At 50.8% G+C, this 71,018-nt stretch overlaps 2 protein-coding genes across 6 annotated transcripts in view; both read left to right on the forward strand.

Moving 5' to 3' along the window:
* Positions 1-4,237: 4,237 nt before the first annotated feature.
* On the forward strand, positions 4,238-28,721 carry rce1a (Ras converting CAAX endopeptidase 1a). Of its 3 annotated transcripts, none has more exons than XM_038787370.1 (8): positions 4,239-4,400; positions 8,228-8,330; positions 12,596-12,679; positions 14,239-14,317; positions 18,034-18,201; positions 22,692-22,763; positions 24,432-24,494; positions 26,910-28,721. In XM_038787370.1, exons 1-8 carry the CDS (start codon positions 4,270-4,272, stop codon positions 27,137-27,139), a joined length of 930 nt encoding a protein of 309 aa, XP_038643298.1. In that variant the 5' UTR covers positions 4,239-4,269; the 3' UTR covers positions 27,140-28,721. The 3 variants fall into 3 exon arrangements, with proteins under 3 accessions (XP_038643299.1, XP_038643298.1, XP_038643300.1); XM_038787372.1 differs by having other exon boundaries at positions 12,600-12,679; XM_038787371.1 differs by lacking the exon at positions 18,034-18,201 and having other exon boundaries at positions 4,238-4,400.
* An 11,523-nt stretch (positions 28,722-40,244) lies between these two features.
* Positions 40,245-71,018, forward strand: part of si:ch73-40a2.1 (tyrosine-protein kinase receptor UFO) — a 48,981-nt gene continuing 18,207 nt past the window's right edge. The window contains exons 1-6 of one of the 3 annotated variants that reach the window (XM_038787546.1): positions 40,245-40,647; positions 43,173-43,225; positions 50,564-51,221; positions 64,177-64,395; positions 67,097-67,259; positions 70,278-70,357. In XM_038787546.1, the coding sequence (XP_038643474.1) occupies positions 40,554-40,647; positions 43,173-43,225; positions 50,564-51,221; positions 64,177-64,395; positions 67,097-67,259; positions 70,278-70,357 (1,267 nt within the window). In that variant the 5' untranslated portion in view covers positions 40,245-40,553. The remainder of the gene's footprint in view (positions 40,648-43,172; positions 43,226-50,563; positions 51,222-64,176; positions 64,396-67,096; positions 67,260-70,277; positions 70,358-71,018) is intronic. The other 2 variants (XM_038787547.1, XM_038787549.1) reach the window with 2 other exon arrangements.

Below are 71,018 nucleotides of genomic sequence, written 5' to 3' on the forward strand. Positions count from 1 at the left end.
TCGCCATCAGACGGACGACCTTAGCTGTTCTCCTGTTACACCTTCGCACCCAACAGCCTCAGATCCGAACAACGGCCATTGTTCTGACTGAGTGGGCGCCCGAAGTTAAGTATAGGCGTTAGCGTGAGAGATAGTTTAGTTTGTGGTATTTGTGCATGAGTAGAGATTACTGTGTGTGTAAATAAATAGTATTGACTGTGAACTAACTAACTGGTGCATTGGTTCTTTGATCAGTATTCGGGTTTGAACCTTGTGGCGGTATCGAAAGCGACTCCAGAGCGAACATAATTAGGATTAAGGAAGGCGACCATATTGACTGCTATATTTACAACCAGATAAATATAGCAACACTTTGGAGAGGGTGCAAAGGAGATTTACCAGGATGCTGCCTGGACTGGAGGGCATGTCTTATGAAGAAAGGTTGAGGGAGCTGGGGCTTTTCTCACTGGAGCGAAGAAGGAAGAGAGGTGACTTGATAGAGGTGTACAAGGTGATGAGAGGCATGGATAGAGTGGATAGCCAGAGACTTTTCCCCAGGGTGGAAATGGCTGTCAAGAGGGGACATAATTTTAAGGTGATTGGAGGAAGGTATAGGGGTGATGTCAGAAGTAGGGGGCGGAATTTTCCGCTCCTGCGCGGCATCGGGAAGGCCGTCGTGAACTCGGCCAAGTTTCACGACGGCCTCGGAGGCCGCTCCTCGCACCCTATTCACCCCCCTCCCCCCCCCCCCCCCCCCCCAGGTGGCTAGGAGTGACGTTCCGTAAATCTCGGCCGCCGGTCCTTGACACTTGCGCGCCGAGAATGACGCGACGGCGGCGCCTAAGTGACGTCAGCCGTGCATGCGCAGGATTGCTGGCTCCAACCCGCGCATGCACGGTTGCCGTCTTCCCCTCTGCTGCCCCGCAAGACGTGGCGGCTTGATCTTGCGGGGCGGCGGAGGGGAATGAGTGCGTCTCTTAGAGACACTGGCCCGACAATCGGCGGGCACCGATCGCGGGCCAGTCCCCTCCCGAGCACGGCCGTTGTGCTCACTCCCCTCTCCGCCCCCCACAAGCCACAAACGAACCTTTGGTGGCATGTTCACAACGGCAGCGACCAGGTGTGGTTGCCGCCGGCGTGAACAGGTTGGAAACGTCAGGCCGCCCGCGCGGCCCATCCGGGCCGGAGAATCGCCGGTCGCCGTGAAAAACGGCGAGCGGCGATTCTCCGAGCGGGGGGGTGAGAGAATCGCGGGGGGTGCCAGGGCGGCGTGTCGTGAGTCGTCCGGCCCTCCCGCGATTCTCCCACCCGGCGTGGGGAGTGGAGAATCGTGCCTAGGATCTTTACACAGAGAGTGATGGGTGTGTGGAATGCACTGCCAGCAGAGGTGGTGGAGTCAGAGTCATTAGGGACATTTAAGCGACTCTTAGACACATGGACAGCAGTAAATCGAAGGGGTGTAGGTTAGGTTGATCTTAGGTTAGGATATTGTGGGCTGAAGGGCCTGTACTGTGCTATACTGTTCTATGTTCTGTCTTCCCACACACCGATTGCTCGCAACGACCACAAGAGTCCAGGATAGATCTTTCGCATCATGTTCAGGCGCACACCAGCATCCATTTCCCTCAACTCCAGCAGGAACCGGGGCATCAACTACACACCGGCATGTCCTCTCGTCGGATTACAGGGGAGGCCTGTACCCCTTTTAGGAATCCATCTCGGATTCTTTATACCCACCATAACAAAAAAGGACAAACGCAAAGAAAAGCCACAAGGACCCAGCTCTAAAAGGAGGTTATAGAATTTACAGTACAGAAGGAGGCCATTCGGCCCACTGAGTCTGCACCGGCCCTTAGAAAGAACACCCCACTTAAGCCGACACCTTTACCGTATTCCTGTAACCCAACCCAACTTTTTGATTTGATTTGATTTATTATTGTCACATGTCTACAGTGAAAAGTATTGTTTCTTGCAATACAATGTGTTTTTTGGACAGTAAGGGGCACTTTATCTGGCCAATCCACCTAACCTGCACATCTTTAGACTGGGAGGAAACCGGAGCGCCCGGAGGAAACCCACACAAACACGGGGAGAGAACGTTCAGACTCCGCATAGACAGTGACCCAAGCCGGGAATCGAACCTGGGAGCCTGGAGCTGTGAAACAACTGTGCTGACCTCTGTGCTACCCTGCTGCCCACTTATACATCCACCACACCGCGCAACATAAGCCCCACCTCAGGAAGAGAACCGAAAGATCATCATTTCACATACAAGAACCAACAGCTATAGATTCAGTGCCGTCATCGCCTCCTAATAACCTAATCGAAACAGGGTCAAATAAAAGTGGGAGAACTGCCAGAAGCAGAAGGTCACAGGATAAGAGAGGGCCAGGACTGTGGTGATTATGCATCACTGTAGATACACAAGGGGTTAATGTAAGTACATGTAGACTAGCTAGACACTGGAGGGAGCACCAGAGACATGACACACAGACATTCAACCAATAGGTCAGTTAGATAGGACACGACCAATGGACATTCACGATACACACAGCGGTGACACTACCACAGGGGGGCATTACACCAACCCATATATAAAGGACACAGCACACATGGGGCGCGATTCTCCCAGAGGGGGAGAAATCGTAAGGCTGGCGTCAAATCCGGGCGGGTTTGACGCCAGCCCCCCCCTCCCCGACCGGGAACCGATTCTGGTCCCCGGTCGGGGCTAGCATGCCGCCGCCGTAAACTCCGGCATCGCGGGCTTAATGAATTTCGTTAAGCCTGCTTGCCAGAGTTTGCGCCGGCTGACGCGTCATATGACGTCAGCCGTGCATGCGCGGATTGGAAGACTCAAACCCGCGCATGCGCGGATGACGTCATCGCGCATTTGCGCGAAACCCGCGCATGCGCGGGCCGGGATGCCCCTCAGTCGCCCCGCGAAGTGATACAGCGGGGCGGCGGAGGGACAAAGAGTGTCCGCTGCCCGCGATCGGTGCCCACTGATCGCGGGCCCATGGCACCCTGGCACGGCCGTGGTACTGCCGTGCCAATCGGTGCCATGGTTTTAAAAATCGGGACTTTACGGCGTTTTTACGAACGGCCAGACCAGGTGTGTTTGCCGTTCGTAAAAACAGCCGTAAAGGGCTGGGAACTCGGCCCATCGGACAGCTGAGAATCGCTGATGGCCGTAAAAAAACGGCGGCAGCGATTCGTATCGGGAGTCGGGCGTGGGGGGGGGGGGGGGAGAATAGCGGGAGGGCGTCGGACTAGCGTGGCCGGAAAATTTTACGAGCCACGCTATTCTCCGCACCGTCGTGAGTGCGGAGAATTGCGCCCATGATCTTCCTCTTTCCAGTGGAGACACTCAGTGAGTACAGACACAGGGTTGATTCAACATCACACCCACCACGTGGATTATAGCAGACTGGTTCATCAGCCTGAGTAGGAGAATTGTTAATAGTTTAATAAACGTGTTGAAGTTATCTCCATGTCTGAACCTTCCTTTGTCAGAGTGAACATCAAGAAAGCAGCTTATGCTACACCAAGAGCATAACAAGACAAGGACCCAGACAAGGATCCCTATTTCTCCGGCGCATGCCCAACGCCGATTAACAAAGGAAAGAAAATACTATCTTGTTCAGACAAGAGAATGTCCCGAACATAAGGGGGCAAAAGGCCATAATAATGGACTCGAAACGTTAACCCTGGGACTTTCCGCTCCCGCCGGTTATTCGGCAGCAGAGGGTAGCCCACAGTTGGCCCCCAGCGGGATCCCACGACCGTGGCTAGGTCGAGGGTGCTTTGTGCGTAACTCGTCACTGCCCAGGCAGGGGGTGGCCAGTGGTGGGGCTGGAAGATCCCACCGCCGGGAAGGGCTGGAAAGACCCACCCCTTCTGCCTTCCTCTCCTCAGATGCTGCCAGACCGGCTGAGATTTTCCAGAACTTCCTGCTTTTATTCCATGTTGAGTTTGTGTGTGTTTATTTGGACCTCTGCAGCCCCCCCCCCCCCCCCCGGAATAAAAGATGGGGGGGGGGGCATTTGTCTATTATTGCTTTAATTTCGGGTATTAGTTTGGGTGTGGGGTACCCAGCAGCCCCCCACTGATTCCATTGACCTGTATCTGCTGCTGTTGCCTTTCCCGCGCTCTGAGGGGTTGTGAATTTATGAATGGAGCGGCGTGATGACGTCTCCGGGATGAGTGCAGCTCCGATGACGCGACTCGGATGACGCACTAACCCCGCGCCGCGGCTGCCCGGCGCTCCCCGCCTGCGCCGGAAGTGTCGGTATGTCGACGATGGCGGATCACGGCGGCGGTGCCGGGGGCCCTGAGCTGTGCTCCGTCTCGGTCGTCTCCTGCCTGCTGCTGGCCTGCGGCTACGTGGGCAGCCTGTACGTGTGGAGGAGCCAGTTGCCCAGGTAACGCCGCCGCTGCCGCAGCGCTGAGGGCGAGCGAGTTGCCAGGGGCAACGCTGTTGCCCCGGGAGGGGGTCCCCTAATTGTCAATAGAGGGGTCCCCCCAATTGTCAATGGAGGGGGTCCCTCCAATTGTCAATGGAGGGGGTCCCTCCAATTGTCAATAGAGGGATCCCCCCAATTGTCAGTAGAGGGGTCCCCCAATTGTCAATAGAGGGGTCCCCCAATTGTCAATAGAGGGGTCCCTTCAATTGTCAATAGAGGGGGTCCCCCAATTGTCAATAGAGGGGGTCCCCCAATTGTCAATAGAGGGGTCCCCCAATTGTCAATAGAGGGGGTCCCCCAATTGTCAATAGAGGGGGTCCCCCAATTGTCAATAGAGGGGGTCCCCCAATTGTCAATAGAGGGGGTCCCCCAATTGTCAATAGAGGGGGTCCCCCAATTGTCAATAGAGGGGGTCCCCCAATTGTCAATAGAGGGGGTCCCTTCAATTGTCAATGGAGGGGGTCCCCCAATTGTCAATAGAGGGGGTCCCCCCAATTGTCAATAGAGGGGGTCCCTTCAATTGTCAATGGAGGGTTCCCCCAATTGTCAATGGAGGGGGTCCCCCAATTGTCAATGGAGGGGTTCCCCCAATTGTCAATGGAGGGGTTCCCCCAAGTGTCAATGGAGGGGGTTCCCCAAGTGTCAATAGAGGGGGTCCCCAATTGTCAATAGAGGGGGTCCCCCAATTGTCAATAGAGGGGGTCCCCAAATTGTCAATGGATGGGGTCCCCCCAATTGTCAATAGAGGGGGTCCCCCAATTGTCAATGGAGGGGGTCCCCCCAATTGTCAATGGAGGGGGTCCCCCAATTGTCAATGGAGGGGGTCCCCAAATTGTCAATGGAGGGGGTCCCCAAATTGTCAATGGAGGGGTCCCCCCAATTGTCAATGGAGGGGGTCCCCCAATTGTCAATGGAGGGGGTCCCCCTATTGCCAATGGAGTGGGGGGGGGGGGGTTTGACTACTCCGTTGCCAATGAGGGGGTCACTCCACCAATTGCAATGCTGCTGAGCAAGCAGCATCTGTGCCACCACTAATGCCTACGAATCAATCAGATTGTTAACAATGACCAGTGCGCAAATTGCCAACTTCTCTCCTGACTTACAATTTATCTTTGCCAAAAGTGAAGGGTTGGAAAGTTGGAGCAACACCTCAAAAAATTATCCTTCGAATCCCTACAGTGCAGAAGGAGGCCATTCGGCCCATCGGTGCATCACTGATACACGAAAGAGACCTCGGCCCACGCCCCTATCCCCATCTCCATAAACTTGCGCATTGATCATGGCCAATCCACCTAACCACATCTTTGGGCTGTGGGAGGAAACAGGAGCACCCGGAGGAAACTCACACAGACACGGGGATAAGACACAGACACAGACTCTGCACAGACAGTGACCCTGCGGGGAGTCGAACCTGGGATCCTGGTGCTGTGAAGCCACAGTGCTAACCACTGTGCTTCCATGCTGCCCAAATGCTGGACTGGCAGCATCTGAAGTGACAAAGTTCCTGATAAATTGTCTCAAACCTCAATGGTTCATTTCAGCTCCAAAGTAGAGTCTTGTTAGATTTTGAGTTGCTGATCCTCGGGAGCCTCCAGGGAATAAAAGATGGGTTAGAACATAGAACAGTACAGCACAGAACAGGCCCTTCGGCCCTCGATGTTGTGCCGAGCAATGATCACCCTACTCAAACCCACGTATCCACCCTATACCTGTAACCCAACAACCCCCCCCCCCCCCCCTTACTTTTTAGGACACTATGGGCAATTTAGCATGGCCAATCCACCTAACCCGCACATCTTTGGACTATGGGAGGAAACCGGAGCACCCGGAGGAAACCCACGCACACACGGGGAGGACGTGCAGACTCCGCACAGACAGTGACCCAGCCGGGAATCAAACCTGGGACCCTGGAGCTGTGAAGCATTTATGCTAACCACCATGCTACCGTGCTGCCCTCACTGGGTTGCCAGGTCCAGGAATAAACCTCGAGCTGCAGTGGGTGTCCAGTTTCTCATTGTACGGTCTTTTTTTTTAGCTTCTCTCATTGTAGTTAACAAAAATGCTTGTTTCGATAAAGGTGTAGATTTCGCAGTGAGGTTCAGGTGCTTGCTGCATGTAATTCCCCGATGCTGTGTGTGTCTAGGGCTGTTTAGCACAGGGCTAAATTGCTGGCTTTAAAAGCAGACCAAGGCAAGCCAGCAGCACGGTTCGATTCCTGTACCAGCCTCCCCGAACAGGCGCCGGAATGTGGCGACTAGGGGTTTTTCACAGTAACTTCATTTGAAGCCTACTCGTGACAATAAGCGATTTTCATTTTTTTCACTCCCAACCTTTTCAGCTGGGGCACGTTGCCAGAATTAGGACACTGATTTTCTCTCCTTATATTTCCACCAGTGACCAATACGGACATCGTTCCCTCTCTGAGATTTGGCATTGTTATCATTCTGTTTGGTTGAGCACGAGACCCACAGCTTATCTTTTTTCAGCAATGGACAAATATGAATTGGGGAGGGCAAGGCTATCCCATTGCCCCTCAAGCAGCCGGAAGTGCTACGTAAGGACTGTAGGGTCTGGTGAATATCAATGGTGCGTTATGTGTACTTTCAAATTCTTCCCCTGGGGATGGTGAGGCGATAAAGCGACTGTAGTGTGGGTGTGGGAATGGAGGTGAAATGAAAGTTGCCACAGTCCGCAAACACTGCTCTCCCCTTTTGAGAGAGAGCTCATTGGTGGGCAGCATGGTAGCACAAATGGATAGCACTGTGGCTCCACAGCGCCAGGGTCCCAGGTTCGATTCCCCGCTGGGTCACTGTCTGTGCGGAGTCTGCACGTTCTCCCCCCGTGTCTGCGTGGGTTTCCTCCGGGTGCTCCAGTTTCCTCCCACAGTCCAAAGACGTGCAGGTTAGGTGGATTGGCCGTGCTAAATTGTCCTTCGTGTCCAAAAAGGTTAGGAGAGGTTATTGGGTTACGGGGATAGGGGGGAAGTGAGGGCTTAAGTGGGTCAGTGCCGACTCGATGGGCCGAATGGCCGCCTCCTGCACTGTATGTTCCATGTTCTAAACTGAGGGTCACCACATCTCGGGCGTGGGGCAAGGTGGAGAAGGCGGAGCCTTGATGAATAACCTGAGCCGGTACGGGGATTGAACCCGCGCTGTTGACGTAGCTCTGCTTCACAAACCAGCCGTTCAGCCAACTGACCCCCCCACTGGGAGACGAGAGCGGTTGACCAGCAGGTTTGGAATCCATTTCAAATCCGTATTCCAGTCAAACGAAGTTGGGAAGGGCAACCTGAAGACATGGGTTGAATTTTCCATCTGTGCGCCCACCGCCCTCAACTCGCAGTTCTCCTCCACCTCTTGTCGACCCTTCAACTGTCTCTTGTGTTGTCGGCCTGCTTGTCTGACCCACTGTCCTGGAAAGGTCATCATTTTCTTCAGTTAATTCTGATGACGCAACCGCCTCCTTCCTCCAATTGGGCAGAGAATGGTGGTCATCAGTCCCCAGAGGCTCGGAGAGAGAGAGAGACAGAGACACTGCCTGATTGTAGGTTTGCAGGTACCAACTATAGCGCACTACTGAGGGACTGCGGCACTGTTGGAGACCCCGTCTTCAGATAAGATGTTGTGCTACTTCCCTGCCTCCCCACCCCACCTTTGAGATGGGACTTGAGAGATCATGTCTTTGACTAATTACAACGTGTCTCCAATGTCAAGTGCTCCACACAAATCTTGTCTGTCTGAAAGAATTGCTCTTTTTCTTTTGTTTTGTGTGTGTGTGTATAACAGGGATCATCCCACTGTGATTAAACGGCGGTTCACCAGTGTCCTGATCGTCTCGATGCTATCCCCATTGTGGCTCTGGACATGGCGACAATACACGGGTTTCAAGGTACGTCAGTACGTTCGTCAACCAACTGCGGCACCAGGTTGCTGTGATGGGGGGTGAATTTTGCCTGGTGGAGCAGATTCCTATTAAGACGCCTCCAATTCTGGCCTCTTGACCGTACATGATTTGCGTCCCTGCGTTATTGGCAGCCATGGTAGCACAAGCGGGTAGCACTGTTGCTTCACAGCGCCAGGGTCCCAGGTTCGATTCCCGGCTTGGGTCACTGTCTGTGCGGAGTCTGCACGGTCTCCCCATGTCTGCGTGGGTTTCCTCCGGGTGCTCCGGTTTCCTCCCACAGTCCAAGCACGTCCAGGTTAGGTGGATTGGCCGTGATAAATTGCCCTTAGTGGCCAAAAAGGTTAGGAGGGGTTATTGGGTTATGGGGATAGGGTGGAAGTGAGGGCTTAAGTGGGTCTGTGCAGACTCGATGTGATGGGCCGAATGGCCTCCTTCTGCACTGCATGTTCTATGTTCATGCCTTCAGCATCCAGGGCCTTAAACTCTGACAAAGAGTCATCCAGACTCAAAGAACAAAGAAAAGTACAGCACAGGAACTGGCCCTTCGGCCCTCCAAGCCTGCTGACCATGCTGCCCGTCTAAACATAAATCTTCTGCACTTTCGGGGTCCGTATCCCTCTATTCCCATCCTATTCATGTATTTGTCAAGATGCCCCTTAAACTTCACTATCGCCCCTGCTTCCACCACCTCCTCCTCCGGCAGCGAGTTCCAGACACCCACTACCCTCTGTGTAAAAAACTTGCCTCGTACATCTCCTCTAAACCTTGCCCCTCGCACCTTAAACCTGTGCCCCTTAGTAATTGACCCCTCTACCCTGGGGAAAAAGTCTCTGACTATCCACTCTGTCTATGCCCCTCATAATTTTGTAGACCTCTATCAGGTCGCCCCTCAACCTCCGTCGTTCCAGTGAGAACAAACCAAGTTTATTCAACCTCTCCTCATAGCTAATGCCCTCCATACCAGGCAACATCCTGGTAAATCTCTTCTGCACCCTCTCTAAAACCTCCACATCCTTCTGGTAGTGTGGCGACCAGAATTGAACACTATACTCCAAGTTTGGCTACAGCTGCAACATGGCTTGCCAATTCTTATACTCAATGCCCCGTCCAACGAAGGCAAGCATGCCCTCTGCCTTCTTGATTACCTTCTCCACCTGTGTTGCCCCTTTCAGTGACCTGTGGACCTGTACACCTAGATCTTCTGACTTTCAATACTCTTGAGAGTTCTACCATTCACTGTATATTCCCTACCTGCATTAGACCTTCCAAAATGCATTACCTTCCTCGAAACATTAGCTCCGTTCTCTGTCCACAGAGGCTGCCAGACCTGCTGAGGTTTGTCCAGTATTTTCTGTTTTGTTTCAGATTTCAGCATCCACAGTAATTTGCTTTTCCCTTAAGCTCTGGAATCCCTTCATTCAAACTGTCTGCCTCGCTCCCCTCCATTAAGGTTCTGCCTAAAACTCTCTCTGACCAAACTTTCGATTATTTCTAAAGTCTCAAACGGTAAACCCTGTTTGATGAGACGCCCGGGAACCAGCTGGAAATTTAACGCCATCGCACGCAGTAAGAAGACGATTTAACTTCAGCTTTAGTTGTACCTCCCTCCAGTCACTCGCTGGCAGCGGCAAATTGAAAGTGACCAATTTGAGCAAGTCATATGACCTCGGAAGATAAGAGATCATGGAATTTTCAGAGCAGAAGGAGGCCATTTGGCCCATCTGGTCTGCACCGGCCCTGGGAAAGAGCATTCTTACTTAACCCCTATCCCCGTGACCCCATCTAACTTTTTGGACATTAAGGCGTCAATCCATCTGACCCTGCACATCTTTGGACTTGTGGGAGGAAACCGGGGCACCCGGAGGAAACCCACGCGGACACGGGGGGAGAAAGTGCAGACTCCGCACAGACAGTGACCCAAGAGCGAGAATCGAACCGGGGACCCTGGAGCTGTGAGGCAGCGGCGCTAATGGCTGTGATGGGGAAACACACTTTTGAAATAGGCAGGTGTTTTCCCTGACGAGGTAAACTCACAGAAGCCGGTTGATCAGGGAGGTACAGGTCACGGTGATAGGTGTGAAAAGGGGCACCGGTCAGTGAGTGATAGAGGGGTGTTGGAGGCCATTTTATAACTGAGGTCACGCTGAGAGGCACTATACAAATGCGCATCCTGTAGAATTATCCATTTGAGTCGAGCGCCTGAAGAGACCTGCCCCGACGGCCCTGGAATTGACATTTGAGCTGTTGAATTTGAATCGCTGATTTTCAATGAGCAGTTTTGCGGGTCCTCTGCACCGACGTTGGACCGTTTCCGTTCTCCCACTCTGGCGAGCTACACGTTCCCACTGCGGACACTGCTTCTTCCCATTGGGAGCGTCAGTGTGACAGGTTAACCTCCAGTACCCCAGTTCGCTGTTGAGACCATAATCCGTTGGAGCAGAGGTCGGCCATTCGGCCCATCGAGTCAGCTCCGCCATTCATTGGGGTCACGACTGATCATTACGATAATCCTCACCTCCGCCATCCAGCCTTTCGTCCCCCCATAAACCTCGATTCCCTTACTGATTAAATCCAAATTATTATCGAGGTGTGTCAGCCAGCAATCCAGATTTTAGCAATCCAATATTTGGATTCCAAGGTGACCAAGCTAACAGGGTATTAATGTAGCTGTCATAAACAGATAACCTCCATTTGTGCTATTCCAGTAACTTTATCCTGCCTGTGTTGGAATCAATTCTGTGACTTGGCACCAGTAATGGTCCAGGGGAAAACCTACTTGAATTAATCCCCTTCTTTTTTTTCTAAACGTTGTGCTTTTTATCTCAGAATTGTACTTTACCCAGTTCCCAGTCCTGTCTTACAGTTCTATAGTGCAGAAGGAGGCCATTCAGCCCATTGAGTCTGTACCGACCCTCCGAAAGAGCCCCCTACTTCGGCCCAGGCCTCCGCCCGTAACCCAGTAACCCCACCTAACCTTTTGGACACCAAGGGGCAATATAGCACGGCCAATCCGCCCTAACCTACACATCTTTGGACTGTGGGAGGAAACCGGAGCACCCGGAGGAAACCCACACACACACGGGGAGGACGTGCAAACGACGATCACCCGAGGTCAGAATTGAACCCAGGCTCCTGGCACTGTGAGGCAGGCGCTGTGTACCTCTCCAGCCATGCTTGCCAGTTTAATGGACGGTTAGGTTTCACTGATCAAATGTGCTTGCCCAGCTGCTTTGTTGCAATGCTAATGTCGGCACTGTGGCATTAGCACTGGCGTGCAGAGCTGAGGGATCCGGCTTGAGATCTGTGTTTCGGCACGGCCCTGAGCTGGACAAGGCGAGGCTGGTATTGGACACTGGGTTAGAGTTTAATTTGCATAAATGTGAGGTGATGCATTTTGGTAGATCAAATCCGGGCAGGACCGACTCAGTTAATGGTAGGGAGTTGGGGAGAGTTACAGAACAAAGAGACCTAGGGGTACAGGATCATCGCTCCGTGAAGGTGGAGTCGCAGGTGGACAGGGTGGTGAAGAAGGCATTCAGCATGCTGGGTTTTATTGGGCAGAATATTGAATACAGGGGTGGGGACGTCTTGTTGAAGTTGTACAAGACATTGGTCAGACCACACATGGAATACCGTGTTCAGTTCTGGTCACCCTATTATAGGAAGGAGATTGTTAAACTAGAAAGAGCGCAGAAGAGATTTACGAGGATGCTACCAGGATTTGATGGTCTGAGTTATAAGGAGAGGCCAGATAGACTGGGACTTTTTTCCCTGGAGCGTAGGAGGCTTAGGGGTGATCTTATAGAGGTCGATAAAATAATGAGGGGCAGGGATAAGGTAGATAGTCAACATCTTTTTCCAAAGGTAGAGGAGTCTAGAACTGGAGGGCATAGGTTAAAGGTGAGAGGGGAGAGATACAAAAGAGACCAGAGGGGAAATTTCTTCACACAGAGGGTGGTGAGGGTCAGGGACGGGCTGCCAGAGGCAGTGGTAGAGGCGGCTACGATTTTGTCTTTTAAAAAGCAGTTACATGGGCAGGGCGGGTATAGAGGGATATGGGCCAAATGCGGGCAAGTGGAACTAGCTTAGTGATAGCAACTGGGCGGCACGGACCAGCTGGGCCGAAGGGCCTGTTTCCGTGCTGTGAACCGCTATGACTCTCGGGAATGACGTGGCATCAGTTGGAGTCACGGTGCTTTGTGTACACCGGACAAGACCAGTGGGCCTGACTGCTTGCATGTTTTGATTAGACAGGTCCATCGCTGCTGATGCTAATGGGCGTTCACTTGGATGGGATCATTGCCGCAGCCTGCCTTCCGCTCCTGCTGACCATGGTGAGTGCACAGGAGGAGGAAGTAACTTTCAGAATGGCGCTCTGGGGCTGCAGGTTGGCAGGCTCTTCTGCAAAGCCAGGAGCTAAAACAGTTCCACGCACTTGTGTAGCAAATGTTAAACTTGTGTAGAACGTTTGTCAGGATAATGTGTACATTTCTAATCTCCATATTAAAGCAAGGACATGGAGGAACTGAAAGGTGCAATAACGAATTGACAAGAACAATAACCACAAAATGGGAGGTGTTATGGGCCAGGGCTGAGAAACTCCAAAGTGTATTATGAAGTTCACCTGACCTTTAAAACATAGAACATACAGTGCAGAAGGAGGCCATTCGGCCCATCGAGTCTGCACCAACCCACTTAAGCCCTCACTTCCACCCTAACCCAGTAACCCCTCCTAACCTTTTTGGTCACTAAGGGGTAATTAATCACGGCCAGTCCACCCTAACCTGCACGTCTTTGGACTGTGGGAGGAAACCGGAGCACCTGGAGGAAAACCCACGCAGCAGACATGGGGAGGATGTGCAGACGCCGCACAGACAGTGACCCAAGCCGGAATCTAACCTGGGACCCTGGAGCTGAGAAGCAATTATGCTATCCACTGTGCTACCGTGCTGCCCTACAACCTTTATGTTGAATTTGGGTTGAGCACAAAAGCCTTCGCTGCAAGTGTGATTCATCAGACTTCCTAGACAATTTAATCAAAACAAAGTTTATTCTAAGAATGTAGTTAACATATATATATAAAATATATATATAAACATAGCAAGAATTTTTTTATCAATAACCAACATAAAGACACCACACAGGTACAGTAATCTATGTATAACACTTAATGAATTCCCCCTTAACTGTTCCAATTCAGTAACAAAATGCAATTAAACCAAAACCCCTTTTCAAGGGCGTGGCCCAGCACACTGTCATCGCGCTTGAATGGGACTTGTCCTTTCCCTGAGATTCTGATCCAGTTCCAAACAGCACATTCAAAACTCCTTCCGGAAAACAACTCTTATCTTTAAAGTTACCAAGGTAGTTAGCCACAACCAATGTGCTGTTTACTAGAACAGCTGTGAAAATGAAAACGAGAGAAAAACACTTCTTTCTCCTTCTACAGACCAAAGCAGTCAAACTGAAACCAAAATCTTTTTTTTTAAAAACCCTCTCACCTGACAGCCACAGCCCAATGTGCTACACGTCGTATGATAAGAGACTAAACGTTTCTTAAAGGGCCACTCACATGACAGAGGTTCTACCTATCGAGGGAGACTGAATATCCTTTCTCAAGAAAAGAGAAGGCTTGAGGGGTGACCTTGAAGGAATCTTTTGAGATGTACAACGTAAATGTTTGTGAGTGGGTTGACGCAGAGAAGATGTTTCCACTTGTGGGGGTGTCCAAAATGAGGAGCCACCCAGATCGGAGATTCGCTCATCGATCCGAGAAGGATTTCGGGAGGGAGAGGGTGGTGAGTAGTGCTGAGATTGTGGGACGTGTTGAGGGAGTGGCCGAGGTGCGTGTGGAATTTGTGTCGAATTAAAAGCGTTTCTCTCTGCCCCGCAGGTGCTGTTTTTCGGGCCGCTGATTCAGCTGGTCATGGACTATCCGTGGGATTTGTTCGAAGGGATGAAGACGTTTCTAGGTGAGCCCGGGCCTTCGAGTGGCTGGCTGAGAAGGGATTGTAGGAGCTTGCGCCACTGTAAGGACAGCGGATCTGGTTTGAAGCACAGTTAGCCAGCATTCTGCGGTTGCTGAGCTTTGAGTGGTGGCTTGGGGCTGCTGAGTGCCTGCCTGAACCGCAGGTAAAAGCAGATATGGGGGTATCTGGGGAGTATGTATATAACCTCGTCCAAATGCCGTATATCTGACAGTGCAGCTTTGTTGCACCTTTCCCCTCCTAACGTACCAGGACCTGTGGTGTGGCTAAAACCTATACCACTGACGACTCAAAGATGCCTTAACAGAAACCCAAGACATTGCATCCCTTTGTTGAGGGCTAGTGGGTCGGACATAGAAGAGGCCGTAAGAGAAATGGAATGGCTACAGCGCAGAAGGAGGCCCTTCAGCCCCTTTGCTTCCATGCTGGCCCTCTGGAAGAGCAACTCACTTGAGTGCCATTACCTCCCCTGTAGCTCTGTAAATTTTAATTTGCAACTTTAGTCGTTCTTTTCCAATCCCCGGTGTCCAAAGTAGGTGTCAAGATGTCTTTTTTTTCAAATCATCCTGTGCAACCAACCCTGGCAAAATCAAAACCCAAGTGCTCGTTTGATGTCTTGAGGAATCTTGCAAAATGGCTGGCTCTTTTTTTTGCGCGCCGCATACAACTGTCTGCCCATCTTCCGTGGCTGCCTTCACGGCCGGGTGTTTCCTGGAAAGGGGAGCACGCGGTGTCTGCCGGCACGATTGAGATCACCCGTGCCCTGTGGGAACCGCAGGGACTGGGGGTGTTTTGTCGCCACCTTGACTCGCATCTTGTTTCGATGTTTGAAGTTTCCTTTGGGATGCTTGTTAACTTTGATGCCATGTCCCTTTTAAAGGGCGGCCTTTTAATTCATCCCTCAATTTGTTGATGCAGTTAATTTGGTTTCCCGGAAAGAAGCGCTCGCATGCACGCAGGACAAGTAGACTTGGGTCGCCAGCTCTGGTGATGTTCCTGGAAATTTCATCACGTCGTACCACCTCCAAACACTCTGCCCCATGCACCCCTATCACCCCCCCCCCCCACTAACAAACCTGGCCATCCCACCTTCCCAAGGCCAATGGCAAGATAATCAGACACTCCGGATGATTCTTGACTGACAGCATTCATCCTCTTGTATCAAATATTTTTATTACCGATAGACTGAAGCATTCTAAGAAGTTTTTTTTTGTTGAAAAATGCTACTTTTCTTTTTAATGCCCTCGCGGGTTTCTCCCGCGTTTTGCTTGCGGCAGCATCCCGGAGGTGAATCTTTCAACTCCAGCGAAGAGGGTTGGTCACCTTAAGTGGGCTGCATGTCGAAGCACTTCGCACGGTAGCGCAGCGGTTAGCACTGTTGCTTAACACCGCCAGGTTCGATTCCCGGCTTGCGTCACTGTCTGTGCGGAGTCTGCACGTCCTCCCCTGTGTCTGAGTGGGTTTCCTCCGGGTGCTCCGGTTTCCTCCCACAAGTCCCCGAAAGACGTGCTTGTTAGGTAAATCGGACATTCTGAATTCTCCCTCTGTGACCCGAACAGGAGCCGGAATGTGGCGACGAGGGGCTTTTCACAGTAACTTCATTGCAGTGTTAATGTAAGCCGACTTGTGACACTAATAAAGATTATTATAGTGAATGAAGCTCTTTAAACACTCACGATAAGGTACTATGTAAATGATTCACCAACCTGGCTGCTCCAGGTTTACCTTACCCCAGCCTCGAAGCTTATCGACCTTAATGATGCCCTGGGCTGTGGGCCTCAACTCATTACTGGCAGGGGAGGAGTGTTAAATCTGCGTCCCCTTTCACCCCACAGCGCACAGGTGTAGGGGGGGGGGGGCTTGCAGGATTCGAGCATCCCCTAAATTAGAGCACGCACCGAGCAAAGGTCCGGGGAGCGGCAGGTGGTCTCCTGTGCCTTCCGGCTTTGGAGATTCCTGGGATTTCCCCTCCGCTACAGGGACACCAATCCCCATCCACGTTGCTAATCGCTCAGTGAGCGAAGAACGTCTCTCCCCCAGTCCCAGATTTGCCTTCGGTGAGTCACATCCTGTATCTGCTTTTGCCGTTAAAAGTGCAATCTTCCGGGCAGCACGGTGGCGCAGTGGGTTAGCACTGCTGCCTCACGGCGCCGAGGTCCCAGGTTCGATCCCGGCTCTTGGGTCACTGTCCGTGTGGAGTTTGCACATTCTCCCCCGTGTCTGCGTGGGTTTCGTCCCCACAACCCAAAGATGTGCAGGGTAGGTGGATTGGCCACGTTAAATTGCCCCTTAATTGGAAAAAATGAATTGGGTACTCTAAATTTATTTTTTAAAAGTGCAATGTTCCACAAAAGGCCTAAAATCTCCACCAACACCTAGTCACATTGCTGTTTACGTGTTCTCGCTCTGTGTAAGTTAGCGGCTGCGTTTCCCACAAGACAGCAGTGACCACACTTCAGAAGTGCCTCATTGACTGTTAAAGCGCTTTGGGACATGCTGAGGGTGTGGTACAAATGTAAGTTGATTTTTTTTGGGGTGGTGTCCTCTCTCTGCTGCCTTCATTCGAGGGTGGACAGTCGACTTTCCTTCATTCTTTGCCCTGAGCCAGCTGTCTTCTAGAGCCAGTGCTCTGCTCTGCAACTTCCTCCGTAGTACAGATATCTCCCTGTGTCTCAGTAGCCAGGATATGTAACCGTACACTTTACAGCAGGTCATCCATCCGTCCAGGTCCAGGTCTGTTTAGGCACCCCATTCACTTAAACCCTCACTCCCTTCCATCCCGGCAGGTTCGGTGTGGCTACGAGGATAGGGTGGGAGAAGAGTCGCCTTAGGTACGGTGCTCTTTCAGAGGGTTGGTGCAGACTCGATGGGCCGAATACCCTCCTGCACTGTAGGGATTCTGTGGCAGCAGTGTGCACCATTTGCAGGATGCGCTAGGGCAGCTCGCCAAGGCTCCCTCCCAGTCCTCAACCCACATCTCCATACCACCTTGAAGGACATGGTTAAAGTCCAGCCGGTTTGTTCCAAATCACTAGCCTACGGAGTGCAGCTCCTTCATCACCTGATTCAAAACGAACCGGTTGGACTTTAACCTGGTGTTGTCAGACTTCTTACTGCGCTCACCCCAGTCCAACGCCGGCATCTCCACATCTTGAAGGGCAAGGGCAGGAGATGGCACCAGCTCCAACCCCACTCTCGAGTTCACCTCGCAAATGACACCATCTCGATTCGGAAATGTTATCAGACTCTCCCGCATCGTCGCTGGGTCAAAATATGAGGGCCCCCGGCCTAAGAGCACTGGGGATGTCTTCACCACTCGATCTGCACCTGTTCAAGAAGGGAGCTCATCACCACCCGAGGAAGGAGCAGTGCTCCGAAAGCTAGTATTTGAAACAAACCGGTTGGACCTGGTGTTGTCAGACTTCTTACTGCGCTCACCCCAGTCCAACGCCGGCATCTCCATATCCCACCTTCTGGAGGGCCACTGGGTATGGGCGATAAATGTCACCTTTTCTCAGCGCTGCCCACATCCCGGGAATGAAAATTTTAGGGAAAGCTCCCGCCCATTGCTTCTAGGATCGTCACCCGCTCGGGGAACAGTAATGTGGAAGATTCCGATTAGGGATACTGGTTCGCCCGGCTCCCGTCTTGGCTGCCGTCTGAGAGATCGAGCGTCGGTAATGCTGTTGTCTCTTTCCCAGCCCCACAGTTCTGGGTGCAGTGTCTGGCGGACATGCGGTGGATGAGGAATCAGGTGGTGGCTCCCCTGACTGAAGAGCTGGTGTTCCGGGCGTGTATGCTGCCAATGCTGGTGCCTTGCACTGGCCTCGGCCGTGCCATTGTCACCTGCCCGCTTTTCTTTGGAGTCGGTGAGTGGGTTTGACTGGGTGAGTGCGACGTTAACGTCTGGGGTTGGGGAGCTGTCGGGCGCACACGTGCGCGCTCGAGGGGCCGTGTTCTTGGCTGGCTGGCTGGCCAGTTCTAAAGGTGGTAACGTTTGCTCACGGCCCCAGTCTGCTGCTGTGTGTGTGGCTGGAGGGAACAGAACATTGATACTGTTTTGGATTTGGATTTGCTTATTGTCACGTGTACCGAGGTACAGTGAAAAGTATTTTTCTGCGAGCAGCTCAAACAGATCATTTAGTACATGAAAAGGAAAGAAAATACATAATAGGGCAACACAAGGTACACAATGTAACTACATAAGCACCGCCATTGGGTGAAGCATACAGGGGTGTAGTGTTAATCAGGTCAGTCCATAATAGGGCCGTTTAGGAGTCTGGTGACAGTGGGGAAGAAGCTGTTTTTGAGTCTGTTCGTGCGTGTTCTCAGACTTCTGTATCTCCTGCCCGATGGAAGAAGTTGGAAGAGTGAGTAAGCCGGGTGGGAAGGGGTCTTTGATTATGCTGCCCGCTTTCCCCAGGCAGCGGGAGGTGTAGACAGAGTCAATGGATGGGAGGCAGGTTCGTGTGATGGACTGGGCTGTGTTCACGACTCTCTGAAGTTTCTTGCGGTCAGTTGCCATACCAGGCTGTGATGCAGCCCGATAGGATGCTTCCTGTGGTGCATCTGTAAAAGTTGGTAAGAGTCAATGTGGACATGCCGAATTTCCTTAGTTTCCCGAGGAGGTATAGGCGTTGTTGTGCTTTCTTGGCGGTAGCTCCGACATGGGTGGACTAGGACAGATTGTTGGTGATGTGCACGTCTAGGAATGTGAAGCTCTTGGAGCAACCCTTGGTCACTTGCTTCAGGTTGGAATCTCTCAGCCGGTTAAAACAAATGATTAGATTATTGTCATGTGAGATTACCTTTAAGAAATGGGGGTTTATAAAATAGCTGTAGTGGATGTACCTTTAAGAAATGAGAGCTGGGCTGTCTGTCTGCTTTTACTTTCGCTTTAGGCTGTCTGCTACAGGGTGTGTTTAGTTTTGTTTTAGATTTGGAGAAGCTGCAGTCACAGCACAATGTGTATGAATCTCTGCTAGCTGAAGAATGTCCATTTGGTGATTTCAAAGTGGGAACTGCTCTCAGTAGTGAAGTTAAACCTGATGTCTTTCTGAAAAAAGGGTTCTTTTTGTCTTGTGGATGTTGCAAGGAAAGATTAAGAGTTATTTACAGAGTACTGTATTCTTTGGGGGATTTATTGGTGTTGATAGTTGTTAAGATGTTTACTGTGGGTTTATAACTGGTTTCATAAATGAACATTTTAATTTAAAAGGACTACATCTCTGTTACATCACACCTAGAAAATAGGCCCGTGTGCTCCCCATAACCACAATCTATTCAAAGTTGTGGGTCAGGTGAACTCCATGATACACTTTGGGGTTCTCTGGACCCTGGCCCAGAACATTATACCGAGCAATGTTGATACAGAGGAAGTAGTTGAGATAGAGACCTGGGCCATCCTTGAAGGAGAAAACTGAACAAATGATGTGAAAGAGGAAGTGGGATCTGAATTAACGTGCCAGAGTGAAGACCCACACGTGTGTGTTGTAAAGTTTGAATACAGACGAGAGTTCCGAATCCGATTGGGGTTCTGATTGTGAAGAAATGATAAACTACTGGTTCCTGTCACTTAGACCTGCCACTTGCTGATCTTGAACCGATTGGAAGTAATCCTTCCAGAGCTGGGGAGGAAGGCAGCAGATCAGGAGAAGAAAGTGAATTTGACTTTTCTGAAAGTAATTTGTTACAGCCTCCAGCATTGCTGTTCACTTCAGGTGCAAATATTTCCCAGAGCATGCCTGTTTTGAAGGAAAAAAGTTTAAAAACAGGCACCGGGATGGCAGTGGGAAGAGTTGGGGGGCAGGAAAGCTGGTGTGTGTAAGGATGTTTTGATTGTTTGCCGTTGCCGCGCTTGTTTTTTTTGTGGTTTTTCCTCTTTGTCATGTATATATTTGAAAATGCCTCAAAGAAAATGTTTTCCCCCATCCCAACAAATGGTCACGGCCACCAGTGACCGGGGTAGGGGCAGTGCTTCTAGCCCTTCAGCACTTTGAACTACATATGCGACATGACAATAAACCAAAGCTCAGTTGATCCGGACCATAATCCTCTTGGGATTATACCAAAGCTTAAAACCAGGAACGCAAGATTATTGTGTTGGAATCATTGCAATGTCCACGGGAAGGGTAATATGATTGCGGATACTTTGTCACGGGTTTAGGGACTGACTATACCAAGGTAGAGATTGGGAAGGGAGCTGGTCTAATAGGGATGGATGGAGAGCTTATTGTGATTTAGGTCTTGCATAATGAAACGTTATACCCTGGCGAATCATTCCTTTTAGGGAGGAAGGTATGTACGGCTCCTTCCTCCTGATTCCCTTATTCACCCTTCCGTTATTTTTCTGCCATCATCATTTTGATCCATGGATACTTAATGGACATTTGCCTTTAAGTTGAGCAGAACTCGGACATTGTGGTACCCGAGAGATGGGGGTGGGACTCGCTTCAATTGGCTGGCTGGGGGCCAATAAATTGGCCAATGGGCCAAATTCTGCCTGGTAACAGATGGTGATTGGTTCCTGCCTGAGTGGGATGATTTCCAAAGACTGAAGGGAAGCAGAGTTGGAGACCTGGACACTGAGAGACAAGGACTCTCCTTTTCTCTCTCTCTGTCTCTTCTCTCTCTCGCTGTCTCTCTCTCTCTTTCTCTCCCCCTCTTTTCTCTCTCTCTTCTCTCTGCGTTTCTTTCTTTCTCTCTTTTCTCTCTCTCCCTCACTCCCTCTCCCTCATTCCCCCTTCTTCCCCTTTCCCCTCTCCCCTCTCCATCCCCTCTCTCTCTCTCCCCCTCCCCCCTCTCTCCCCCTCACTCTCTCCCCCCTCTCTCTTACCCTCCCTCTCTCCCCCTCTCTCTCCGCCCCTCCTCTCCCCCCATCTCTCTGCTCCTCTCTCTCTGCCCCACTCTCTCTGTCCCCTCTCTGCCCCCTCTGTCCCCCCTCTCTGCCCCCTCTCTCTTCCCCCCCTCTCTCCCCCCTCTCTCTGCCCCCTCCTCTCTGCCCCCTCCTCTCCCCCTCTCTCCCCCTCTCTCTCTGCTCCTCTCTCTCTGCCCCCCTCTCTCTGCCCCCCCTCTCTGCCCCCTCTGTCCCCCCTCTCTGCCCCCTCTGTCCCCCCTCTCTGCCCCCTCTGTCCCCCTCTCTGCCCCCTCTGTCCCCTCTCTCCCCCCCCTCTCTCTTACCCTCCCTCTCTCCCCCTCTCTCTCCGCCCCCCTCCTCTCCACCCCCCTCCTCTCCCCCCATCTCTCTGCTCCTCTCTCTCTGCCCCACTCTCTCTGTCCCCTCTCTGCCCCCTCTGTCCCCCCTCTCTGCCCCCTCTCTCTTCCCCCCCTCTCTCCCCCCTCTCTCTGCCCCCCTCCTCTCCGCCCCTCCTCTCCCCCCCTCCTCTCCCCCCTCTCCCCCTCTCTCTCTGCTTCTCTCTCTCTGCCCCCCTCTCTCTGTCCCCCCCTCTGTCCCCCCTCTCTGCCCCCTCTGTCCCCTCTCTCTTCTCCCCCCCCCCCTCCCCCCTCTCTCTCTGCCCTCGTGTATTTCTGAGACCTGGATGAATCTCCCATGAAAACCGTAACATGCTGGAAATCAGAAACCTAGTCCTGAAAGAACGGTTGGCAGGAACGTGTGCTTAAAGACGGCCATCCGAAACAGCGACTATTCATCCTTTTACTTATTATTATAGAAAAAAAAAATTTAGAGTATGTGTTTCATTTTTTTTCCAATTAAGGGCAATTTAGCGTTGGCCAATCCACCTACCCTGCACATCTTTTGGGTTGTGGGGGGGCGAAACCCACGCAAACACGGGGAGAATGTGCAAACTCTGCACTGTAAATAGTATGAAACCATTGGGGAAGGGGTTGACCAAAATGTGGATGAGAATTTTAAAGTTGAACCAGGCCAGCAAGCAGAGGGGTGGCGCAGGCTAACAAAATGGGAAAACCACACTACTCCCAGATCCCTCGCCACCACCACACAGCAGCGCAGCAGGTTAAGGCCGTCAGTGGCTATGAAAACCTGAGGTTTAACCAGCAGTCGGAGTTTCCCCGATCTCAGTCAGAGGAGCTGCCAGGGCCTCAAGGCCGTTAAATCAGCGGGGGAGTAAATTAATCCTCCTCCAGGTGCCCTGCCGCTGATTCCAAGCTTGGAATTCTGCTGGAAGGGCCATTAGTGTGAACATTGCCATGTGGTGCCCTTTCTCGACCATCCGCCTGTCAAACACTCGCTGGACTGGCACCTAAAGACCAGCCACTTGGGCGAAGGTCTTGAATGGAACTGTAGCCCAGACCGATTCACTGTTCTCAAGCTACCAAGATTCATTTTGAATGTTTGACATTTCTTTTTCTTTCTCCCCCCCCACCTCCTCCCCTCAAGCTCATTTCCACCACGTGATCGAGCTCCTGAAGTTCAGACAAGGCACGGTCGTGGGGATCTTCCTCTCCGCAGGTACGACGCACGTGGGAGGGTGGAGGATTTGGGTCGAAAGTTGGATTGCGGGGGGGGAAGGTAGAGGCGCATTGTGTTGCTGTACACCGTGTGTCAATGTCTCATCAGTTACGTTGTCACGGTTAAGAGAAACGGGGGACGGGTATTTAATTGTCTTTGAGCACGTGTTAACCGCTCGATAAAGAAAGGTTTTGTGTCTTGGTTTTGGCTTTACTGACTTTCTTGGATTGGGGGTGGGTATGAAGTGGGGTCAATCTTGATTATTGAATGCTAATTTTTTTTTTCTAAATTTAGAGTACCCAATTAATTTTTTTCAGTTAAGGGGCAATTTAGCGTGTTCAATCCACCTACCCTGCACATCGTTAGGTTGTGGGGGCGAAACCCACGCAAACACGGGGACAATGTGCAAACTCCACACGGACAGTGACCCAGAGCCAGGATCGAACCTGGGATCTCGCCACCGTGAGCCGCAGGGCTGACCCACTGTGCCACCGTGCTGCCCTATTGAAGGCTGGTTCAATAGCATGTAAAATGCACGCTATTGAATTAGCCGGCTGTTAACAATAATCATTATTGTCACAAGCAGGCTTGCGTTAACACTGCAATGAAGTGACTGTCAAAAGCCCCTAGTCGCCACATTCCGGCGCCTGTTTGGGTACACAGAGGGAGAATTCAGAATGTCCAATTCACCCAACAAACACGTCTTTGGGGACCTGTGGAAAGAAACCGGAGCGCCCGGAGGAAACCCGCGCAGACACGGGGGGGAGAACGTGCAGACTCCGCACAGACAGTGACCCAAGTCGGTAATCGAACCTGGGACCCTGCCGCTGTTAAGCAACAGTGCTAACCACTGTGCTGCCGTGCAACCCTTGTGAAGGTGTCCCGATGAGGATTTCTTGTGATGACGAATTCGCTGTGCGTGAAATTCTGTTGGGTTGTTGTTTAACATGTGCCAGCCCGTCGCCTTCAATAGATTTAACGGACTGAGTAAATGCTACACAGCAATGAGAATCCCCCCCCCCCCCCCCCACTCCCCCCGTCACCACATCCTTGTGATCCAAAGCTGATGACGCAAAGATGGGCAGGAAAGTAAGTTTTAATGAGGGCCTATCGGGGGTCATCAAAGGTTAAATGAATGGGCAGAAGGTTAATCGGTGGAGTGTAAGGTGGGAAAGTTGTTCCCACTTTGGCAGGAGGATTAAAAAAGCAGCATATCATTTAACTGGAGAGAGAGAGAGAGTGCCGAACTCCAAGGTACAGAGGGATCTGGGTGTTCTAGTGCATGATTTGCAAAACATTACTCTGTGGGTGCAGTGAGCGATTAGGAAGGCAAATGGAACGTTGCAATTTCTTAAAAGGGGAATGGAATATAAAAGTCGGGATGTTTTGCTGCAGTTGTGCAGGACATTGGGGAACCATGTAGAATCCTAGAATCTCTGCTCCGACCCTCTGAAAGAGGCAGGATCATTGAATATTTTTATGGAGCGGAGCAGACACAAGGGTTAAATGGCCTTCTCCTGTTCCTAATTCATGTGATCCTATCCCTTCATGACAGCTTTGATCCTGATAGCTTTGCAACATGGACCATGCGGTAACAATAAAACTGGGCCGTTAATATTTGTTCTGCTTGGGTTAATAACCAGTGCGCTTGTTTCTTTTTATCCCCAGTTTTCCAGTTTTCGTACACTGCAGTGTTCGGGGTGTACACGGCCTTTATTTTCATCAGGACAGGTCAGTGTGCGTTTACCGTTCACACCTTCACACGTCCGCTGTCCCCTCTTCCTTCCTCCTCACTCGCGATTTAACCAAACTCACGGCACCATCTCGGACTGCCGCTCGTTCCTCCCCGGCCTCTCCGAACACCTCGCCTCCCTCAGTTTCCTCTCCCTCCTGTCATCTTCAGGCTCGATGTCTCCTTGGCGTACACTCCACCCGCATCTTATCCCTCCCTGGTATTTAATCTGTGCGGTTCAAAGAAAGTTTGGATTTAATAGCAGGATTCAGTGCGAGCGGCTTCTCACGGAATCTGAGCTTGTTGAGAAATATAATCCGAATCGCTGCTTAATTTCATTTGGTCTTTTGCCCCATCCTGTGCCTCGATGAAAGGAGAGATTTTGCATTTCCACGCCGCCTTTCGTGACACTCGAGCATCCCGGAGAAATTTGCTGCCAATCGATTACTTATCAAGTCTGAAAGAAGTCTTGTAACACCAGGTTAAAGTCCAACAGGTTTGTTTCGAATCACTAGCTTTCGGAGTGCAGCTCCTTCCTCAGGTGAATGAAGAGGTGGGTTCCACAACCACATATATAGACAAAGTCAATGCTGCAAGATGATACCTTGAATGGATTCTGAAACGTATAGCCAAGTTCCGCCGCATGAATACGGCCTCAACCGGGACCTTGGATTCATGTCTCATTACATTCTCCCCCCCCCCCCCCCCCCCCCCCCCCCCCCAACCCCCACCATCTGGTCTGGGCTTGCAAAATCCTGGTTTAGCACGGTGCGCTAGATAGCTGGTTTCTGATGCAGAACGAGGCCAGCGGCGAAGCTTCAATTCCGTACCAGCTTACCCAAACAGGCGCCGGAATGTGGCGACTAGGGGCTTCTCACAGCAACTTCACACTTGTGACAAAGAAGGTTATTATTAAATCCTCCCATTTATTGCTTTCTGCAGATGAACTCGTCGATTGTGTTAAAGGAAACACCGCTAACAAGATATGTTAATTTCTTAAAATTAATAAAGCAACATTCAGAATGACAGTTTTCTCAAGTTGACAGTTTTTGGCAACTTTTTTAGCTATATGTGACTTGTCCCGTATCCCTGTAATCAGAAGGCTGGCCTTGGCAGCCGTTCTGTTCTGAGTAAGTTCCCTTTTGCCTTTGGAAATTTTCTGTCCCAAGTAAACAACTTTTTCCTGGGTAATTTGTGCTTTGGCAAAGCTAGATTTGTGACCATTTGTACTGAGGTGGTTCAACACCATCCGTAAGTCTTTGTCATGATCATCTTTATTGATGGAGGTTATCAGAACATCATCTTCATACTGAATAATGGTGGAAGGCAGAACAGGCAGTTGCCTGAGATGGTTCTGTAGAGCCATGTGGTAAACAGTTGGGCTATTGTGATACTGTTGTTGATTAATTGTAAAAGCAAATCATGGTTGAACTTGCTTAGCCACTGGTACTGACCAGAAGCCGTACTGGGTGTGTCTTGTTGGAACGTAACCCTAGGTGCATCTTGTTTGTGCGCATTACGTGGTTGACCACGAGGTGGAAATGTATTGTAGTGAACATTGTCTACTTCATTATCATCTCTCGAAGACTTAATTACCTGCAAAGACTCCCATTCAAGGTACAATCTTGCATCATTGGCTTAGTCTATATATGTGTTTGTGGAACCCACCTCTTCACTCACCTGAGGAAGGAGCTGCGCTCCGAAAGCTAGTGATTCCAAACAAACATGTTGGGCTTTAACCTGGTGTTGTAAGACTTTGTACTGTGCCCACCCCAGTCCAACGTCAGCATCTCCACATCATTTCCAAGTCTGGTCATTGTTATGCAGCCACCCCAGACAGCAAAGACATTGCCTATTTTAAGCCCGTTGACAGGAACATAGAAAGTAGGAACAGGTGGAGGCCATTTGGCCCTTCTGGCCTGCTCCGCCATTCAGTATGATCATGGCTGACCCTCCCCCCCCCCCTCAACGGCAAACTCCCGCTCTCTCACCCGTACCCCCTCGACACCTATAGTGTCTAGAAACCTATCCATTTCTTTCTTGGAAACGTTCAGCGACTTGGACTCCACCGTTTTTCTGTGTTAGAGAATTCCACAGCATCGCCACCCTCTGAATGTTGGCCCAGTGCACCGGGAGAACCCCAGCTGTTCGACCTCCCGGGAGTAGGGAGGGGTAGTCGGGGCCTGGGTTTGATGTTTTATCCAATAGACGCCGATGTTTTCGAGGGGTACCCGGAAGCAACGGTATTTCCGGGGGGATACACTAGGAACGCCGGTGGTTTCGGGGAGTCCCTGGGGAGTGGTTAACAGTTCTAAGGATGGATGGATAGGTTGAGAGTTACTGCCACCAGGGAATGCCTGACGTTTTGAGGTTCTCCGGTGAAACGGTGTTGTGACAGCCTCTCTGTTTTCCAGGTCACGTGATCGGTCCGGTGCTGTGCCACTCTTTCTGCAACTACATGGGATTCCCGGCCATCGGAGCTGCCCTGGATCACCCCCGGAAGGTCACCATTTTCTTCTTCTACCTGCTGGGAGTCATCCTCTTCTTCCTGCTGCTCTTTCCCATGACGGATCCCACGTTCTACGGCAGCCTTGCCATTTGCCACTTGACCAAGCCGGACACCAGCACGTCAGTCTGCACCTGACACCCCCTTCCCCCCCCCCAACGGTGGGAACCTGGCCAGTTATATATATCTCCCCCCCCCCCCCCCCCCCCCCCCCACTTCTCTCTCTCTAACATTCAGGGAACATTCCATCTGGGAGCCGGCGTGTGGATTGGGAAAACGTCTCAGGAATTTGGGAGCCTTGTTTGAAAATCACGGAAGAAAAAAGTCCCAATCAGGATTGGCACTTGAAAACCTGCGGATACTTTAGGAATTTTCCTCCTTTTCATTTTGGCGACTGGAAGGCCGAAAGAACAGACAAGGTCTGCACTTGAAAGACTTGGCCCTCACTCACCAGCGCCCCGGTTGGGGGGGGGGTGTGAGGGGAACAAAGCGGATGTGTCGGGGTGTTCAATTTCACCAACCCGGGCCGCATCATGTTTAAGCGGTCCGCCAACTCTTGTCGCTAAATCATGTTCTGTTTTCCATCCGCCTCTCATTGATGACAGCCCCAGTGTGATGCTGAACGTGCCCTTCACCTAACCCCATCCCTGTACCTCCACGCAGCCAAATCACTGTGTCAAGATTGGTCCTAGTTCCCCCATCCCCCACCCCCTCTCCTCCCCACCCAATTTATATATAGTGGGAAATGACAGTATTCCACTACGTCTTTCTACCTGCAATACAAATCCTGGGCCTTTGACTAATTGTTCGCCACGTGCATTGCCAGCTTGTTTTTGGGCACCGCGTACACTTATTTATTTATTTTTTGCGGTGTCGATTGTACCGGGGGGTCTTTGCCCAGCTGGCCGCCTTTTTAAGGCCGAGAGATCTGTCCACATTGGCAGGGCAATGCCTCCCTCCCCGGCCCTTGGAGCCGGAGGAGGTGGGGGGGGACACCTTTCCCTGGCGATATTAGAAAATGATGTGGAGATGCCAGCGTTGGACTGGGGGTGAGTACAGTTAGAAGTCTGACAACACCAGGTTAAAGTCCCAACAGGGTTGTTTCAAACACGAGCTTTCGGAGCACTGCTCCTTCCTCAGGTGAATGGAGAGGTAGGTTCCAGAAACACCCGAGGGAGGAGCAGTGTACCCCGTAGTGATGTGGAACCGGCCCTCCTCGGAAACCATCATCCCCCCTCACAGCCGGGGCTGATTTTCTTCCCAGGGAAAGGCTGTGCGGCCGACTAATCTGGTCTCTGGAGCCGCCTCCCTCACCCCAGCTGTCACGTCCCAAGGTGCAGTGACTGGGACGGTGCTCAATGCGTCACCAGCGAGTTAACATTTCGGAATCCAGCGACGGCAACCTCTCTCTGACCTCACTACTGAAACAGAAATCAGTCAAGTTCACTTTTGCCGAGGCATTCGGCCCTCTCAGCTATCCAAAAGTCAATATTTTTTTCTAACACGAGAACTGCGTTTGTAAATCGAGCGATTATATATTTTCTAAAAGTAACTATTTTCCTGACGAGAGATTGTATTACAAGAAACCGGGAGAGGTTTTGAGGAGTTTTACTTGAAATGCGAAACGGAGCTGACAATCTTGTACTGTATTATGTAGGATATAAATTTCTGATTTTAAAAGAAAAAAAAAAGTAAAATAAAATATAGAGACTGTATGATTCCTCTCAGTTTACTGCCCTCTTCTTCAAGTCACCTTTGCTGCCATGGACTACCTACAGTGTCTTTTTTTCATTCACGGGTCGGTGGCTCGGTTTGAGGCACCACATTTGTTGCCCCCATCCCTAATTGTCCCTTGAGAAGGTGGTGAGTTGGACGCCATCTTGAACCCGCCTCAGTCCAGTGTGGTGTAAGTACATCCACAGTGCTGTTAGGGAGGGTTTTGACCCCGGCCACAGTGAAGGAACGGCCGATATATTTCCGAGTCGGGATGGCGAGCGGCTCGGAGTGTGGGGGGTGGGGACTTGCAGGCGGTGGTGTTCCCCCGTGCGTCTGCTGCTGCCCTCGTCCTTCTGGACGGTAGAGGTGGCGGGTTTGGGAGGTGCTGTCGAAGGAGCCTCGGCGAGTGGCTGCGGTGCGTCTTGTTGTCGACGGTGCACAGGGCTGCCGCTGTGCGTTGCTGGTGGAGGGAGTGAATGTTTGTGGATGGGGTGTCGATCAAGCGGGGCTGCTTAGTGAAATGAAAATGGCTTATTGCCACAAGTAGGCTTCAAATGAAGTGGCTGTGAAAAGCCCCTAGTCGCCACATTCCGGCGCCTGTTCGGGGAGGCTGGTGCGGGAATTGAACTGTGCTGCTGGCCTGCCTTGGTCTGCTTTCAAAGCCAGCTCTTTAGCCCTGTGCTAAACAGCCCCTGGATGGTGTTGAGCTTCTTGAGTTGTTGGGAGCTGCACTTATCCAGGCGAGTGGAGAGTATTCCCTCACACTCCTGACTTGTGCCTCGTAGACGGTGGACCAGGGTTTGAGGAGTCAGGAGGTGAGTTACTTACAATGTGCGCTGCAGTAGCACACCAGGGCTTCCTCGACAGAATCTTGCAAACGGGTGACCGCCTCCCGAGAAGGGTCCTTTGTGGTCAAACCACCAACCCTCCGTTATCCTGCAGTCTCCAGCGTGGCAGATGCCAGCCTTCAGCCAACCTGATTGGCTCCACGTGATATCAGGAGAAGGCTGAAGGCAATTGGATGCTGCAAAGCCTATGGGGCCCTGTCAACATCCAGTCAGTCATGTTGACGACTTGCTCTCGGGAACGAGGCGTGCCCCTGGCCAAGCTCTTCCAGTACAGAAATAACACTGGCATCTACCCAACAGTGTGGAAAATTGACCAGGCTTCCCCTGTCCACTAAAAGCTGCACAAATCCTCTCAAAACAATTAGCAAAATAAAATGATGGAATGTGCCGACCGTGATATCAATCGGCATTTCACAGAATCAAAGCAGAGTTCCAGCACAGAAGGAGTCCATTCGGCCTGTAATGTCAGTGCTAGTCCTCTCAAGGGGGTGTCATTGTCGATCGTTGTAACAACCGATCTGCTTCACTGATGTCCCTTACGAAAGGAAGTCTACCGTCCTTACCTGGTCTGGCCTACTTGTGACTTCAGATCCATAAGACATAGGAGCAGAATTTGGCCCATCGAGTCTGCTCCGCCATTCAATTATGGCTGATATGGTTCTCATCCCCATTCTCCTGCCTTCTCCCCACAGCCCCTGATCCCCATATTAATCAAGAAACTATCTATATCTCTGCTTAAAGATTTGGCCTCCACAGCCTTCTGCGGCAAAGAGTTCCACAGATTCACCACCCTCTGGCTGAAGAAATTCCTCCTCATCTCTGTTTTAAAGGATCGTCCCTTTAGTCTGAGATGGTGTCCTCTGCTTCCAGTTTTTCCTACAAGTGGAAACATCCTCTCCACGTCCACTCTATCCAGGCCTCGCAGTATCCTGTAAGTTTCAATAAGACCCGACCCCCCCCCCCCCCATCCTTCTAAACTCCAACGAGTACGGACCCAGAGTCCTCAACCGTTCCTCATACGACAAGCTCTTCATTCCAGGGATCATTCTTGTGAACCTCGTCTGGACCCTTTCAAAGGCCCCAGCACATCCTTCCTTAGATACGGGGCCCAAAACTGCTCACAGAATACTCCAAATGGGGTCTGACCACCTTTTTAAAAAAAAATCAAATGTTTTAATTCTCCTTTTTCACATTTTCTCCCAAATTTATACCCAACAATAATCAGTAGCAATTGTAATTTCAATGCCCATATCAATAACAACGATCCCCTCTTCCCACCAAACCCCCAAACATTAGCCCGCATGTTAACATAAACATAAAATGGAATCAGGAATCACCCATAGTCACCATTAACACATACAATCCTTTCTCCCCCCCCCCCAACCCTCCCAGCCCCCAACCTCCTTAATGAATGTTCGATGTGATCCAATTCTGGAAAATGCATAATGAATAACGTCCATGAGTTGCAGAACCCCTCCATCCTTCCCCTCAGTTCAAATTTGACCTTTTCAAGCGTCACGAATTCCAGCAGGTCCCCGTCCCCCACACGCCGGGGAATATTGGGGGTTGGCAACAAATGTCCTTTTATATAGAAGGGGGCCATTCAATCCATCAAGCCTGTGCTAGCTGTTTGATGGAGCTATCCAATTGATTGCATTCCCCTGTCCTCTCCTAAGCGGGTATTTACCTTTCCGTGTTTATCCAATTTCCTCTTTCGAAAGTGACTATTGAATCTGCTTCCTTCGGGGAAGTGCATTCCGGATCTGATCAACCTCCGTAAACGCATATTTCTTCAGATCGCCGCGTGGACTGGCGGCTGTACGAGAAGAGGGCTCGTTATCGCCACCGCAAAGGAAAGCTACGGTTGGGCCGTAAATATATTGACCTTAGGGCAGCACGGTGGCCTAGTGGTTAGCACAACCGCCTCACGGCGCTGAGGTCCCAGGTTCGATCCCGGCTCTGGGTCACTGTCCGTGTGGAGTTTGCACATTCTCCCCGTGTCTGCGTGGGTTTCTCCCCCACAACCCAAAAATGTGCAGAGTAGGTGGATTGGACACGCTAAATTGCCCCTTAATTGGAAAAAATAATTGGGTAATCTAAATTAAAAAAAAATATATATATTGACCTTGTGACTTCCGCGTCTCAAGATCGAGTGGAAGAAAGATCAATGGGTGTGCAATCTCGAAACTGCTGACAAGGTGCAGAGTGCTCAGCAGAAAACAAATGTTTGTTCCGGGAGAGTGGAGATTTGGGATTTGCGCTGTTGACACAACTCTGTTGCATCGGACCAGCACAGTCCGTTCCTGAGAACTTGCAAAGTGGTTTCGAACAATTAACAAATTTGAAAAATAAGCCACCATGAGTAACAGAGCAAAGTGTCCATTCAATAGTAAGAAAAGGAGAACGAATGATCTGATAATAGGAATTGTAGGAAGAGCTTAACGTTAGGAGTAGACAAATTTGCTTCTTGGGGGTGGGTTTGTGGAATTGAAGGAGCTGGGAGCGAAGTATGGGCTGGAGAAGGGGGAAATATTTAGATACTTGCAGGTTTGTGACTTTGCCCGAAAGGAGATACAGAGCTTCCCAGTAGAGCTGGCTTCCACATTGCTGGAGGAGGTGCTGACGACAGGGGGGCTGGAGAAGGGGGTAGTACCGGCGGTTTACGGGGCTGTTTTGGATGAGGTGAAGGCGCCGCTGGAAGGGATCAAGGCAAAGTGGGAGGACGAGTTGGGAGACGGTATGGAGGAGGGGTTCTGGTGTGAGGTGATCCGGAGGGTGAACGCCTCCACCTCGTGTGCGAGGTTGGGGCTGATACAGCTGAAGGTGGTGTATAGAGCGCACCTTACAAGGGAGAGGATGAGCTGGCTCTTTGAGGGGGTAGAAGGGGGGGCCTGCAAACCATTTTCATATATCTTGTCCTGTCCAAAGCTGGAGGATTACTGGAAGGAGGTTTTGAGGGTAATCTCTAAAGTGGCGCACGTGAACCTGGACCCGGGCCCTCGGGAGGCCATATTCGGGGTGTCGGACCAGCCGGGGTTGGAAACGGGCGCAGATGTTGTAGCCTTCGCCTCGTTGATCGCCCGAAGGCGGATCCTGTTAGGGTGGAGATCAACCTCTCCACCCTGTGCCCTGGCGTGGCGGGCGGGCGGGGGGGGGACCTGCTGGGATTCTTGACGCTTGAGAAGGTCAAATTTGAACTGAGGGGAAGGATGGAGGGGTTCTACAATTCCTGGGCGTTATTCATTATGCACTTTCGAGAATTGGATCACATCGAACATTAGGTGGGTGGGAGGGTGAGGGGGGGGGGGGGGGGGGGGAGAGGGACTGTATGTGTTAATGGCGACTATGGGTGGCACGGCTTCAGGGTAGCGCTCACATCTGTAAATCCAGAGGAGTCCCCGTCCGAAATTAGAGACTTCACCACAAAATGCGGGGGCAATACTGAGGTAATGCTGCAAAGCCAGAGGATGGTGTCTTTGGGGCGACATGTTAATCTGAGGCTCCATCAGCTCTCTGAGGTGGGTATAAAAGATCCTGCCGTACTGTTTTTGAAGATGCTCGTTTCCCCGTGTCTTGGGACATCCTGAAGCTGTTAAAGGCGCCTTAGCGCTGTAGGAATCCGAGTCTTTTTCTCCGTGTGGCGGGAGGGGGTGGCACAGTGGTATTGGCCACTGGACTAGTAAACCAGGGATCTGGGCTCCCAGCTTCAAATCCTGCCACTGCAGATGGCAAAATTTGAATTCACAGTCTGGATCACTGACGTCCTTTAGGGAAGGAAATCTGCCGGCCTTACCCGGTCTGGCCTTCGTGTGACTCCAGACCCCACAGCAAGGTGGTCGACTCTTATCTGCCCCCCTCAAGAGAATTGGGGATGGGCAATAAATGTGGGACCAGCCTGCGATGCCCACGGGCAAATAATCGTGGGAACCTGTCCCATGCGAAGGACGACTGGAAACGCTCACAGGAAGAGGGGGGCGAGTGCAATAGCGAAGTGAAAGGATTGAGTCACCCCCCCCCCCCTCCTTTGGCTCAACGAGTGGAAAACGGAAACCACATGCAGCTGGACCCGAGATTGCAGCAACGTCCTTCCTCATTCCTGGAGCAGGTGAGAGATCAGCATTGCGTCGTTTTCAGCTCCCCGACCCCTTCTCCTCGTCCTCTGCGCCTGTCGAAAGATAGGCCTCAGCACTTTCTGCTTTTCAGAAGTGACTCAAAGGGCTGAAGCCATCTCTCACTTTTGTTCCTGTTTCACTCGTCCGAGACATGGCAGTCAGCAGAATTGTGTCCCAATAACGAACATCAGACCATGAGTCGTGGGCCATTCGGCCCACCGAGTCTGCTCCGCCGTTCAATAAGGTCATCGTTGATGTGATAATCCTCAATTCCACTTTCCCGCCATATCCCCATAACCCTTGAATCGCTCACTGATTCTTCTAAACTCCAGTGAGTACAGGCCCTATGGTAGGAAGAATAAAGAAGCGGAGTATTATTCAAATGGAGAGAATCTGCAGAAAGCTGCAGCACAGAGGGACCTGCGGGTCCTCGTGCCTAAATCACAAAAAGCCAGCCCACAAGTTCAGCAGATAATTGGAAAGGAAATGGAATGTTGGTCTTTATTTCAAAGGGAATGGAGTATAATGATAGGGATGCCCGGCTACAATTATACAAGGCACTAGTTAGACCTGAATACTGTGAACAGTATCTGAGGAAAGGGCAACGCGGTAGCACAAGTGGATAGCACTGTGGCTTCACAGCTCCAGGATCCCAGGTTCGATTCCCCGCTGGGTCACTGTCTAGGCGGAGTCTGAACGTTCTCCTAACCCCCCATGTCTGCGTGGGTTTCCTCCGGGTGCTCTGGTTTCCTCCCACAGTCCAAAGATGTGCAGGTTAGGTGGATTGGCCAGGCTAAATTGCCCTTAGTGACCAAAAAGGTTAGGAGGGGTTATTGAGTTACGGGGGTAGGGTGGAAGTGAGAGCTTAAGTGGGTCGGTGCAGACTCAATGGGCCGAATGGCCTCCTGCACTCTTATGTTCTATGTTCAACCTACATAACCTCTTATAATCCCTCCATACCCGGGAATCACCCAGTGAACCTTCTCTGTACTGCCTCCAAAGCCAGTATGTCTTTCATAGAATCATAGAATTTACAGTGCAGAAGGGGACCATTCAGCCCATCGAGCCTACACCGGCCCTTGGAAAGAGCACCCTCCACTCTATCCCCATCACCCAGTAACCCCACCTAACCTTTTTGGACACTAAGGGGCAATTTGACGCGGCCAATCCACGTCTTTCGGGACTTGTGGGAGGAACAGGACTTTCGGGACAGGGTGGGGGGGGGGGGGGGGGGGGGGGGAAATGTGTAGACTCTGCACAGACAGTGACCCAAGCTGGGAATCGAACCTGGGACCCTGGAGCTGTGAAGCAACTGTGCTAACCACTGTGCTACCCTGCCGCCCTTTCCTCAGATACGGTTCACCTGTTCCAGGTCTAACTAGTGCCTTGTATAATTGTACCATAGTGCAGAACTTCACATTCTCCGACATTATATTCCAGCAGCCAGGATTTTGCCCACACACTTGCCCCACTTAATCCCTCTGTAGATTTTTTGTATCACCCCCACCACTTGCCTTCCCAACCTATTTTTAAAGAAAATAAATTGAGAGTCCCCAACTTTTTTCCCCCTAATTAAGGGACAGATTAGCGTGGCCAATCCTACCTACCCTGCACATCTTTGGGTTGTGTGGAAGGGGGGGGGGGGGGGGGGGTGCGAGACCCACGCAGATGCGGGGAGAATGTGCAAACTCCACACGGAGAGCGTTCATAAAGGTAGGTTTAGTGTCGGCAAGGAAGAGAAAGATCATTATCACGTTGCTGTTTGCTGCTTCCAACGATGGAGCCACGGAAATGGGCGGACGCTCAAGAGACCAGAATCGGACGAGCTGCTTGTCCGCCACGACCGAAGTACAAGAAATATTGTGGAATGAGTTTAATTCTCGATAACTACTTAGAGTCGGAAGGTTTATCATATTAAATGACAGGAAATCCGCTCTTTCGCGGAATCAGATAATACTTCACAGGAAAGTATTTAAAAACACTGTGTTTCTTATTTGGAAATAAGCTATGCACTGGATTAAGTCCCAAGACAGTTGCTGAATGCTCTATCACACAACGCACAAAGGCTAGCCGGTTAAGGGGTCTGAACTATACACGAGCCACGGTTCCATCTCCACTCTGTGCTGCCTCAGCAGATCACAGCGTTCATAGAGACAAGACGGCACAGAAGGAAGGGCGTCTGTCCTCTCAATTTCATGCGAAAGATCCTGAAACACTATTTCAAATAGGAGAGGCTGGAAATTCTCCCCAGTGACCAGCACTCGACACATTCCAGGTCTGAGTGGCTCATCTTGCGAAGAAACGGTTGAACGGGTTGGGTCCACACCCGTAGAATCCCTACAGCAGTGCAGAAGGAGGCCATTCAGCCCATCGAGTCTGCACCGACCCTCCAAAGGTGCGCCCTACCCAGGCCCACTCCCCCTGCCCTGTCCCCATAACCCTGCGCATTGATCCATGGCCAATCTCCCTAACCTGCAGATCTTTGGAAGAATGGGAGGTGACCTTACAATCATAGAATCCCTACAGCGCAGAAGGAGGCCATTCGGCCCATCGAGTCTGCACCGGCCCTCTGAAAGACCACCCTGCCTCGGCTGTTATAACCTGCCCAGATTCTATTGGCTGGGGACAATTGGTTACCCCATGTGCCTTGGGGAATATCAGCTCCCCTAATGAGGGGGTGGGGAAATTGTTAGCGGTGCAGCTGTAGAGCCCACCAGTGTGGTGTCGGCTGGAGAGAGTGAGCTACTTGTACTGTGCACACATGTGCTGGATTCTTCGTGGGCCTCACAAAATCGGCCCACTCCCCTGCCCTGTCCCCGTAACCCAATCTACACCCTGCACATTTTTGGACACTAAGGGGCAATTTTATCATGGCCAATCCACCTAACCTTCACATCTTGGGACTGTAGGAGGAAATCACAGCACCTGGAGGAAACCCACGCAGACACGGGGGGAGAACGTGCAAACTCCACACAGAAACATATTATTGAAACGTAAGATCTGTCATGATATACACCAGTAGATCATGGTGCAGACACACACACTGATGGACATACACTAGGACCAATCAACATGCACAAACACCGCAGCCAATCACCAGTTAGAACACACTCACTATAAAGACAGAGGGCATCACTTTTCCCGCTCATTCTGGATGCAGCCTTTCAGAAGCACAAGAGCTCATAAATTACAGTACAGATTCACCACGTGCTGAGTGATTCAACTGGTTCAGACAGGCACAGGTCTCTAGTTAATCTAGCCTCGTGTAAACCCACAGTAAGTGTATGTTCAACAGTTTTTAGTTTAATAAAATAATTTGGTATGTGTTTCACGGATCCAGAGCACCCAACACATCAAGATCCTGAGGGAACTTGATAGGGTAGATACCAAGAGGGTGTTTCCACTTGTGGGAGAAACTAAAACAGGGACACAACTGAAGAATAATATGAAGGCAAAGATTTTTTTTAAATTCAGAGTCCCCAATTATTTTTTTTTCCAATTAAGGGGCAATTTAGCGTGGCCAATCCACCTAACCCTGCACATCTTTGGGTTGTGGGGGCGAAACCCACGCAGACACGGGGGAGAATGTGCAAACGCCACACGGACAGTGACCCAGAGCCGGGATTCGAACCCGGGCCCTCAGCGCCGCAGTCCCAGTGCTAACCACTGTGCCGCATGCTTCATCCAGACAAAGATGGGGCTGGTTTAGCACAGGGCCAAATCGCTGGCTTTGACAGCAGACCAAGGCAGGCCAGCAGTACGGTTCAATTCCCGTGCCAGCCTCCCCGAACAGGCGCCGGAATGTGGCGACTCGGGGCTTTTCACAGTCACTTCATTTGAAGCCTACTCGTGACAATAAGCCATTTTCATTTCATGAGGAGAATTATTTTCTCTCAGAAGGCGGTTACTCTGTGGAATTGCAAAGTGCAGTTATGATTTAGCAAGGGCTAATGTGGGGCTCGGAAACAGGACCGGCCAAAGTATGATGTAAAGGGACACACAACCTGAGGCTTGAATCAGTTGCGGACTGGACAGAGACCTGTGTAGAAGCAAGCATGGATTGAGCTCACAGTGTGGGCTTTTCCCTGGATCTTTGTACTGACTGAATATACAACAGAATTTTGAGTTTATTCAAGGTAGAGTTAAGACCTATTTTAACAGACAAGGGTGTCAAAGGTTAAGAGAATACTCTTTATTGTCACAAATAGGCTCACATTAACACTGCAGTGAAATTACTGTGAAAACCCCCTCGTCGCCACATTCTGGCACCTGTTCGGGTACAGAGAGGGAGAATTCAGAATGTCCAAAGCACTTTTTTGGGACTTTTAGGAGAAAACCGGAGCACCGGGAGGAAACCAGACACGGGGGAGAACGTGCTGACTCCACGCAGACAGTGACCCAAGCCGGGAATCGAACCTGGGACCCTGGCGCTGTGAAGCAACAGTGCTAACCGCTGTGTTACCGCGCCACCCATTGGGGGGGGGGGGGGCAAACAGAAAGTTGAAGTTGTTATGGGCCAGGGTTTAGAGAACCCCAAAGTGTATCAGGGAGTTCACCTGACCCACAACTTTTACTAGATTGTGGTGTGGGGAGCACACGGCCCACTCTACAGGTGTGGTATAGCAGAAATGGAAAAAGTAATTTTTAAAGCAAAACAATGTTTATTCTATGAACTCAAGTTAACCTTTTTAAAACAAACAGTGAACATCTTAGCAACCATTAATTCAAATACAACCCCCAAAGAATACAACACTAAGTAAACCTTTAAGCTTTCCTTTTAACATCCATAAGACTTAAAACATCTTTTACCAGAAGCTCATCAGGTTAAAGTCACTACTCTTATTAGTTTCAAATCACCAGGATCGATTGACAGTCTTTAGATTACAGAGAGATTCATACCCCTTCTGGCTGTGACTGCAGCTATCCAACTCTGAAAACAAAACTAAAACACACCCTGCAGCAAACAGCCTGAAACGAAAGTAAAAAGCTGACAGACAGCCCAGCTCCACCCACTCTCTGACATCACTTCAGTAATAAACACCGATTTCTTAAAGGTGCTGTCACTACAGATATTTATATACACACCCATTTATAAACACTCATTTCTTAAAGGTACTGTCACTACAGATATTTATATACACACCCATTTATAAACACCCATTTCTTAAAGGTACACTCACATGACAGAGTTGAGACCCCACACAGACCAGCCATTATCTTATCGAATGGCTGTACAGCGTATTCCTGCTCGTAAAGCCTGTGTTCCGATTTAATCCTTCAACTAAATCGCAACACCTCCCCCAGATATATGGGCTGGATTCTCCGCGCCCTGACGCTGAAATCGCAGCCGGTGCCGGGGTGGAGAATTCATTTCCGCGCAAGGAATCGGCTCCGGCACCGGTTCCCGATTCCTGGGCCCTGTGTATCCCTTCCCTGCAGCATTCCTGGAGGCCTGCCCCGCCATTCTCCGCCCCCGACCGGCCGAATTCCCGACGGGCTCTAACGTGATCACTGCTAGCCCCCTGCAGGGCTAGGAACATGTGGCTCTTTCACACCACTTTTTCTGTCATGACAGGACCACAGTTTTTACGACGGCATGGGGACATAGTCCCAAAAACATTGCCCCTGGTCATTGTTACATTCCTGTTTCAGAGACTTCACTGAGTACAAATGTCATGAGAATATCGCTTTAAGAAATGTTTGGCTGCTCATATTACGGCAGTGATGTCAGAGTGTGGGTGGAGCTGGGCTGCCTGTCAGCTTTTTACTTTCCTTTTAGGCTGTTTGCTGCAGGGTGTGTTTTAGTTTTGTTTTCAGCGTTGGAGCTGAAGCCAGACAGAGCAGGTGTACTGCTGTTCTCTCTGCCATCAAAAGACTATCTCTTGATCATTTGGTGAATTCTGAATTATAAATGTTTTCAGTAGTGACTTTAACCTGATGTGCTTCTGTTAAAGGTTTTGTTTTTAAGTCGTATGGTTGTTAAAAGGAAAGCTTAAAGGATTGCTTAGTGTTGTATTCTTTGGGGGTTGTATTTGAATTAATGGTTGCTAAGATGTTCACTGTATGTTTTAAAAAGGTTAACTTTTGAGTTCATAGAATAAACATTGTTTTGCTTTAAAAAATACTTTTCCATTTCTGCTGTACCGCACCTGGAGAGTTGGCCGTGTGCTCCCCATACCACAATCTAGTAAAAGTTGTGGGTCAGGTGAACTCCATGATACACTTTGGGCTTCTCTAAACCCTGGCCCATTAGCCACGGCGTTTACACAAGTGTCTCCTCAGTCGGGGCTGTTTAGCACACTGGGCTAAATCGCTGGCTTTGAAAGCAGACCAAGGCAGGCCAGCAGCACGGTTCGATTCCCGTACCAGCCTCCCCCTGAACAGGCGCCAGAATGTGGCGACTAGGGGCTTTTCACAGTAACTTCATTTGAAGCCTACTTTCTTTATCTTTGTGAATGAGCCCGGAGGCACTGATTATCAGCCCAACCGTGGAAAGCATCGAGACTTAGCCTGAACACGACCCGCATGAACATACCCTTTGAAGGATCGATCGATGGGTGATTAGATTTCAAAGGAAATAAAAAAGCGACGAGATTTCACGGAAGGTCGTGTGACGACAAAACCAGAACCAGGGGCGAGAGCTCTGCTCCTGCACCAGAACGAATAGAAAGAATTCGCAGGAAATCAAAGATAAAGGAAAACCACTCTTGTAATATGTCTCTATTAGTCATTTTGGTGTTGTTGTTGGCAGCTCAGTCTCCACGCCCCCCCTGGGCACTGACTGAGAGCTGATCTCCCGGAGTAAAATTAGAATGTGATTCACTCCGGGACACGCACCCAGGTTCTGCCCGAGAACAACCTCAGATACTGTCAGCCATGGCTCTGCCGGGTCCTCTGCTTCTATGCTGCCTGGTCTGGTGGGTTTTGCGGTCTGTGAGCCCAGCCTTAGAGCAAGATCGTCCAAAGGAAGGTAAGGAGGGGATCTCGGCTGACCTCTTTCTAACTCCCCCCTCCCCCCCCCCCCCCCCCTCCGGCCATGCCTGTCGCTTGTTGTCAGACCAAAGGTGAACTTAGTAAGATTTACGTGGGTTGCAGATGTTCAAGGGCTTTGTTTGTGTCTGCGTTTAACCCCTTTGGCACTGACGACCTGCAGCGTGGAACATGTTTTTGGCTCAGGAGGTCAGGGGTTGCAGTCCCTCTCCAGGGGGTCGAGCAGAGAATCCAGGCGGATTCCCCCCCCCCCCCCCCCCCCCCCCCCCAACGCGGTGCTGCAGGACTATTGCACTGCTGAAGGCGTCACCTTTTAGCTGAAGCATTAAAACCGCAAGGCTTCGTCCGCCGTTACTTTGAAAGAGGCCTGAGGGGTTCACCCCTGTGCCCTTGCTAAAATGTATCCATAGAAACCCGACAGTGCAGAAGGAGGCCGTTCGGCCCATCGGGGCTGCACTGATCCTCTGAAAGAGCACTCTTTTTTAAAATAAACATTTTATTGAGTTATTTTTTGGCATTATAACAAGAACGCAATAAACAAGGTACCTGAAACTATTAACATCGTGCAAAAGCCGTCTCCCTCCTTACAGGTCCCACCTTTATTAACCCCCTACTCTAAGCTAAACTAACCCCCTTTTGCTGACGATTAATTTTCCATGAAGTAGTCGATGAACGGTTGCCACCCCCGGGCGAACCCTAACATTGACCCTCTCAAGGCGAACTTGATTTTCTCCAAACAGAGAAAGCTAGCCATGTCCGATAGCCAGGTCTCCGACTTCGGGGGCTTTGAGTCCCTCCAAGCTAATAGTATCCGTCTCCGGGCTACCAGGGAAGCAAAGGCCAGAACGTCTGCCTCTTTCTCCTCTTCCCACACCCCGTAAATCGCCACCTCTGGACTCAGCGCCACCCTTGTTTTTAACTCCGTGGACATGACGTCTGCAAAGCCCTGCCAGAATCCCCTAAGCTTCGGACATGCCCAGAACATGTGGACATGGTTCGCTTGTCCTCCCGTACATTTTACACACCTGTCTTCCACCCCAAAGAATCTGCTCATCCGGGCCACTGTCAGGTGGGCCCGTTGGACGACCTTAAATTGTATCAGGCTGAGCCTGGCACATGTTGCGGACGCGTTGACTCTACTCAACGTGTCCGCCCATAGACCATCCTCTATCTCTCTTCCCAGCTCCTCCTCCCACTTGTGCTTCAGCTCCTCGGTCTGCATCTCCTCTGACCCCATAAGTTCCTTGTAAATGTCAGAGATGCTCCCTTCTCCTATCCGCCCTCTGGAAACTACCCTGTCCTGAATCCCCCTTAGCGGTAGGAGCGGGAAGATTGACACCTGTTTACAAAGGAAGTCCCGCGCCTGCAGATACCTGAATTTGTTTCCCCTCGCCAACCCAAACTTCTCCTCCAGCGCCCTCATACTCGGAAAGCTCCCCTCTATAAACATGTCCCCCATCCTCTAAATCCCTGCTCTCCGCCATATCCGGAACCCCCATCCATACTTCCCGAGGCAAACCGGTGATTATTACAGATTAATTTATGCAGTCGGTCCCATTCCCGCACCACTTGAATGCCTAGGTACCTAAAGCTTCCCCCTACTAATCTAAACGGCAGCTCCCCCAATCGCCTCTCCTGTCCCCTCGCCTGGACCACAAAGATCTCCCTTTTCCCCATATTGAGCTTATACCCCGAAATCCGGCCAAATTCCCCTCGAGTCCTCATGATTTCTTCCATCCCTTTTAATGGGCCTGATACATACAGAAGCAGGTCGTCTGCATAGAGGGAGACTCTGTGCTCCACCCACAACCCCCCCCCCCCCCCCCCCCCCGCCCCCCCAACACCCCCACCAGAACCGCCAGACAACCTCCAACACCGGGGCTGGCGCACGATGCTGTTCAATCTGCAGGAAGGTAACAGTCAGCGAACGGCTAGTACCCCAGCAAAGCTCAGGACAAAAGGAGGATACGTTAGTCGATCTCAATCAACTTAATTTGTATTGTGTCAAATGATCTCTTGAGTGAGACCCAGACGTCTGTGTACAGGCACACAAACATTTGTACTTTAGAAAAGTGTCCTCAGACACTCGCACACACGGTGACACATGTAGAGAGCCAGGGGACCATTTGTGCTGGGTGATGAGACCATCAATTCACGCGACACGTGGTTAGAAGTGAACAGTGGTTTTAATCGTCTTACAACAGAGCCTGCCTGTGACAAGATGAACTCCAGATGAACTGGCAGGCAGGCTCTCAGCATCAAACTTTATACTTCCGGTTAGGGGGGGGAGCCGTGGATGGAGGCAAGGCTGGAGCCCAGTACAAACTCCCGTACACTCCCAGTGCATCACCCCTAGTGGCGGAGCAGCGCAACTGCTTGTGTGCCGAGCTCACAGAGACATAGTACAACATGTGTAATACGGTGTGAATTACTCTACTGTGATTCACCACACTGGGAAAGATGATCCGTTTGTGAGTTTCTTACGCAAACTCTTTCTTTTCGCAGTGGTCGTGTTTGACTCCTGGAGGAACAGCTGGCCGCTGAAGGTTAATGGCAAGGTAAAGCAATTAGAACTTCCCGGCTCCCATCTTTCCGTTTTACCATCCCGCGTTTCCGATCTTATTCACCATAAAAACGATTGCAACAATTTGCATTTGTATGTCACACCACATCGAGAATAAAACGTCGGTATTTAACAAGTTGGGGGGGGGTTTGGCCGGACGGGGGAGATCCAACACCAGGACAGGTACAACACGGGGGTTAGATACAGAGTAAAGCTCCCTCTACACTGTCCCCATCAATCACTCCCAGGACAGGTACAGCACGGGGTTAGACACAGAGTAAAGCTCCCTCTGCACTGTCCCCATCAAACACTCCCAGGACAGGTACAGCACGGGGTTAGATACAGAGTAAAGCTCCCTCTACACTGTCCCCATCAAACACTCCCAGGACAGGTACAGCACGGGGTTAGATACAGAGTAAAGCTCCCTCTACACTGTCCCCATCAATCACTCCCAGGACAGGTACAGCACGGGGTTAGACACAGAGTAAAGCTCCCTCTGCACTGTCCCCATCAATCACTCCCAGGACAGGTACAGCACGGGGTTAGACACAGAGTAAAGCTCCCTCTACACTGTCCCCATCAATCACTCCCAGGACAGGTACAGCACGGGGTTAGATACAGAGTAAAGCTCCCGCTACACTGTCCCCATCAAACACTCCCAGGACAGGTACAGCACGGGGTTAGATACAGAGTAAAGCTCCCTCTACACTGTCCCCATCAAACACTCCCAGGACAGGTACAGCACGGGGTTAGATACAGAGTAAAGCTCCCTCTACAGAGTAAAGCTCCCACTTTGTTTGCACTGAGTGCTGAGCTTGTGGCATTTGAGTGCTACAGTGAGAGTTTGGTGACTGAGGGAGTATAAGGGTTATTTAAAGTCTAGTATTTCTTTTATTTAGTTAATTAACTTAAAAGTTGCTGTTTGGTCTATAAGAAGGTGAATTTTGAATCAGCTTTAAACAAGGTTCTACTTGGACTTACTTGCAGCTGGAGCTTGTTAATTAGTTAATTGCATTAGGCCAGTTTTTAGAAGCTAGAGTCACAGTATAAATAGGGGCTAGATACAGTGCAGACTTTGTTTGCACTGAGTGCTGAGCTTGTGGCATTTGAGTGCTACAGTGAGAGTTTGGTGACTGAGGGAGTTAGGTGAGGAGGGAGTAAGGTACTCCTTTCATTTAATTTCCTATATTTATCAAAGAGCGTGAAGGGAACCAGGAGTTTAGAGTACAGCTGACTGGGAGCAGAGTCGGAGGGCGGAGGTCCAGTTGGTCCACAGGGCAGCTAATTCTGTAAAGTAAGAGGGGATGGAGGCTAGGGCAGTTGCATGCTCCTCCTGTAGGATGTGGGTGGTGAGGGATACCACTGGTGTCCCCGCTGACTATACCTGCGGGAAGTGCACCCAACTCCAGCTCCTCAGAGACCGTGTTAAGGTACTGGAGCTGGAGCTGGATGAACTTCGGATCATCCGGGAGGCAGAGGGGGTCATAGAGAAGAGTTACAGGGAGGTAGCCACACCAAAGGTACTGGACAAGAGTAGCTGGGTTACAGTCAGGGGAAAGAAAACTAACAGGCAGACAGTGCAGGGATCCCTCGTGGCCATTCCCCTTCAAAACAAGTATACCGTTTTGGATGCTGTTGGGGGGGATGACCTACCGGGGGAAGGCCCCAGCGGCCAGGTCTCTGGCACTGAGTCTGGCTCTGGGGCTCAGACGGGAAGGGGGGAGCATAGAAAAGCAATAGTAATAGGAGATTCAATGGTTAGGGGAATAGATAGGAGATTCTGTGGTCGCGAGCGAGACTCCCGAAAGGTATGTTGCCTCCCGGGTGCCAGGGCCAGGGATGTCTCTGATCGTGTCTTCAGGATCCTGAAGGGGGAGGGTGAGCAGCCAGAAGTCGTGGTGCACATTGGTACCAACGATGTAGGTAGGAAAAAGGGTGTGGAGGTAATAAACAAGTTTAGGGAGTTAGGCTGGAAGTTAAGGGCCAGGACAGACAGAGTTGTCATCTCTGGTTTGTTGCCGGTGCCACGTGATAGCGAGGCTAGGAATAGGGAGAGAGTGCAGTTGAACACGTGGCTGCAGGAATGGTGTAGGAGGGAGGGCTTCAGGTATTTGGATAATTGGAGCGCATTCTGGGGAAGGTGGGACCTGTACAAGCAGGACGGGTTGCATCTGAACCAGAGGGGCACCAATATCCTGGGGGGGAGGTTTTCTAGTACTCTTCGGGAGGGTTTAAACTAATTTGGCAGGGGAATGGGAACCGGATCTGTAGTCCAGCAACTAAGGTAGACGATAGTCAGGACGCCAAAGCACGTAGTGATGCAGTGGGGAAGGTAACAATGACAAAGGAGAGTACTTGCAGGCAAGGAGATGGGTTGAAGTGTGTATACTTTAATGCAAGAAGCATCAGGAATAAGGTGGGTGAACTTAATGCATGGATCGGTACTTGGGACTACGATGTGGTGGCCATCACGGAAACTTGGATAGAAGAGGGGCAGAAATGGTTGTTGGAGGTTCCTGGTTATAGATGTTTCAACAAGATTAGGGAGGATGGTAAAAGAGGTGGGGGGGTGGCATTGTTAATTAGAGATAGTATAACAGCTGCAGAAAGACAGTTCGAGGGGGATCTGCCTACTGAGGTAATATGGGTTGAAGTTAGAAATAGGAAAGGAGCAGTCACCTTGTTGGGAGTGTTCTATAGGCCCCCCAATAGCAGCAGAGATGTGGAGGAACAGATTGGGAAACAGATTCTGGAAAGGTGCAGAAGTCACAGGGTAGTAGTCATGGGCGACTTCAACTTCCCAAACATTGAGTGGAAATTCTTTAGATCAAATAGTTTGGATGGGGTAGTGTTTGTGCAGTGTGTCCAGGAAGCTTTTCTAACACAGTATGTAGATTGTCCGACCAGAGGGGAGGCCATATTGGATTTAGTACTTGGTAATGAACCAGGGCAGGTGATAGATTTGTTAGTGGGGGAGCATTTTGGAGGTAGTGACCACAATTCTGTGACTTTCACTTTAGTAATGGAGAGGGATAGGTGCGAGCAACAGGGCAAGGTTTATAATTGGGGGAAGGGTAAATATAATGCTGTCAGACAAGAATTGAAGTGCAGAAGTTGGGAACATAGGCTGTCAGGGAAGGACACAAGTGAAATGTGGAACTTGTTCAAGGATCAGGTACTGCGTGTCTTTGATATGTATGTCCCTGTCAGGCAGGGAAGAGATGGTCGAGTGAGGGAACCATGGTTGACAAGAGAGGTTGAATGTCTTGTTAAGAGGAAGAAGGAGACTTATGTAAGGCTGAAGAAACAAGGTTCAGACAGGGCGCTGGAGGGATACAAGATAGCCAGGAGGGAACTGAAGAAAGGGATTAGGAGAGCTAAGAGAGGGCATGAAAAATCTTTGGCGGGTAGGATCAAGGAAAACCCCAAGGCCTTTTACACATACGTGAGAAATATGAGAATGACTAGAGTGAGAGTAGGTCCGATTAAGGACAGTAGCGGGAGATTGTGTATTGAGTCTGAAGAGATAGGAGAGGTCTTGAACAAGTATTTTTCTTCAGTATTTACAAATGAGAGGGGCCATATTGTTGGAGAGGACAGTGTGAAGCAGACTGATAAGCTTGAGGAGATACTTGTCAGGAAGGAAGATGTGTTGCGCGTTTTGAAAAACTTGAGGATAGACAAGTCCCCCGGGCCTGACGGGATATATCCAAGGATTCTATGGGAAGCAAGAAATGAAATTGCAGAGCCGTTGGCAATGATCTTTTCGTCCTCGCTGTCAACAGGGGTGGTACCAGAGGATTGGAGAGTGGCGAATGTCGTGCCCCTGTTCAAAAAAGGGAATAGGGATAACCCTGGGAATTACAGGCCAGTTAGTCTTACTTCGGTGGTAGGCAAAGTAATGGAAAGGGTACTGAGGGATAGGATTTCTGAGCATCTGGAAAGGCATTGCTTGATTAGGGATAGTCAGCACGGATTTGTGAGGGGTAGGTCTTGCCTTACAAGTCTTATTGAATTCTTTGAGGAGGTGACCAAGCATGTGGATGAAGGTAAAGCAGTGGATGTAGTGTACATGGATTTTAGTAAGGCATTTGATAAGGTTCCCCATGGTAGGCTTATGCAGAAAGTAAGGAGGCATGGGATAGTGGGAAATTTGGCCAGTTGGATAACAAACTGGCTAACCGATAGAAGACAGAGAGTTGTGGTGGATGGCAAATATTCAGCCTGGAGCCCAGTTATCAGTGGCGTACCGCAGGGATCAGTTCTGGGTCCTCTGCTGTTTGTGATTTTCATTAACGACTTGGATGAGGGAGTTGAAGGGTGGGTCAGTAAATTTGCAGATGATACGAAGATTGGTGGAGTTGTGGATAGTGAGGAGGGCTGTTGTCGGCTTCAAAGAGACATAGATAGAATGCAGAGCTGGGCTGAGAAGTGGCAGATGGAGTTTAACCCTGACAAGTGTGAGGTTGTCCATTTTGGAAGGACAAATCTGAATGCGGAATACAGGGTTAATGGTAGGGTTCTTGGCAATGTGGAGGAGCAGAGAGATCTTGGGGTCTATGTTCATTGTTCTTTGAAAGTTGCCACTCAAGTGGATAGAGCTGTGAAGAAGGCCTATGGTGTGCTAGCGTTCATTAGCAGAGGGATTGAATTTAAGAGCCGTGAGGTGATGATGCAGCTGTACAAAACCTTGGTCAGGCCACATTTGGAGTACTGTGTGCAGTTCTGGTCACCTCATTTTAGGAAGGATGTGGAAGCTTTGGAAAAGGTGCAGAGGAGATTTACCAGGATGTTGCCTGGAATGGAGAGTAGGTCATACGAGGAAAGATTGAGGGTGCTGGGCCTTTTCTCATTGGAACGGAGAAGGATGAGGGGCGACTTGATAGAGGTTTATAAGATGATCAGGGGAATAGATAGAGTAGATAGTCAGAGACTTTTTCCCCGGGTGGAACACACCATTACAAGGGGACATAAATTTAAGATAAATGGTGGAAGATATAGGGGGGATGTCAGAGGTAGGTTCTTTACCCAGAGAGTAGTGGGGGCATGGAATGCACTGCCTGTGGTAGTAGTTGAGTCGGAAAATTTATGGACCTTCAAACGGCTATTGGATAGGTACTTGGATTAGGGTAGAATAAGGGAGTGTAGGTTAACTTCTTAAGGGCAGCACGGTAGCATTGTGGATAGCACAATTGCTTCACAGCTCCAGGGTCCCAAGTTCGATTTCGACTTGGGTCACTGTCTGTGTGGAGTCTGCACATCCTCCCCGTGACTGCGTGGGTTTCCTCCGGGTACTCCGGTTTCCTCCCACAGTCCAAAGATGTGCAGGTTGGGTGGATTGGCCATGACAAATTGTCCAAAATTCTATGATTAACCTAGGACAAAAGTTCGGCGCAACATCGTGGGCCGAAGGGCCTGTTCTGTGCTGTATTTCTCTATCTATCTATCTATCTACACTGCCCCATCAAACACTCCCAGGACAGGTACAGCACGGGGTTACATACAGAGTAAAGCTCCCTCTACACTGTCCCCATCAAACACTCCCAGGACAGGTACAGCACGGGGTTAGATACAGAGTAAAGCTCCCTCTACACTGTCCCCATCAAACACTCCCAGGACAGGTACAGCACGGGGTTAGATACAGAGTAAAGCTCCCTCTACACTGTCCCCATCAAACACTCCCAGGACAAGGACAGCACGGGGTTAGATACAGAGTAAAGCTCCCTCTACACTGTCCCCATCAAACACTCCCAGGACAGGTACAGCACGGGGTTAGATACAGAGTAAAGCTCCCTCTACACTGTCCCCATCAAACACTCCCAGGACAGGTACAGCACGGGGTTAGATACAGAGTAAAGCTCCCTCTACACTGCCCCATCAAACACTCCCAGGACAGGTACAGCACGGGGTTACATACAGAGTAAAGCTCCCTCTACACTGTCCCTATCAAACACTCCCAGGACAGGTACAGCACGGGGTTAGATACAGAGTAAAGCTCCCTCTACACTGTCCCCATCAAACACTCCCAGGACAGGTACAGCACAGGGTTAGATACAGAGTAAAGCTCCCTCTACACTGTCCCCATCAAACACTCCCAGGACAAGGCCAGCACAGGGTTAGATACAGAGTAAAGCTCCCTCTACACTGTCCCCATCAAACACTCCCAGGACAGGTACAGCACGGGGTTAGATACAGAGTAAAGCTCCCTCTACACTGTCCCCATCAAACACTCCCAGGACAAGGACAGCACGGGGTTAGATACAGAATAAAGCTCCCTCTACACTGTCCCCATCAATCACTCCCAGGGCAGGGTACAGCACGGCGTTAGATACAGAGTAAAGCTCCCTCTACACTGTCCCCATCAAACACTCCCAGGACAGGTACAGCACGGGGTTAGATACAGAGTAAAGCTCCCTCTACACTGTCCCCATCAAACACTCCCAGGACAGGTACAGCACGGGGTTAGATACAGAGTAAAGCTCCCTCTACACTGTCCCCATCAAACACTCCCAGGACAGGTACAGCATGGGGTTAGATACAGAGTAAAGCTCCCTCTACACTGTCCCCATCAAACACTCCCAGGACAGGTACAGCACGGGGTTAGGTACAGAGTAAAGCTCCCTTTACACTGTCCCCATCAAACACTCCCAGGACAGGTACAGCACGGGGTTAGATACAGAGTAAAGCTCCCTCTACACTGTCCCCATCAAACACTCCCAGGACAAGGACAGCACGGGGTTAGATACAGAATAAAGCTCCCTCTACACTGTCCCCATCAATCACTCCCAGGGCAGGGTACAGCACGGCGTTAGATACAGAGTAAAGCTCCCTCTACACTGTCCCCATCAAACACTCCCAGGACAGGTACAGCACGGGGTTAGATACAGAGTAAAGCTCCCTCTACACTGTCCCCATCAAACACTCCCAGGACAGGTACAGCACGGGGTTAGATACAGAGTAAAGCTCCCTCTACACTGTCCCCATCAAACACTCCCAGGACAGGTACAGCATGGGGTTAGATACAGAGTAAAGCTCCCCCTACACTGTCCCCATCAAACACTCCCAGGACAGGTACAGCACGGGGTTAGGTACAGAGTAAAGCTCCCTTTACACTGTCCCCATCAAACACTCCCAGGACAGGTACAGCACGGGGTTAGATACAGAGTAAAGCTCCCTCTACACTTTCCCCATCAAACACTCCCAGGACAGGTACAGCACGGGGTTAGATACAGAGTAAAGCTCCCTCTGAATGCTCATAATATGTCTTCGCTCCATTTGCAGCTGATTTCTGTCTGTGAGATTGTTGATTGTAACCGTTGTAATGTGTCCACAGTGGTCTGACAACCTGTTTACGCTGGAGAGCAATTCATCGCACTCGGTGTATCAGAGCTGCCCAGTGAGCACCGAGGTTCAGGAGAGATCCCATGTCATGTGGACTGAATCAATTCCCGTTGGGAACGCTCACCATCTCTTCCTGGACATGAAGTTTGCTGTCTCCAGCTGCCTGTCCCAGGAAGGGTGCAGGGAGAGTTTCGCCGTGTACGTCTTCCAATCGGACAGCGAATATGCCAGGCCCAGGGTGGCCCAATCCGTCATGATCCCGATCAGCGGGGAGAGGCACTTTCCCAAGGAGTACCTGGACGGGCCCATCGACTGGACCAGGCTGAAGGCCTCCCTCAACACTGTGGCTGGGGAGAGCCTGGGCGCCGTTCGCCACTCGCAGTTCCAGCTGGGCTTCGATTACATCGGGCCCTGCCTCCTCCTCAGCTCCTTCAGGGTGTATTACAAGAGGTGCCCGGACAGCCGCGACAGCCTGGCTGCCTTCCCCGAGGTTACGGGCGGCGGGGAGCTGGTGCGGGGCCTGTGTGTCAGCGGCGCGCTGCAAGAGGGCGATCTGCTGAGGACATGCGGCCTGGATGGTATGTGGGGACCCTCCTCTGGTCACTGCGTCTGCAGGGAGGGGCACCAAGCTGAGGGGGACGCCTGTAAAGGTAAGGGTCCTTTCAATCACTCTCCGACCAGGAGTACTCTCCACTTTGCAGTCCATTTGACGAGTGTTATAGAATATAGAACATAGAACAGTACAGCACAGGCCCTTCGGCCCTCGATGTTGTGCCAAGATTTGTCCGAAACCAAGATCAAGCTATCCCACTCCCTGTCATTCTGGTGTGCTCCATGTGCCTATCCAATAACCGCTTGAAAGTTCCTAAAGTGTCCAACTCCACTATCACAGCAGGCAGTCCATTCCACACCCTAAACACTCTCTGAGTAAAGAACCTACCTCAGATATCCCTCCTATATCTCCCACCCTGAACCTTATAGTTATGCCCCCTTGTAACAGCTACATCCACTCGAGGAAATAGTCTCTGAACGTCCACTCTATCTATCCCCCTCATCATCTTATAAACCTCTATTAAGTCGCCTCTCATCCCCCTCCGCTCCAATGAGAAAAGCCCTAGCTCCCTCAACCTTTCCTCATAAGGCCTACCCTCCAATCCAGGCAGCATACTTGACAGACAATCCATGCAAGGGAAGAGGAAGCCATGACAGCAACTCTCACATTCACAGTGGAAGCCGCTGGATGGTCATCAGATGCAGGAAGATTAATTGCTTTTCTCCTCCCCAAATCATCAAAATCATGTCTTCCCCAATATGATCCCAACTTGTTTTTAAATTTTTAAAATAAATTTAGAGTAGCCAATTCTTTTTTTCCAATTAAGGCACAATTTAGCGAGGCCAATCCACACTTTATTTTGGGTTGTGGGGGTGAGACCCACGCAGACACAGGGCAGCACGGTAGCACAGCGGTCAGCACTGTTGCTTCACAGCGCCAGGGTCCTGGGTTCAATTCCCAGCTCGGGTCACTGTCTGTGCGGAGTCTGCACGTTCTCCCCGTGTCTGCGTGGGTTTCCTCCGGGTGCTCCAGTTTCCTCCCACAAGTCCCGAAAGACGTGCTTGTTGGGTGGATTGGCCGCGCTAAATTGCCCCTTAGTGACCAAAAAGGTTAGGGTGGGGTTACGGGGATAGGGTAGAGGTGTGGGTTTAAGTGGGGTGCTCTTTCCAAGGGCAGACTCAATGGGCAGAATTGTTATGGGCCAGGGTTTAGAGAACCCCAAAGTGTATCATGGAGTTCAGCTGACCCACAACTTTTAATAGATTGTGGTATGGGGAGCACAGGGCCCACTCTACAGGTGTGGTACAGCAGAAAATGGACCAGTGTTTTTTAAAAACAAAACAATGTTTATTCTATGAACTCAAGTTAACCTTTTGAAAACAAACAGCGAATATCTTAGCAACCAGTAAATCAAATACACCCCCCAAAGAATACAACACTAAGTAACATGTATGCTGTCCTTTTAACATCCAAAAGACTTAACAAACCTTCAAACAGGAGCACATTAGGTTTACATTCAATGTTACAATTCTGAGTTCACCAAATGATCCATAGATAGTCTTTGGATGGCAGAGATTACAGCAGTGCAGCTCACTGAAAAACACAGACACACCCAAGCTCTTCTCAAACTGAAACTAAAAAGCAGAAGTAGAGCTCAGCTCCACCCACACTCTGACATCACTCCAGTAACATCAGCAGCTCCATTTCTTAAAGATACATTTCTTCAACACCCATTTCTTAAAGGGTAATCTCACATGACAGAATGGCCCCCTTCTGCACTGTAAATTCTATGATAATACAAATTCTATGAATGTGCAAACTCTACACGGACAGTGACCTGGGGCAGGGATCGAACCCGGGTCCTGGGCGCCGTGAGGCAGCAGTGCTAACCTGGTTGAGAATCATTCAGCTCCTCATTGTTCAATAGCATGGAGGTGAGAGAGGAACATTCTCTCTATTTCACTCCAATGTACAGAGTCCCATCTCCTGCTGGGCCGGCCAATCTACACGGGCTCCCAGTTAAGCTACCCCTTGTTTCAAAACATAAATTACTTTTTCACAGAATCAGAGATTTGAATCATAGCATCACTACAGTGCAGAAGGAGGCCATTCTGCCCATTGTGTCTGCTTTGGCCCTTCCTCCAATAGAGCACCCTATCCAGGCCCAATCCGCCGTACCTAACCCCATTATCCCACCTAACCTTTTGGCCAATTTTAGCATGGCCAATTCACCGGACCGGCACACCTTTGCACTTTTCATGGTGTTTCATGGCCTCTACCCTCCCTATCTCACTACATCCTCCAGCCCCTACAACCTTCCCTATCTTGCTAACCTCCTCCAACCCCTACAACCTTCCCTATCTCTGTAACTTCCTCCAGCCCGGACAACCCTCCCTATCTCACTACCTCCTCCAGCCCCTACAACCTTCCCTATCTCGCTAACCTCCTCCAACCCCTACAACCTTCCCTATCTCACTAACCTCCTCCAACCCCTACAACCTTCCCTATCTCTGTAACTTCCTCCAGCCCGGACAACCCTCCCTATCTCAGTAACCTCCTCCAGCCCCTACAACCCTCCATATCTCTGTAACCTCCTCCAGCCCCTACAACCCTCCCTATCTCACTACCTCCTCCAGCCCCTACAACCTTCCCTATCTCACTAACCTCCTCCAACCCCTACAACCTTCCCTATCTCTGTAACTTCCTCCAGCCCGGTCAACCCTCCCTATCTCTGTAACCTCCTCCAGCCCGGTCAACCCTCCCTATCTCTGTAACCTCCTCCAGCCCCTACAATCCTCCCTATCTCTGTAACCTCCTCCAGCCTCTACAACCCTCCCTATCTCTGTAACCTCCTCCAGTCCCTACAACCCTCCCTAACTCTGGAACTTCCTCCAGCCCCGACTACCCTCCCTATCTCTGTAACCTCCTCCAGCCCCTACAATCCTCACTATCTCTGTAACCCCCTCCAATCCCGACAACCCTCCCTGTCTATATAAGCTCCTCCTGGATAAACAAATTCAGGTATCTGCAGGTGCAGGACTTCCTACGTAAACGGGTGTCGACCTTCCCCTCCTACCGCTAAGGGGGATTCAGGACAGGGTAGTTTCCAGAGTGTGGGTAGGAGAAGGGAGCATCTCGGACATTTACAGGGAACCTATGGGGTCGGAGGAGACGCAGACCGAGGAGCTGAAGCACAAGTGGGAGGAGGAGCTGGGAGGAGAGATAGAGGATGGTCTATGGGCGGACGCGTTGAGTAGAGTCAAGGCGTCCGCAACATGTGCCAGGCTCAGCCTGATTCAATTCAAGGTCATCCACGGGGCCCACCTGACAGTGGCCCGGATGAGCAGATTCTTTGGGGTGGAAGACAGGTGTGCAAAATGTGCGGGAGGGCCAGCGAACCATGTCCACATGTTCTGGGCATGTCCGAAGCTTAGGGGATTTTGGCAGGGCTTTGCAGTCGTCATGTCCACGGAGTTAAAAACAAGGGTGGCGCTGAGTCCAGAGGTGGCGATTTACGGGGTGTGGGAAGACCCGGGAATCCAGGGGGAGAAAGAGGCAGACGTTCTGGCCTTTGCTTCCCTGGTAGCCCGGAGACGGATACTATTAGCTTGGAGGGACTCAAAGCCCCCGAATTCAGAGACCTGGCTATCGGACATGGCTAGCTTTCTCTGTTTGGAGAAAATCAAGTTTGCCTTGAGAGGGTCAATATTAGGGTTCACCCGGGGGTGGCAACCGGTCATCGACTACTTCACGGATAATTAATCGTCAGTAGAAGGGCGGTGGGGGAGGGGGTATGGGGGGGGGGGGGGGGGGGGGGGGGGCGGTTTAGTTTAGCTTAGAGTAGGGGGATAATAAAGGTGGGACCTGTAAGGGAGGGAGACGGCTTTTGCACTATGTTTATAGTTTCAGGTACATTGGGCGCGATTCTCCGCACCCCACGCCAGGTGGGAGAATCGCGGGAGGGGCCGGGTGAATCACGCCACTGGCACCCAGCGCCAAGGTCCCAGGTTCGATTCCCCGCTGGATCACTGTCTGTGCGGAGTCTGCACGTTCTCCCAGTGTCTGCGTGGGTTTCCTCCGGGTGCTCCGGTTTCCTCCCACAGTCCAAAGACGTGCTGGATAAGTGGATTGGCCGTGCTAAATTGCCCCTTCGTGTCCAAAAAAGGGTAGGAGGGGTTATTGGGTCACGGGGATAGGGTGGAAGTGAGGGCTTAAGTGGGTCGGTGCAGACTCGATGGGCCGAATGGCCTCCTTCTGCACTGTATGTTCTATGTTCTAGATCCGCAATGCTCTTTGACCAGCCCCCAGGGAGCTTAAAATTATTTGATTTCGAAGTAACTTGTTTGCAAACGGTTGAGTCACTGCTCCGGTCCTCTGGAAATTCGGAGACGGACAATTCCGACTCGGCTGAAGCGGAAAACTGCAACGGAATGACAACACAACCCCCCCCCCCCCCCCCCCCCCCCCCCACCCCTCCCTCCAACCCTGCGGCTAGGAGTAAGCCCATCGCTGGCTGATCCAGGGACTGTGGCAATCTCAGTTTAAGCAGTTGAAAATACTTTGCCGCTGCCAGAGACTTAACTGCTTCAGTGGATAAAAGGGTGCAGAAGCTTCTAACCACAGAACAGGAAACAGGATGGGGCAGGGTGGGACTGGGGGACTGAGGCTCCAATCTTCCTGCTTCAGGCCTCCATGCCATTTATTCTGTCTCTGCTGTGTCTGGCTCCGTGGTCATGCAGCGCCGACGAGCCAAGTCTGAGGGGGCGTTCACACACTGGCGCAGGCCATTGATTTGAATGTGGAAGGTTTGCAGTGGTTAGACCCCGCTCTTTTCATAACAGTGTGTCCTGGATACAGCCCAGCCGAACGGGGTGAAAATCCCGTTCGTCAGCAGCTTGGGGTTTGTCAAAGGCCAATGTTTGTGAAGCGGTTTCCAATGGAGCGTGGGCCTATCCTTGTTCAGCACCAACAGTCCCACACACAGAAACCACAGGAGTTGGAAATGGGAAAATGTCAGAGAGGAGGGAGCTTTGTCTGTATCTAACCCTGTGCTGTACCTGTCCTGGGAGTGTTTGATGGGGACAGTGTAGAGGGAGCTTTACTCTGTATCTAACCCCGTGCTGTACCTGTCCTGGGAGTGTTTGATGGGGACAGTGTAGAGAGAGCTTTACTCTGTATCTAACCCCGTGCTGTACCTGTCCTGGGAGTCTTTGATGGGAACAGTGTAGAGAGAGCTTTACTCTGTATCTAACCCCGTGCTGTACCTGTCCTGGGAGTGTTTGATGGGGACAGTGTAGAGAGAGCTTTACTCTGTATCTAACCCCGTGCTGTACCTGTCCTGGGAGTGTTTGATGGGGACAGTGCGGAGGGAGCTTTACTCTGTATCTAACCCCGTGCTGTACCTGTCCTGGGAGTGTTTGATGGGGACAGTGTAGAGGGAGCTTTACTCTGTATCTAACCCTGTGCTGTACCTGTCCTGGGAGTGTTTGATGGGGACAGTGTAGAGAGAGCTTTACTCTGTATCTAACCCCGTGCTGTACCTGTCCTGGGAGTGTTTGATGGGGACAGTGCGGAGGGAGCTTTACTCTGTATCTAACCCCGTGCTGTACCTGTCCTGGGAGTGTTTGATGGGGACAGTGTAGAGGGAGCTTTACTCTGTACCTAACCCCATGCTGTACCTGCCCTGGGAGTGTTTGATGGGGACAGTGTAGAGGGAGCTTTACTCTGTATCTAACCCCGTGCTATACCCGGCCTGGGAGTGTTTGATGGGGACAGTGTAGAGAGAGCTTTACTCTGTATCTAACCCTGTGCTGTACCTGTCCTGGGAGTGTTTGATGGGGACAGTGTAGAGGGAGCTTTACTCTGTATCTAACCCCGTGCTGTACCTGCCCTGGGAGTGTTTGATGGGGACAGTGCAGAGGGAGCTTTACTCTGTATCTAACCCCGTGCTGTACCTGTCCTGGGAGTGTTTGATGGGGTTAGTGCAGAGGGAGCTTTACTCTGTATCTAACCCCGTGCTGTACCTGCCCTGGGAGTGTTTGATGGGGACAGTGTAGAGGGAGCTTTACTCTGTATCTAACCCCATGCTGTACCTGCCCTGGGAGTGTTTGATGGGGACAGTGTAGAGGGAGCTTTACTCTGTATCTAACCCCGTGCTATACCCGGCCTGGGAGTGTTTGATGGGGACAGTGTAGAGAGAGCTTTACTCTGTATCTAACCCCGTGCTGTACCTGTCCTGGGAGTGTTTGATGGGGACAGTGTAGAGGGAGCTTTACTCTGTATCTAACCCCGTGCTGTACCTGTCCTGGGAGTGTTTGATGGGGACAGTGTAGAGGGAGCTTTACTCTGTATCTAACCCCGTGCTGTACCTGTCCTGGGAGTGTTTGATGGGGTACAGTGTAGAGGGAGCTTTACTCTGTATCTAACCCCGTGCTGTACCTGTCCTGGGAGTGTTTGATGGGGACAGTGTAGAGGGAGCTTTACTCTGTATCTAACCCTGTGCTGTACCTGTCCTGGGAGTGTTTGATGGGGACAGTGTAGAGGGAGCTTTACTCTGTATCTAACCCAGTGCTGTACCTGTCCTGGGAGTGTTTGATGGGGACAGTGTAGAGGAGCTTTACTCTGTATCTAACCCCGTGCTGTACCTGTCCTGGGAGTGTTTGATGGGGACAGTGTAGAGGGAGCTTTACTCTGTATCTAACCCAGTGCTGTACCTGTCCTGGGAGTGTTTGATGGGGACAGTGTAGAGGGAGCTTTACTCTGTATCTAACCCCGTGCTGTACCTGTCCTGGGAGTGTTTGATGGGGACAGTGTAGAGGGAGCTTTACTCTGTATCTAACCCCGTGCTGTACCTGCCTGGGAGTGTTTGATGGGGACAGTGCAGAGGGAGCTTTACTCTGTATCTAACCCCGTGCTGTACCTGTCCTGGGAGTGTTTGATGGGGTTAGTGCAGAGGGAGCTTTACTCTGTATCTAACCCCGTGCTGTACCTGTCCTGGGAGTGTTTGATGGGGACAGTGTAGAGGGAGCTTTACTCTGTATCTAACCCTGTGCTGTACCCGTCCTGGGAGTGTTTGATGGGGACAGTGTAGAGGGAGCTTTACTCTGTATCTAACCCAGTGCTGTACCCGTCCTGGGAGTGTTTGATGGGGACAGTGTAGAGAGAGCTTTACTCTGTATCTAACCCCGTGCTGTACCTGTCCTGGGAGTGTTTGATGGGGACAGTGTAGAGGGAGCTTTACTCTGTATCTAACCCCGTGCTGTACCTGTCCTGGGAGTGTTTGATGGGGACAGTGTAGAGGGAGCTTTACTCTGTATCTAACCCCGTGCTGTACCTGTCCTGGGAATGTTTGATGGGGACAGTGTAGAGGGAGCTTTACTCTGTATCTAACCCCGTGCTTTACCTGTCCTGGGAGTGTTTATTACTGTTAAGAATGCCTGAAATGGAAATGTTTCCTATCCCCAGTATTAACATTCAACATTTTGAATGGAGCAAGTAGGCCTTGGATTAGTGGGCAATGTAGACGGTCTGGTCAGATGGGTACAGCAGTGGCAAATGGATATTAACCCTGAAAAGCGATGATGTACTTTGGGAGGACTAATGGGGCAAGATAATAAACAATGAGTTACAGGACGCTCGGATCAGAGGGACCTTGATGTGCATGTGTATGGAAGCTGAAGATGGCAGTACAGGCAGATAAAGTGGTTAAGAAGGCAAATGGAATACTTGCCTTCATTAGCCGAGGCATTGAAGAGAAGAGCAGGGCAGTTATGACGGGAGCTGTATGAGGCGCTGGTTTGGCCCCAGTTGGAGCACTGTGCGCAGTTCTGGTCGCCACACGAGGGAAGACGTGAACGCACTAGAGAGTGTGCAGACGTGATTCACCAGAATGTTTCCCGGGCTGGAGCGTTTCAGCTATCAAGCGAGACTGGCATAGACTGGTATTGTTCTCCTTGGAGAAAGGAAGGCTTGAGGGGGGCAGGGGGTGGCGGGGGGGGGGTAAAATTAATTGCGGTGTGTAAATTATGAGGGGCATAAATAGGGGGGGGAGAGGAAGAGATCTTTCCCCTTAGCAGAAGGGTCAATATCCAGGGGGCATAGATTTACGGTAAGTGGGGGGGGGAACCTTTCTCACCATGAGGTCGCTGCCGGTAAAGGATGGTGGGGGGGACGGGAACCCTCACGCCATTTAAGAAGCATTTCAGATGAAACGCCACAGCGGCCAAGGCTACGGGCCAAGTGCTGGGACTTGAATTTAAGGGATTGAATTTAAGAGCCGCGAGGTGATGATGCAGCTGTACAAAACCTTGGTCAGGCCAGGTTTGGAGTACTGCGTGCAGTTCTGGTCGCCTCATTTGAGGAAGGACGTGGAAGCTTTGGAAAAGGTGCAAAGGAGATTTACCAGGATGTTGCCTGGAATGGAGGGTAGGTCTTACGAGGAAAGGTTGAGGGTGCTAGGCCTTTTCTCATTAGAACGGAGAACGGCAGCAGGGTAGCATGGTGGTTAGCATAAATGCTTCTCAGCTCCAGGGTCCCAAGTTCGATTCCCGGCTGGGTCACTGTCTGTGCGGAGTCTGCACGTCCTCCCCGTGTGTGCGTGGGTTTCCTCCGGGTGCTCCGGTTTCCTCCCACAGTCCAAAGATGTGCGGGTTAGGTGGATTGGCCATGCTAAATTGCCCGTAGTGTCCTAAAAAACAAGTAAGGTTAAGGGGGGGGTTGTTGGGTTACGGGTATAGGGTGGATACGTGGGTTTGAGTAGGGGTGATCATTGCTCGGCACAACATCGAGAGCCGAAGGGCCTGTTCTGTGCTGTACTGTTCTATGTTCTATGAGGGGCGACTTGATAGAGGTTTATAAGATGAGGTTTGGGCAGCACGGTAGCATTGTGGATAGCACAATCGCTTCACAGCTGCAGGGTCCCAGGTTCGATTCCGGCTTGGGTCACTGTCTGTGCGGAGTCTGCACATCCTCCCCGTGTCTGCGTGGGTTTCCTCCGGGCGCTCCGGTTTCCTCCCACAGTCCAAAGATGTGCAGGTTAGGTGGATTGTCCGTGATAAATTGCCCTTAGTGTCCCTTAGTGTTGGGTGGGGTTACTGGGTTATGGGGATAGGGTGGAGGTGTTAACCTTGGGTAGGGTGCTCTTTCCAGGAGCCGGTGCAGACTCGATGGGCCGAATGGCCTCCTTCTGCACTGTAAATTCTATGATCTATGATAAGGGGAATAGATAGAGTAGACAGTCAGAGACTTTTTTGCCAGGTGGAACAAACCATTACAGGGGGGCATGAATTTAAGGTGAATAGGGGGATGTCAGAGGTAGGTTCTTTACCCGGAGAGTAGTGGGGGCATGGAATGCACTGCCTGTGGAAGTAGTTGAGTCGGAAACATTAGGGACCTTCAAGCGGCTATTGGATACGTACATGGATTACGGTAGAATGATGGGGTGTAGATTAATTTGTTTTTAATCTCGGACAAAAGTTCGGCACAGCATCGTGGGCCGAAGGGCCTGTTCTGTGCTGTATTTTCTATGTTCTAAATGGAATTAGAATAGATAGGTGCTCGATGGCTAGCACAGACAGGATGGGCTGAAGGGCCTCTTTCTGTGCTCTTAAAAACTCTAGGACTGCATGACTCGAAAGGATGTTTTTTTTTATGCCTCAAAGCCAGGGTGTGTCCTCTCCACCCACTCCCGTTGCTCAGTCTGCTGTCTCTGTTACACAGAAGGCAAGAATGAAAAATATAGTCTTTCTGGAGCCTGATGTTTGATTCAGTTCACGGGTCTGAATCGACGGAGGGTTTTTCAGGTGGAGGTTGGGTTTGGGGCAGTGTTGAAATGGATGACGTTCGTGAATCCGGGATGTGTGCTGACAACTAGCGTGCATGAACTCTCCACTTAGATTAACAAGGCCTTAATGAGACCACATTGAATTTTCTCTGCAGGCGCTGGTTCCTCCTGACTGTGACTGAGTGCAGTCACACTGACTCACTAACCACCAAGACCCAACTGCGAAACTCCTTCACTCCTTCTGTCTCTTCCCTTGTTTCTATTATCGACCAGATTGTCAAAACTAAGTCTGGTGTCACCGTAAAAGAATTTGAGGACAGACTTTTAATCTGCGCAGCTGGAGCGAGGCGGATCATGGGCATGTTATAAAGTATCAGCTGGCCGACACCTCTCTCGCGCTTCCGAGTTAGTAGTTCAAGGGGTCCAAGTCCCACTACAGAAACTCGAGGACATAATCTCAGGTGTAGTACCAATGAGATGTTTAACTCGGGACCCTCCCATCAGCCCTCTTCGGTGGATGCCAAAGATTTCACAGTTGCTATTTTGAAAAGAGGAATCCTCATGGTGCCCTGGTTGACCTCACGCCACACCGGGAACCGATTAACTGGGCGGCAAGGCGGCGCAGTGGTTAGCACTGCTGCCTCACAGCCCCGGGGAAGCGGGTTCGATTCCCGGCTTGGGTCACCGTCTGTGCGGAGTCTGCGCGTTCTCCCCCCTTGTGCGCGTGGGTTTCCTCCGGGTGCTCCGGTTTCCTCCCACAGTCCAAAGAATGTGCAGGTTCGGTGGATTGGCTGCGCTAAATTGCCCCTTGGTGTCCAAAAGGTTAGGTGGGGTTACAGGGATAGGGTGCTCTTTCCAAGAGCCGGTGCAGACTCGATGGGCCGAATGGCCTCCTTCTGCACTGTAAAATCTATGTTTCTATGGTCTGGTCGTTCATCTCCTTGGTGTTTGTGGGAGGTTACTGTGCACAGATTGGCTGCGATGTTTTCCAATAATGCTATAGAGGCGACACGTCAAGAGAAAGTACTTGATTGGCTGTGTAGGCCTTTGGGACTTCCTAAGACAATCAAAATGGTGCAAATCTCTCTCCATTACTCAATATCACGATGTGGACAATTATCTATGTTGTTTCTAACCGTGACAATGTCATGCACTCTGGAACATGTCCTATCACTGAGGTTTCTCCACAGAGTGTAGAGCCTTGGCGAGACCACACCCTGAGGACAGTGTGCAATTCTGGTTTCCGTACCTTGGAATGGACGGGATCTTGGGGGTGGAATGAAGGTTGACTGAACTGGTTCCTGGGCCGAGCAAATTGTCCTTTGAAAGATTGAGTAGATTCGGCCGGAATATCCTAGGGTTTAGCAGAAGGCAAGGTGATCTAATTGAGATGTGCAACGCTCTCAACAGGCTTTTTCCTGCTGGGAGGGCTTTTCCCTGTCTGGGAGGCCTGGGACTTGGGATCGCAGACTCAGAATACGGGATCTGTCACTTAGGAAGGAGATCGGGAGAAATCTCTTCCCTCAAAAGGCGGTAAACCTTTGGGATCTCCACTGTCGAGGTCTCTGGCTGCTCAGTTGTTGAGCATATTCACGGTGGAGGTTGATAGCACGGTAGACAGTGATTAGCACTGTTGCTTCACAGCGCCAGGGTCCTGGGTTCGGTTCCCGGCTTGAGTCACTGTCTGTGCAGAGTCTGCACGTTCCACCCCCCGTGTCTGCGTGGGTTTCCTCCGGGCACTCCGGTTTCCTCCCACAAGTCCCCGAAAGACGTGCTGTTAGGTGAATTGGACATTCTGAATTCTCCCTCCGTCTACCCGAACAGGCGCCAAGTGTGGCGACGAGGGGATTTTCACAGTAACTTAGATAGAACATAGAACATAGAACAGTACAGCACAGAACAGGCCCTTCGGTCCTCGATGTTGTGCCGAGCAATGATCACCCTACTCAAACCCATGTATCCACCCTATACCCGTAATCCAACAACCCCCCCCCTCCCCTTCCTCCCTCCCTCCCCTCACCTTACTTTTTAGGACACTACGGGCAATTTAGCATGGCCAATCCACCTAACCCGCACATCTTTGGACTGTGGGAGGAAACCGGAGCACCCGGAGGAAACCCACGCACACACGGGGAGGACGTGCAGACTCCGCACAGACAGTGACCCAGCCGGGAATCGAACCTGGGACCCTGGAGCTGTGAAGCATTTTTGCTAACCACCATGCTACCATGCTGCCCGCTAACTTCATTGCAGTGTTAATGTAAGCCTACTTGCGACACTAATAAAGATTATTATATTATTACAGTCTCATTTTATACGTCAGTGTGGTCGGGGTATGATAACAGAGTTTGTGTACGAACCAATCTCAGTAGCAGACTGTGGGAGGGCTGTTTTTGACATTATCTGCATCGTGAATACTGGATTTCAACACACATTGGACGCCAGTCTAAACAAGTTATCATTTAGGGACTTTGACTGACAGTAATGTGGAAGTGGTTGAGCAACTCGTGGAAAGATGTCATTAGCTAGTGCCCGACTTTAAACCTCAGATTTTCATACCATCCAATTCTGGTGCCTGTTCGGGTACACGGAGGGAGAATTCTGAATTCTGAATGTCCAAATTACCTAACATACAAGATAGTCAGAGGATCAGATAGGGTGGACAGTGAGAGTCTCTTTCCTCGGATGGTGATGACCAACACGAGGGGACGTAGCTTTAAATTGAGGGGTGGTAGATATAGAACAGATGTCAGAGGCAGTTTCTTTACTCAGAGAGTAGTAGGGGTGTGGAACGCCCTGCCTGCAACAGTAGTAGACTCGCCAACTTTAAGGGCATTTAAGTGGTCACTGGATAGACATATGGATGAAAATGGAATAGTGTAGGTCAGATAGGCTTCAGATGGTTTCACAGGTCGGCGCAACATCGAGGGCCGAAGGGCCCACACTGCGCTGTAATGTTCTATGTTCTAACAGCGCGTCTTTCGGGACTTGTGGGAGGAAACCGGAGCACCCGGAACAAACCCACGCAGACACGGGGAGAACGTGCAGACTCCGCACAGTGCCCCAAGCCGGGAATCGAGCCCGGGTCCCCGGCGCTGTGTAGCAGCAGTGCTAACCACTGTGCTTACGTGCCCCCCCCCCCCCCTCCTTTTCACTGTACCTCGGTACACGTGACAATAAATCTAAATACAAATGAAAGTGGCTCCCTCAATCCTTCTTTGAATTTGATCTGACGCTTACACTTTATTCATTTGTCCTGTGCCCCTCTCAGCCTGTAAAATTGGATACTTCAAGGACGAGGTGGGGCAGGGAACCTGCACCAAATGCCCTGCCAACAGCCACTCTGAAGCCGAGGCCTCTGTCTCCTGCCCATGTTTGAGCGGTTACAACAGGACTGAGGCGCACGCTCCATCGTCTTCTTGCATCGCCATTGGTAAGATGTGTTGTGTCAATGTCCAACGGGGTCCTCAATGCGAACCATGCAGACCAGGTACATGCCATGCGGACACTTTGTCATGGTGAGAGTTTAAAGGCGGATAAAGGTTGGCGAGTGGGGAGAGATGCTTTAATGCACATTTCGTGTCCTGCTGCTACTGATCTCGCTGCGCCACGTCACTCGTTTATTTTGTAGTTATCGCTAAACTATCTTTTACATACTTTGATCACCAAGGGACCAATCAGATGTCAGCCGTGGCTCAACGAATCTGCTCCCACCTCCCTTCCAGATCACAAAAACTCGCTCCACCATCCAATTCAATTGCGTCTGACCTCCCCTTGGCATCAACTCCACCATCCTGCTGTAACCCTTCAACCCATCACCAATTAAAAGTCCGTCTATTTCCTCCTTAAATGTCCTCACTGTCCCAGCATCCACCACACTCTGGGACAGCGAATTCCACAGACCCTTTGGGAGAAGTAGTTCCTTCTCCTCGCCCTTTTAAATCTGCCACCTCTTATCTAAAACTGTGACCTCTCGTTCCAGAATGCCCCACAAGAGGAAGCATCCGCTCCGCGTCTACTTTATCCACACCTTTTATCATCTTGTGCACCTCGATTTAATCTCCACTCATTCTTCTAAACTCTCGAGAGTGTCGGCCTAAACTGTTCAATCTCTCCTCGGACGACAATCCCCTCGTCTCTGGAATCAATCTAGTGACCCTCCTCTGAACTGCCTCCAATGCCACCTCATCCCTCCTCAAATAAGGAGACCAAAACTGTGCACAACACTCCAGGTGCGGCCTCACAAATGAAATGAAACGAAAGTCGCTTATTGTCACAAGTAGGCTTCAAATGAAGTTACTGTGAAAAGCCCCTAGTCGCCACATTCCGGCGTCTGTTCGGGGAGGCTGGTACGGGAATGCCGTGTACAGCGTTGGGCTGGCTGGGTCGACGTGGACTGCACTTGATGCAGTGTAGCGAGAGACAGACCTCCAAACACTTGATAAGATGCAACACGATTTTATTTAACGTCTTAACTACTGTACATGTTCAACCGTGGGTTGACACTATGCTGACTTGACTGGAGCCCTAGTACTAGCCTGACCAGACTTACTAGCTACCGCATGGTGTATGCACTGGTATAGCTCACGAGCTCTGACTGTCTTAGAGGCTGGATCCCGAGAGAGCGGGAAACCTAGTGCCCTCTGGTGTTATAGTGGTAGTGTCCTGTCTGGTGATTGGCTGCTGTGTTCTGTGGTCATCCTGTGTGTCAATCACTGCCTGTCTACACTCCATTACATACATAGATGTATATTATGACATACAGTTGCAAGAACACTTGCCTATTTTTATACTCTATTCCTTGAAAGGCCAAAATACCATTTACCTTCCTTATTACATGCTGCACCTCCATGCTGTGGTTTATATGTGAGGATGCTCAGATCCCTCTGCACTGAGACACCCTAAAGTTTCTCTCCCATTTAGATAATAAGTTGCCTTTCCATTTTTACGACCAAAATTAACAACTTTGCCCCTGTCCAGGTAAAACTCCATCTGGCCCGCTCACCCAACCTATCCACATCCATCTCTAAAATCCTCATTGCAAATTACTGTCCCACCTATTGGGGTGCCATCTGCAAATCTGGCATTGGCACCTCCTGTCCCGGGATCTTTCTCTACAGAGAAGAACCATACACCTCCCCATACCCGAGGAGACCTCCATTCAATGTGTTCATCTCATTATTTTTAAAAAATATTTTTCTTGAAGTATTTGCAAAATTTTTTATGACAAATGCAATAATAACAACATAAACATCAGTGTGGTAAAAAAAAGACATTTGCCACCCAACCCCTTCTATACATCCCTCAACCATATTGCACCTACCCCCCTCCCCTTCGGATTGCTGCTTCTGTTGACATTTTAATTTTCCCCCCGAGAAAGTCGACGAACGGCTGCCACCTCCGAGAGAGCCCCAGCGTAGACCCTCTGAAGGCAAACTTTATTATCTCCAGCTTGAGAAACCCAGCCATGTCACTGACCAGGGTCTCCACACTCGGGGGCTTCGAGTCCCTCCACATTAATAAAATCCGTCTCCGGGCTACTAGGGAGGCAAAGGTCAAAAGGTTGGCCTCTTTCTGGTTTAGCTCACTGGGCTAAATCGCTGGCTTTTAAAGCAGACCAAGGCAGGCCAGCAGCACGGTTCGATTCCCGTACCAGCCTCCCCGGACAGGCGCCGGAATGTGGCGACTAGGGGCTATTCATAGTAACTTCATTGAAGCCTACTCGTGACAATAAGCGATTTTCATTTCATTTCATTTCCCTGAACTCCCGGGTCTTCTGACACTCCAAAGATCGCCACCTCCGGACTCGGCACCACCCGCGTGTCCAGCACCCTGGACATTGCTTGAGCAAAACCCTCTCAGCTTCGGGCATGGCCAAGACATGTGGACATGGTTTCCCGCACACCCTTGCACATCTATCTTCCACCCCGAAAAATCTTGCTCATCCTCGCCATCGTCATGTGTGCCCGGTGCACCACTTCACACTGTATTGAACTGAGCCTGGCGCATGATGAGGAGGAGTTAACCCTGCTTAGGGTGTCGGATTAATCTAATTATTTAAAATTCAAATTGGGCGCATGGTTTGGGTGGCCAGGTAATTGGGAGCGCTGTGATTCTGCGCTGTAGGGTGAGCAGTTGTATTGCCCATCCTCCCGTCCTCTCCTGACGTTTCTCGTCTTTGTATCCGACAGAGACCAGCAATCCATTCCTCACGACCAGAAACTTGGCGTCAGAGAAGGACGACAGCGGAGCGACAGAGACGGGGGCGATACTGGCAGCTATCGGGGGTGCACTACTGGTGGCCGTGCTCATCATTGGGGTCCTTATCAGTTGGGGAATGAAAACCCGAAACAAGTAAGAATTAAACCCGTTCTCGGGGGGGGGGGGGGGGGGGGGGGGGGGGGGGCGACGTGACTGAACAAGAACACAAAGAACACAGGCGAGAGCAAGGGAGGCGTCAAACTCCTCATTTTAATACCCTCTCATATAATAATTTTAAATCTCTCACATGGGGCTGGTTTAGCACAGTTGGGGTAAAGAGCTCGCTTGCAATGCACAGCAATGCCAGTAGCGCGGGTTCAATTCCCGTACCGGCCTCCCCGAACAGGCGCCGGAATGTGGCGACGAGGGGCTTCTCACAGTAACTTCATTGAAGCCGACTTGTGACAATAAGCGATTATTATTATTATTATTATAATCACACCCCTCACTGTAACACTCTCTGATATACCCCACACCCCTCACTGTAACACTCTCTGATATACCCCACACCCCTCACTGTAACACTCTCTGATATACCCCACACCCCTCACTGTAACACTCTCTGATATACCTCACACCCCTCACTGTAACACTCTGATATACCCCACACCCCTCACTGTACACGCTGATATACCCCGCATCCCTCACTGTAACACTCTGATATACCCCACACCCCTCACTGTAACACTCTCTGATATACCTCACACTCCTCACTGTAACACTCTGATATACCCCACACCCCTCACTGTAACACTCTCTGATATACCCCACACCCCTCACTGTAATACTCTCTGATGTACCCTACACCCCTCACTGTAACCCTCTCTGATGTACCCCACACCCCTCACTGTAACACTCTGATATACCCCACACCCCTCACTGTAACACTCTGATATAGCCCACATCCCTCACTGTAACACTGATATACCCCACACCCCTCTCTGTAACACTCTCTGATGTACCCCACACCCCTCACTGTAACACTGATGTACCCCGCAGCCTGATGGAATTAAGGATTTTGACCGGAAATATTAACTCTGTTTTTCTCTCCGGAGACTGTCTTGCCTACTGAGTATTTCCTGCCTTTTCCATTTTCATTGTAAAACGTGTCGAAATTTGAGAGAGTTGTTTAGAGCATGGAAGTTCCTCTGTAACCCAACCCCAGGCCGTGGGGCCTGCATGGTGCCCACCAGAGGTCCTACAGCACCACAACTGGCAGAAGGGCGCAATTGCAACGTGGCAACGTCCCCAAAGCCAGACATCAGGCAATGTGTTATTAGTGTCTCGGAACCGGGGAATTCCCGAGAAAGCGCTCCACCCAAAGAATGTTGGGAATGTCAAACTCACCACTCAACACGGAGCAATTAAAAGATAAACACATGAGGGAAAGGGGAAGATTAGGAAATGGCTGTGGGTTTCGGTGGAGCCGAGCTGTCTCCGTGAACATGGGCAGGAAGAGTTTGAGTTGAATGGCCTGGTCTCTTGTGGTGAAGATTCAGTGACATTCTCTGTAACGCAGGAGAGGCTGGGCGGTAGGGGGGACTGTTACTGGACTGCTCATCCAGAGACCCAGGGTAATACCCTGAGGCACCAGATTAGAACACAGGCACACAGCAGATGGTGGAATTTGAATTCAACAAAAAATCTATTGCAGGTCTACTAATAACCGTGAAGTCTTTGTTCCTTTGTTGATGGATGTGAAAACCCATCCGGGGCTCACGTCCTCGAATTTCTACAATACGCATGGACCTAGAAATGTATCGTGGAAAAAATTGGCACAATTGTATGTCTATTCTTATCAGCAGGAAGGATATGTAAAGATGAGTATTTAGACATGTTCATACAATCCCTACAGTGCAGAAGGAGGCCATTCGGCCCATCGAGTATGCACCCACCCTCCTAAAGAGCACTCTACCCAGGTTTCCCCCCCCCGCCCCATGATATTCCCGGAACCCCATCTAACCTGCACATCTTGGGACACTGAGGGGCGATTCAGCACGGCCAGTCCACTTAACCTGCACATCTTCGGACTGTGGGAGGAAACCGGAGCAGCCGGAGGAAACCCACGCAGACACGGGGTTGGGGGGGGGGGGGGGGGGGGGGGGGGGAAAGAACGGGCAGACTCCGCACAGACTGTCGCCAGAGGCCGGAATGGAACCCGGGTCCCTTTGCAGACGTCTGGGATGGCCACTTCCAGAACACAAAATGGATGTTTGCAAAGACTATAGGGAAACATGGACAATGTTAGGAAAGCAGGCAGGCACAGAGCCTGGATGCGTATTGAGGAGGCAACTCCCAGACGAGATTGAAACTGGAGGTCAATTAGCATATTGATGACCCACCTCCGGGAACAAAGGAATGACTTTCAAGTAACCGATACAATAGCAGACATCCCGGCGCCAGCAAGACACAAACAAAGCCAGGCCAACGGCCACCTAAGACACGCCCAGCCATCACGGCACCCACCCCTTTATTGGCCGAGATCGATAACGATGATCACGATGTGGTCCAATTAAGCGGGGCCAAGTTCAAGGCCCGCCCAAAAGCACGCGAACCCCCCTTGGGTATAAGAAGAAGCCCCCGAGAGAGAATCGCTCTCTTGGACTTGGATCTCGAAGCGGAGAGACCCGTCCATCAGCTGCACCAGAAGCCAGTAAGTCCAAGGTCAACGCTCGCCATCAGACGGACGACCTTAGCTGTTCTCCTGTTACACCTTCGCACCCAACAGCCTCAGATCCGAACAACGGCCATTGTTCCTCTGACTGAGTGGGCGCCCGAAGTTAAGTATAGGCGTTAGCGTTAGCGATAGTTTACTTTGTGGTATTTGTGCATGAGTAGAGATTACTGTGTGTGTAAATAAATAGCATTGACTGTGAACTAACTAACTGGCGCATTGGTTCTTTGATCAGTATTCGGGTTTGAACCTTGTGGCGGTATCGAGAGATACCTGGCGACTCTAGAGCGAACATAATCAGGACTAAGGAAGGCGACCATATTTAGAGCCAGATAAACAGAGCAACACCTTGCGCTGTGAGGCAGTGATGCTGAACACCGTGTCGCCCAATGTTGTTATGTGATGGATCCTTCAATAAATCAGTGTTTGCTTCCCAGGTGTAACGTGGAGAACAGATCACAGCTTGTCCCGCTCGATACAGGACGACGGTACAGGAGGAAACCTGAAGAACTCCAGTGTAAGTTACACTTGTCTGATTGGCCATAGATCAGCCAATAATTATAGTGGGCTTTTACAACTGAACACAATTTGCAAACGCCAAGTCTTTGGGTTGCTTCAAGTTTCGTAATTCTCTTTTCTGATTTCCGCGGTGTATCTCGCATTCCTGTTCATATTCGTCATTGTCTTTTCCCTCTCGCTTCCCTTATTCTTTATTTTTTTATTTGTTCACGTGGGGCTCAGGAGCAGGGGCAAGCCATGCACAATGAGGGGGGGGGTCGCTGGCTGGGCCAGCGTTTATCGCCTTCTCCTAATTGCCCCTTGAGTAGGCGGTGGAGAGCAGCCATCTTGAAACTCTGCCGTCCGTATGGTGTAGGTGCACCCACAGTGCTGTCCGGGTCCAGGAGGGAATTTTGACCCATCAACGGTGAAGGACTTTTTCCCCAGGGCAGAGGGGTCAATTACTAGGGGGTATAGGTTTAAGGTGCGAGGGGCAAGGTTTAGAGGAGATGTACGAGGCAAGTTTTTTACACAGAGGGTAGTGGGTGCCTGGAACTCGCTGCCGGAGGAGGTGGTGGAAGCAGGGACGATAGTGACATTTAAGGGGCATCTTGACAAATACATGAGTAGGATGGGAAATAGAGGGATACGGACCCCGGAAGTGTAGACGATTTTAGTTT

The sequence above is a fragment of the Scyliorhinus canicula genome, chromosome 31 (assembly GCF_902713615.1).
Source record: "Scyliorhinus canicula chromosome 31, sScyCan1.1, whole genome shotgun sequence".
In the NCBI taxonomy this organism is placed as follows: Eukaryota; Metazoa; Chordata; class Chondrichthyes; order Carcharhiniformes; family Scyliorhinidae; genus Scyliorhinus; species Scyliorhinus canicula.

Coding starts and splice junctions, on each gene's coding strand:
- rce1a (XM_038787370.1), top strand. CDS start 4,270: ATGTCGACGATGGCGGATCACGGCGGCGGTGCCGGGGGCCCTGAGCTG. Junction 12,680..14,238: donor TTCCGCTCCTGCTGACCATG/GTGAGTGCACAG, acceptor TCTGCCCCGCAG/GTGCTGTTTTTCGGGCCGCT. Junction 14,318..18,033: donor AGGGATGAAGACGTTTCTAG/GTGAGCCCGGGC, acceptor TCTCTTTCCCAG/CCCCACAGTTCTGGGTGCAG.